At 40.3% G+C, this 72,089-nt stretch overlaps 4 protein-coding genes across 11 annotated transcripts in view; 2 read left to right on the forward strand and 2 right to left on the reverse strand.

Annotated features, from left to right (window-relative positions):
• Positions 1-3,693: 3,693 nt before the first annotated feature.
• On the reverse strand, positions 3,694-4,173 carry LOC145812872 (uncharacterized). Its single transcript, XM_082908097.1, has one exon. The coding sequence runs from the start codon at positions 4,171-4,173 to the stop codon at positions 3,694-3,696; it is 480 nt and encodes a 159-aa protein (XP_082764223.1).
• A 12,613-nt stretch (positions 4,174-16,786) lies between these two features.
• Positions 16,787-17,584, forward strand: LOC145812873 (uncharacterized). Its single transcript, XM_082908098.1, has one exon. The coding sequence runs from the start codon at positions 16,787-16,789 to the stop codon at positions 17,582-17,584; it is 798 nt and encodes a 265-aa protein (XP_082764224.1).
• A 31,511-nt stretch (positions 17,585-49,095) lies between these two features.
• On the forward strand, positions 49,096-66,477 carry LOC114291887 (protein ANTI-SILENCING 1). Of its 8 annotated transcripts, none has more exons than XM_082909560.1 (15): positions 49,096-49,546; positions 51,003-51,419; positions 55,781-55,949; positions 59,545-59,724; positions 59,816-59,901; positions 59,980-60,196; positions 60,295-60,530; positions 60,962-60,988; positions 62,540-62,632; positions 64,131-64,209; positions 64,317-64,407; positions 65,110-65,218; positions 65,744-65,860; positions 65,974-66,029; positions 66,145-66,477. In XM_082909560.1, the coding sequence occupies exons 2-15, from the start codon at positions 51,054-51,056 to the stop codon at positions 66,182-66,184; spliced, it is 1,866 nt and encodes a 621-aa protein (XP_082765686.1). In that variant the 5' UTR covers positions 49,096-49,546; positions 51,003-51,053; the 3' UTR covers positions 66,185-66,477. The 8 variants fall into 8 exon arrangements, 7 of the variants coding, with proteins under 7 accessions (XP_082765686.1, XP_082765687.1, XP_082765683.1 ...); XM_082909561.1 differs by lacking the exon at positions 49,096-49,546 and adding an exon at positions 50,012-50,121 and having other exon boundaries at positions 60,370-60,530; XM_082909557.1 differs by lacking the exon at positions 49,096-49,546 and adding an exon at positions 50,012-50,121 and having other exon boundaries at positions 59,980-60,190.
• A 1,479-nt stretch (positions 66,478-67,956) lies between these two features.
• LOC114291889 (putative histone H2A variant 3) overlaps positions 67,957-72,089 on the reverse strand; it is a 7,798-nt gene continuing 3,665 nt past the window's right edge. Inside the window, exon 2 of the mRNA XM_028235773.2 lies at positions 67,957-68,511. Within this exon, the coding sequence (XP_028091574.1) occupies positions 68,215-68,511 (297 nt within the window). The 3' untranslated portion in view covers positions 67,957-68,214. The remainder of the gene's footprint in view (positions 68,512-72,089) is intronic.

Below are 72,089 nucleotides of genomic sequence, written 5' to 3' on the forward strand. Positions count from 1 at the left end.
ATGCTCCGAATTTAATACTCTTCTTAAGAGACGGAAACATGAAAAATTAAAATGGGATAATTCTTTTAATGTCCGCAGCATCTCCACCCATTTGCAATCCTCTATATGGATTTTTTGGTTGAATGATGTTCTCTCCACATTTGCCCATATTTTGAAGAAGTGTGGGATTTATGCCGCAATCTATGTATCCCAATTTGCTTACGCTAAGAATGTCGCCTTGCTCAAAGGATTCTTAGAGTGGTGGTCACCCGACACTAACACTTTCCACACCATTTACGGTGAACTTGGGATCTCTTTATAGGACCTTCATCACATTAGCGGCCTCCCCATCTGTGGCGAGTTTTATGAAGAGTTCACCCCCTCCAACGACGTTTTATATTCGTCCCAAACATCCAAGGCGTGCCGTGGGCTTTTCAACATTTATGCCAACTCTTTTCAATCCAAGAAGTTTAACCACTGGACTTTCAAATTTATTGACGAATCCCCAACTTCGATTAGTGGTTTTCGACGAAAAGACAGAATCCCTGATGATGTGCATCTTTCTGGATTTTTGGCGAGTTGGCTTAGCGGATTTGTTTTCCCTCACTCTTTTGGGAAAATTCGACCGACTACCTTTCATGCAGCCACCAAATGGCCGATGAAACCTTATTTAGCCTGGCCATCCCCGTCTTTGCATACCTTTATCATTCTCTTCGTAAAATGGCATCATCACCTTCACCTGGGAAGGAAAATATTCAGGGTCCTTTGCATTACCTTTTTGGATGGATTTCACTATATTTTGTTAAGAATTACTCTCATGGGGATCCTCAGTTGATTTGTCCGATTCCTGATATTCATTTCATGCCATATCTTGGGTTTATTGGAAACCAATCGGTTGCCCAGTTTTTTACTGATAAATTTCCATTTGTGGACTCTCTCCTAACCTATCATACAGGGTGTTAGTTTAGGGCTCTTACCCATGAAGGTGAACCTTCAGGCATTCTAGTCGACTCTGAAAGGATATCACCTTTTCATCTTGGCTATCTTATATCTTTGAGGCAAGGGATTTTAACTTTTAAAATGGGATTTAATTTCATTTATGAACCGTACTCCCCTAACCGATACGGTTGTCAATTTGGGTTTGCCCAAGCATGCCCTACACCGCTTAATGTATCTTGTCAGCAACCCTCTAAGTGGTCTAAATTTTATTACAACTGGCACCATATGCTACGCTGTGGTACAAAAGTCTCATTGGAGTTACCAGGCTCCCGATCTACTTCTCACATAACCATGCCTTATGCCAATTGGTGGTTGGGAACTTCCTTTACTGGGCTCCAATATGTTACTCATACCTAGCCGAAATCTTCACGAAAGAGAAAACTTTATATGTCAATTAAAGACTAAAAGACGAAGAAGCCTTCTTACTCTAAAGCTAGGTCATCATCTTCACCTATTGCTCTGGAAGCATCATCACCTCAGAGAATGGATAATAGTCGGCCACTTATTGCTCATTCCCGATCTAGTTACTCGGTTTCAGATCTCCTTTATCTTTTTGAGAATATGTGTAATTCTCAATTTAAAATAGGATTTAGCTTTGAGCAAGTAGATTCTGGCCCTCAATTTTCTAGTCTAGCAAAGCTTTTTCCAGAGACTATGTCTATCAGTGATTGTACAAGAACTTCCCAACCAACAGTATCGACCAAAACCCCAATGGTCCAATTTTGCACATACCTGTACTCTTTTCTTGAAGATAAAGATGAGAATATGATTCAAGAATTCTTTGAGGGAGATGGGTATGAATTAACTGCATTGGGTTGTATTCGCATTAAGAGTGTTGAAATTCTTTCTCCCACCAAATCTTTTGATCGTTCTCTCAATGGGAGTAGCGAGAGTGAAGATGAGTTTTATTATTACACCCTACTTTTAGATGGCACACCGACTAAGATGAGTAAATTGCCCCCAGCAAATGTAGGTTTTTCTTCTCCTTCTTCAAACAAGCCATCCAAGCTGTTAGAGAAAGACATAATTTTATTTTATTTTTTTTTAAATACCTTTCATTTTCTTAGGCACTACGTCTCGAACTTCCCTAGCTGCCTCGTATATGCCATTGGCTACTTTTAAGGGTATTCTTATTCATTCCTTGTACCTCATTTTATTTCAACATGTATACATACTCAAGGAACTCTTTTCTCTTTAGATCATGCCACATTGCAGAATCCATAGTCCACTTGTGGGAATCACAACTTGTCTTCTCCCACACCTAAGTCTCTTCAAGCCATACACCAAGGTATACGTCATTCATCCATATATATATATATATATATATATTGTTTTCACCTTTCATGTTTTCATTGAGTGTCTCCTTCTATTTTCACAGAAATTACTTCTGACACATTGAAAGAGGCAGACGAAATTACTTCTGATACCTCGGAAGAGGCCCAAATTCTTGTAGACTTACTTGAAGCAAATGAGGTTAACAAATTATTTGACCAACTTGAAGCACCCCTTGCTCCATCTAGCCTTCTTTTGGGAACTTCTTCTAACGAAGCAACCGCCTATATTCAGAAAGGTCTTATTATTTCTCTCCAAACAATGATGGATGTTAATGGCATGATTGTTGTAGCAAACAACGTTTTCATGATTTTGGAGAGTTTGGGTGTAGACTTCACCTCCTTTTACGAGAAGGTGAAAATATTTCTTGGGTGCTTTGCTTTGAAAACCCGACTTGCAGATTCTTCAAACTTGTTTACCTCAAAATTTGAGGCCCAATACTATGAGAAAAAGTTTCATTTCGACAAAGTTTCTGGCGAATGTGAACAGTCGTCTACTTCAATTATCAAGTCGGATGAGCACATTGCGAGTCTTAATCAAAGGATTATTCAAACCAAAGAGTTACTCAAACAACTTGAAGAGGAATTTTCATCCACCCAAGCAGAACATGCATCCTTTATGTGTGATTTTACACAAGCTTCTGAGAGTGTTTCTAAATCAGAAGAAGATGTGCAAACTGCTCTGAATGTTTTGAGCCAACACAAGAAGAAGAATGGACAACACAGTATTGTGGAACATGTTTTTGAAAAGGCTAAGGCTTCTCTTAATCAATGAATGCACTTTTATTTTGTTATTCATCCGAACATAATGTATTTATGAAATTTCGCCCAGTGATAGATTTATTTGTTATATGAAATTTCTCAATACAATACATTGATTTGTCTTATTTTACCCGTTCATAGTTTATACTCTTGCGGGCCAGGAGTATCCAATGTTTTATCACCTTAGATATCGGTGAGGTATTTTAGCAATTTAACCACATACAATACCGTTGGTGGTCTTTGACTTTTGGCCGTACACAGTTTATACTCTTGCGGGCCAGAAGTATTCAATGTTTTACCACCTTAGATTTTAGTGAGGTATTTTAGCAGTTTAATCACATACAATACCGTTAGTGGTTTTTTTTTTTTTTTTTGTTGCCCTAACTTTTGCCTAGGCCGCCTTTTCAGTTTTTCAACCTAATAGGCTTTCTTAAGGGTAATATCTCTTCAAGAACCTTGCATTGGTTAGGGGAATTATTCTGTCACCATCCATCGTTATCAACAAATAGTCCCCATTAGAATAAACCTTCTCAATCACATAAGGTCCTTCCCATTTGGGCTCAAGCTTTCCTTTGGTTCTTCGTGAGACCACTATGGGTGTTCTAACCATTAGTACCATGTCTTATTTTTTGAAGGAGAGAAGCCTCACTCTTTTATTGAATGCATTTTCCATCCTTTGTTGGTAAATCTCCAAGTTCTGTTGAGCATACAACCTTCTTTCTTCTAGAGTCTCCAGTTCAACCAACCTCACTCTTGCACTTTCATCTTCTGTTAAGGACTCTTGTATTACCACTCGCAATGATGGTATTTGAACCTTAAGTGGTAACACTGCTTCTCTTCCAAAAACTAACGAATAAGGGGTTGCTTGAGTAGGAGTTTTGTGCGAAGTCCGATTAGCCCACAAAGCTTCTTGTAACTTTTCATGCCAAGCTCTTTTGTTCTTATCCACCATCTTCTTGAGAATTTTACACAATGTCTTGTTAAAAGCTTCTGCCAAACCATTGGCAGGTGCATGATATCTTGATGAATGATTGTTTTTGATTTTGTACTTGGCAAATAACTTGTTCAAAGCATCACTTCTGAACGGCTGTCCATTATCCATGATGACACTTTATGGAATTTCGAACCTGTAAATGATATAGGTTCGGATGAACTCGGAGACAACTGTGTTTTTTATATCCTTTAAAGCCACGGCCTCTACCCAGTTTGTGAAATAGTTAGTAGCAGCAAGGATGTATCGATATCCTTCTGAAGATGGAGGTATAAAAAGACCAATAATGTCCATACCCTATGCTACAAATGGCCAAGAACAAGTTGTTAAATGTAAAGGCTCTGGGGGTTGGTGGAGAAAGTTCCCATGGAATTGGCAGACTTGGCATCTTCAAGCATAAGCTATGCAATCTGCAATCATAGTCGGCCAATAGTAGCCCAACCGTTTTAGATGCATATGTAATTTAGGACCACTTTGGTGTGCCCCACATATACCTGCATGTATTTCTGCGATTACCTCTTAAATATGCTCCTTGGCTATACACCGCATGTACATTCCATCCAAAGACCTTTTGTATAACCCATCTTTCCACAAGACAAATTTGGTAGCCCTGCATCTCACTTCAATTCTTTTTACTTCATCTTTAGGTAGCCTACCATGTTGGAGGTAAGCTATGAATGGTTCCTGCCAATCCTCCTCGCTTTCTCCCTTCGTGGTGACGACCAAGATTGGAACCAAGTCAGAAACTTCTTTTAAAGGTTATAACACCCTTCTTTCACCTACCGTGATAGTAATAGTTCTTCTATCTGGTAGGGTCATTGATGCAACCAAACTTGCAAATGAATTAGCTCGAGCATTTGTTCTTCTCTTCACGTGGAAAATATGTGTTTTCCTGAATTGTGAAATCAATTGATCAACCTTTTCACGATAAGGGATGAGACTTGTTTTCTTAGCAATGTACTCTCCACGGAGCTGCTTTACCACCAGTTCTGAATCTCCATAAATTGAGAGTTCTTCAATAGGAATTTGTAATGCCAATTCTAATCCAGTAATTACAACTTCATATTCTGCCTCATTATTGGAGCATCCTTCACTTAAGGCGAAAGAATGGGTGACTATAGCATTGTCTGGAGTCACAAACACAATTCCAAGTTCTGCTTTATTGTTTTTAGGATTTTCTTGCTTCTTGCCATCTGGACTCCTTGAAGCTCTATCAAAATACATATTCCATCCTTTCTAGATTTCTACTTGCATAGCATTTTCATCTGGTAAATCAGTTACTAGAGGTGAGTTATCAGGTATAGGATGTGCTACCAAAAAATCTGCTGGAGCCTACCCCTTTACAGCTCTTTGGGGAGCATATTCAATTGCGAATTATTGGAGAATTACAGCCCACTTTATAAGTTTCCCTGAAAGTATGGGTCGTGAAAGTATATATTTCAAGGGGTCTACTCTTGATATCAACTTAACTTCGTGTTCCAGGACATAGTGCTTTAGTTTTTGCAAAGTGAACACTAAGGCAAGACATGTCTTTTCAATAAGAGAATAATTGACTTCTGCCCCAACCAGAGTACGACTCAAGTAATACAAGGCATTTTCTTTCCTATGCTCATTGTGTTGTGCCAACAGTGCCCCAACAAACCATCCAGGGCTGTTATGTACAACAAGAGTGGTTTCCCTTTTATTGGGCTCATGAGTACTGGAGGCTTCAAAAGATACTCCTTAATACTATTAAAAGCATTTTGGCACTGCTGATCCCATTCAAATGGAACACCCTTTTTCATTAATCTTGAGAATGGCAAGCATTGACCAGTCAAGTTAGAAATAAATCTTCTAATATAGGCCAATCTCCCTTGTAGCCCGTTCAATTCCCTTAAATTTCGCGACGGAGGCATTTCAGCAATGGCTTTAATCTTGGTAGGGTCAATTTCAATCCCTTTGCTTCGAACCACAAACCCTAGAAATTTTCCTGAGGAAACTCCAAATGCACATTAGTGGATTCATCTTGAGTTTGTACCTCCTCAAACGTTCGAAGATTCTTCTCAAATCTTCCACATGGTTTTTCTTTTCCTTTGTCTTGACGACAAGATCATCAACATAGCATTCGATGGTGTCATCGAGCATATCACCAAAAATTACAGTCATCGCCCTTTAATACGTGGCCCCAGCATTTTTCAGGTCAAAGGGCATTACCTTATAGCAAAAGACTCCTCTCAGAGTCCTGAATACAGTCATTTCCTCGTCTTCTAGTGCCATTCGGATTTGATTGTATCCTAAGTATCCATCCATAAAAGACAAGGTTTTATACCCAGTAATTACATCTACAAGAAGTTCAGTGATAGGTAAGGGAAAGTCATCTTTAGGACAAGCCTCATTGAGATCACAGAAATCAATGCAAACCCTGATTTGACCATTCTTTTTCTTGACCGGCACTATGTTTGCTAGCCAAGTTGGAGGTTGGATGTTTGACTTCCTTGATGAATCCTGCATTGATAAGCTTGTCAACTTCAGCTTCAATTTAGGCTGTAAGCTTTGGTCGAGTTCGCCTCTGAGGCTGTTTAACTGGGCGTTTCTTAGGGTGAATTGCAAGCTTATGGACTGCGATCTCTAGATTAAGACCAGGCATCTCACTGTAGTTCCATGTGAATATGTCACGATACTCCCTTAAGAAGGAAATATATTGCTGAACTTCTTCTTCCTTTAAATTTGCACTAATGAAGGTTGGTTTGTTTTCTCCTTCATCACCCAGATTTACCTCACAAAGGTCATCCACAGTGGCTTGGCCTCCTTCTTCAAATTGTGTTGGTGCAGGTTGAGCTTTATCTTGGTCAACATCTTCCAACATATCTTGAGTAATAGTCATGTTTGTCGGAAATTTTTCATCATCCCCTCGATAGCCTAACCCTTCTGTCCTGGCGGTGATAATATCGCCTTGCTGGATAGCCTGCCTCTGCGAAGGTGTTAATGCAAAGTCAAAGGGTGTCATTGTTCCTGGTATTTTTTCAAGATCTAAACCAACTTTTACCAATATCTGTGTAATTTCTGCACTGAAGGTAGGCTTTTCAAAACTCAAGATGTTTTCTTCTAGCACTTGTTCAACTTTCACTTTCTGTTCAACATCTCCAAGTGAGTGGAATATGATGGGTTTTGACCATTTTCCTTTAGAAGGGACCACAATCTTATTATATTTCTCCATATAGGTGCATTCTATCCTCCTTAATGGCAATGTGAACTCACCCTTGAGATCCAAAATTGAATTTATTGGGGCTAGAGCCTTTGCCCCTAATTTTCTTTCGGACTTTGGCACATATCGAAAAGTTCTTTTTGTTGAAACTAGAGTAGACTCTAGAGCATCTTTGACGTTCGGAGTATCTTCAGACTTTTTCACATCTTTTCCCTTTCTTTGTGAAGTCTTTGTATAGAAGCGAGCATCAGCATAATAGGCCTCTACTTCTCCAAATGGATCATTGTCAGCCACAATTATCCCCTCTTTTTTGGGTGAAGGCAACGGGTACTTGATACATTGGTGATAAGTTGATGGTACTGCATGATGATTATGCATCCATGGTCTCCCAAGAAAAGCATTGTAGGAGGTGTCTATATCAATGACCAAGAACTCAGTGCTTTCTTTAATATCTCCCAACTTGGTCCGCAATTCAATCTTCCCCATTGGGCGTTGTTCATTCTGATTAAATTCTTGAATGACTAGACGGCTTGGGCGTAGTTGTGAAATTCAAATCTCTAATAGGTTTAAGGCCCTTTGAGGTAGAAGGTTTATCGCAGATCCTCCATCAACCAAAATTCGAGAAATTTTCACATCATGGATAAGCCCAGTGATAAACAAAGGCTGATTATGGTCTGCCATTTCAGCACACATGTCAGTGTCATCAAAGGTTACTATAGCCATGCATGTAGTTGCCTTCTCTTGATTTCTACTCTCTATTTCTTTATGGAAATCCTCTGGCTTGGACAGGGCATATATTAAAGACTTTTAAAGCTCTAGAGACATTTTTAGTGCATCATATACGCTCAACAATGCTGGAATTTTCTTTAGATGAGCTAGTACATCATATTTCACTTGCTCTTCCTCCAGCAAAACCTGTGAAACTTCTGACGTTTGAGGGTCCTGAGGATTTCGTAATTTCTTTTGGTAGGTCAAGTAAGTTTGGCATACTTCAGTAACCGCCTTTTCGTTGACCTCAACTTCTTTTGTTCCCTCACCTATTTGGACCGTGTTAACTGGTCCGACTGTAGGGTGATCATCATCATTAGTCACTTCTCTGCCTTCCTAGAGCTGCATTCTTTTCTCATTTCTTAGATACCGGGGGTCACGCCTATAAAAGCATTGGGATTCTACAAAACCGTTCTTCATGGCCTCCCAACTAGGCACCACAACCCCTTCAAGGGAGCAATACAAGTCAAAGGCAATCCCCTCCAAAGAAAGGGGGAATTGTTTTAGGCAAAGTGCTTGATTCTGAGCCGTTTCCCTCATTGTTTCAAAAAACACCTAATATGTTTTTGAGGATCTCCACACCCTTCATATAGGACAAAATTCGGAAGTTCATATCCTTCGGGAAATGGTGTTTGCTCTACCCACAAAGGGAACAAATCCCTTGGGCGATAAGTGTCCATCTCTCGAAAATCAAGGGCAGTTTCAATCTTATCCTCAATTGTGCCTTCTATGAAATCATATGTTTGAGAAGATATACGCTCGTCCTCCAAGTGTTCTGACATCTCGATTTCTATTGGCCATGGTTTATAAAATGTCCTATAGAATCGATCAGCCATCGTGTCCCAATTTGGGATTGAATTAGGTGGCAGGCTGAAGTACCAATCTGCTGCCCACCCCTCCAAAGAAAGAACGAACTATCGTAGAAGTAACGACTGGCTTTTTACTGTGTTTCCACATTGTGCAAGGAAACGAACTAAATGGCGCCTTGGACAACTTGTCTCATTATATAAGGGAAAACGAGGTACTGTATATCCTCGTGGGAACTAAACCCATTCGACCCAATTAAGGAAAGGGTGTCCAGAAATTTGATTTCTTTCAATAATTAAATTTTGATGGGCTTCAAAACCCTCATCTTTTAAAGAGACTGTTACTTTTTCCTGATGTTCCGCTTCCCTTCTAGCTTCAATTTTTGCTTTCTCATTATCACCTGGATTGCGAATGATATGTATTTCTCGCTCTTCAAAATTTACATACACAGTGATGACATTACAAGGAAAGTCAAAGTGGTCACTTGATACACTTTCTCCATCGTATGTCCTGGCTGGAGATATGTATGGTGAACTATCAGGAGAAAAGTCAAGTTCCTAATCTTCATTAGGATCCTCAATTTGAGATGACTTTGCTTGTTTATTTGAATGCTTCCATACTTCATCATCTAACTTACACCTGCCATTCACCTCATCATCCTTGAAATGTAGTCGTTTTTTCTCCTTTTTCACAAGCTCAGAGTCGGACCTACACCCGGTGTCTCCTTGTTCTGTTCCCTTTACATATTCTGGAGTGCTTTGATAGTACATTGGTGGTACTAGCGAATACTCTAGAGAAAAGGCTTCTGGTATGTATTCTGGAGAAGCTGGTGTATACTTTGGAGAGTTAGGTATACAGATAGGAGATGTAATGCAATCTTCTTCCCTAACTTTTGAACCAACTTCACCCTCATCTTCCTCTTCATCACTCAAAACAATGATGGTTAGGCAAGGGACGAAAGAAAACTTTTCCTTCCTCCTTTTATCAAAGTATGTCTGCAACTCCACAGATTAAAATTTTGAAGGTAGAAATTCCTCCAATGTAACTGGGATAAAGGGACATTGCTCTAACTGCTCATCAGGGACCAATTTCTCCTATTTTTCCTTCTCCGGTTTCTTCTTTCCTTTTCTCTTACTTACTTCGGCTTTTTTCTATTTCCAGGAAACTTTTGGTTTTTACTTTTTGGAAACTTTTGACCCTTGTGTTGTTGAAGCAACCACATCTCTAGCTTTCACTGTAGCATTTTGTTTTTTCTTCATGCTTTTTGACTGATAAACAACCTATTCACCTTCATTATCATTGTCGATGGTGATTGGGCTAGCAGATGCTTTCTCTTGAGGAGGGAGCTCGATAATCTTAGAGTCCAAAAGTTCCTGAATTTTATCTTTCAGAACAAAGCACTCCTTTATCGGATGGCTAATCAAACGATGGTAGGGGCAATACTTTGGATCGTTGGTCTTTCCTACATAATGTGGTCTTTTCACCTTAGGTAGAGCAATCAACTTTTGCTCTAACAGATCTTCAAATAGGTCTTCAACTAGATCATCCGTGAAAGAATATTTCTTCTCCAACCTCTCTTTCATAGTCACCTTTTTAAATTCCTTGGGCTTTTTACTCCTTACTACAATGGGACCTTTCTTTTTTGTTTCATTTATAGCTGCAGTCGAGGACTCAACCCTTTCAACGGCCCTAGGCCTCCTTCGTTTAGTTAGATGCAGCTCCATATCATGAGCTTTAGTGCATAGATCGTTGAATCCTTCAAAAGTTTGAGCCATAAGAGCCGTAGAGAGCTCATGTCGGAAGTTGTTAAGGCACATCCAAATTAACTCTAATTGCGTAAACTTTTAAGGACAGGCAAATGTCAATCAGTTCTGGTACTCCAACTCGCCTTTATGTGTTGCAGAACTGTTTAAGGAACTCTTTCACCATGGAATCCCAATTTGGGATTGATCCCTTAGGAAGATTAGCATACCAAGTAAATGTAGAACTTTCAAGTGATTGGACAAATAGCTGCAAGCACAGGGCCTCATTCTGGGCTATTGGCCCACATCTTAAAAGAAAATGAGCCACATGTTGTCTTGGATCTCCTGTTCCATCAAACATTTTGAAATCTGGTTGGGAAAAACCAAAAGGGATGGAACAGCATCTACCTATGCTGGGTAAGGTTTTGTAATTATTCGAAAATCTCATCATCTTTTTCTTTGACTTTCTTTACTTGTCTCCTCACCATATTATCAATCATGGCCATAAGCATTGGATTCATACCACCACTAATTAGATCAGAGTAACAAGGACCATTACCCCATGGGGCTAGTGTGCTTTGTATGCCTATGGATGTCCCCACAACAGGTTGTGTCATTTGTTTCGGTGCACTTCTTATTGCTGTCATTTGGGCCTACAACTGTTGTATTTGCTCCAACATAGCAGTCATTTCCTGTTCTCTTCTCTCGAGTTATTCTTGTAGGGCCACCACTTTTTCCTTGAGACCTTGGTCTTATTGAACCTGCGAATTTTCACCTTCTTTCTCAACCTCAATCATCATAACTGCGACTTTGTTGACATCTCTCAATTCATTATTTCCAATATTCGTTGAAACAGACGAGATAGAATCATCTTGTTCGTACAGAGGATTATTAACCCCCACAACATTACTCATATTTGAAGCATTTGACTGCGATGCTTTGTTTTAAGTCTCACGGGCTATAGACCTTGTTACAGGCCCTTTTCTTATTCCCTCCATAGATAGTTCGATCAAGGCAGAAATATTTCCCAAGGGTTGCTTACCCTCCTCCACCTTTGACTTTCCAACAAAGACAGGACTTTTAATTTGTTTTTGGCGTTCATCTTTCGAGAGAGCCTTTTCAGTAGCTCCTATAACATTTGTCGCCACTGTTCTTAGTTCCAGTTTTTTTAAGGCTTTATTTCTTTTGCGCCTTTGTCTTTTCAAAACTAGACCATTTGATGATATATCAAATCGAGCCCCTAGGGGCATAGAAGGAACCATTTGCGTTTTTGCAAATTCCTCATGAATTTTCAAAACAACCCCTACATTTTTAGAGTAGACCAATTGATGTTGATTCAAATCCTGTCAGGCCAACAAGTGTTCCTTGTTCGGACCCTGTTGGGCTAACGGGCGTTCCTTATTCAAACCCTATCGAGCCAACGAGTAACAGTTTTTTTAAACTAGAAGGGAAGTGGAACATCAAGCAAAAGTAAATTTTGAAGAGCGAGAAATACATATCATTCGCAACCCAGGTGATGATGAGAAAGCAAAAATTGAAGCTAGAATGGAAGCGGAACATCAGGCAAAAGTAACAGTCTCTTTAAAAGATAAGGGTTTGAAGCTCGTCAAAATTTGATTATTGAAATAAATCAAATTTCTAGACACCCTTTCCCTAATTAGGTCGAATGGGTTCAGTTCCCATGAGGATATACAGTACCTCATTTTCCCTTATATAATGGGACAAGTTGTCCAAGGCACCATTTGGTTCATTTCCTTGCATAATGTGGAAACACAGTAAAAAGCCAGTCATTACTTCTACGGCAGTTCGTTCTTTCTTTGAAGGGGTGGGTAACAAATTGGTACTTCAGCCTGTCACCTAATTCAATCCCAGATTGGGACACGATAGTTGATCGATTCTATAGGACATTTTATAAACCATGGCCAATAGAAATCGAGATGTTAGAACATTTGGAGGACGAGGGTATATCTTCTCAAACATATGATTTCATAGAAGGCATAATTGATGAGACGATTAAAACTACCCTTGATCTTCGAGAGATGGGCACTTATCACCCAAGGGATTTATTCCCTTTGTGGGTAGAGCAAACATCATTTCCCGAAGGATACGAACTTCCAAATTTTGTCCTATATGAAGGGTATGGAGATCCTCAAAAACATATTAGGCATTTTTTGAAACAGTGTGGGGAAACGGCTCAGAATCAAACACTTTGCCTAAAACAATTCCCCCTTTCTTTGAAGGGGATTACCTTTGACTGGTATTGCTCCCTCGAAGGGGTCGTGGTGCCTAGTTGGGAGGCCATGAAGAACGATTTTGTAGAATCCCAATGCTTTTATAGGCGTGGCTCCCGGTACCTAAGAAATGGGAGAAGAATGCAGCTCCAGGAAGACGGGGAAGTGACTAATGATGATGATCACCTTGCAGCTGGACTAGTTAACATGGTCCAAATAGGTAAGGGAACAAAAGAAGTTGAGGTCAACGAAAAGGCGGTTACTGAAGTATGCCAGACTTACTTGACCTACCGGAGGAAATTACGAAATCCTCAGGACCCTCAAATGTCAGAAGTTCCACAGGTTTTACTGGAGGAAGAGCAAGTGAAATCTGATGTACTAGCTCATCTAAAGAAAATTCCAGCATTGTTGAGCATATATGATGCACTGAAAATGTCTCCAGAGCTTCGAAAGTCTTTAATATATGCCTTGTCCAAGCCAGAGGATTTCTACAAAGAAATAGAGGGTAGAAATCAAGAGAAGACAACTACATGCATGGTTATGGTAACCTTTGATGACAATGACATGTGTGCTGAAATGGAAAACCATAATCGGCCTTTGTTTATCATTGGGCTTATCCATGATATGAAAATTTCTCGAATTTTGGTTGATGGAGGATCTGCGGTAAACCTTCTACCTTGAAGGGCCTTAAACCTATTAGGGATTCGAATTTCACAACTACGCCCAAGTCGTCTAGTCATTTAAGGATTTAATCAGAATGAACAACGCCAAATGGGGAAGATTGAATTATGGACCAAGTTTGGGGATATTGAAGAAAACACTGAGTTCTTGGTCATTGATGTAGACACCTCCTACAATGCTTTGCTTGGGAGACCATGGATGCATAATCATCATGCAGTACCATCAACTTATCACTAATGTATCAAGTACCCGTCGCCCTCACCCAAAAAAAGGGGACATTTGTGGCTAACAATGATCCATTTAGAGAAGTAGAGGCCTATTATGCTGATGCTCGCTTTTATACAAAGACTTCACAAAGAAAAGGAAAAGATGTGAAAAAGTCTGAAGATACTCCGAATGTCAAAAACGCTCTAGAGTCTACTCCGGTTTCAACAAAAACAACTTTTCGATATGTGCCAAAGTCCGAAAGGAAACCGGGGGCAAAGGCTCTATCCCTAATAAATCCAATTTTGGATCTCAAGGGTGAGTTCATGTTGTCATTAAGGAGGACAAAATGGACCTATGGAGAGAAATATAATAAGATTATTGCCCATTCTAAAGGAAAAAGGTCGAAACGTATCATATTCCACTCACTTGGAGATGTTGAACAAAAAGTGAAAGTTGAACAAGTGCCAGAAGAAAACATCTTGAGTTTTGAGGAGCCTAATTACACAAATGTTGGTAAAATTTGGTTTAGATCCTGAAAAAATACCAGGAACAATGACACCCTTTGAGTTTGCATTAACACCTTCGCAGAGGTAGGCTATCCAGCAAGGCGATATTATCACCGCTAGGACAGAAGGCTTAGGCTATCGGGGGGATGAGGAAAAATTTCCAATAAATATGACTATCACTCAAGATATGTTAGAAGATGTTGACCAAGATGAAGCTCAACCTGCACCAACAGAATTTGAAGCAGGAGGCCAAGCCACCATGGATGACCTTCATGAGGTGAATCTGGGTGATGAAGGAGAAAACAAACCAACCTTCATTAGTGCAAATTTAAAGGAAGAAGAAACTTAGAAATATATTTCCTTCTTAAGGAAGTATTGCGACATATTCACATGGAACTATAGTGAGATGCCTGGTCTTAATCCAGAGATTGCAGTCCATAAGCTTGCAATTCACCCTGAGAAACGGCTAGTTAAGGCTCAGAGGCGAACTCGACCAGAGCTTGCAGCCCAAATTGAAACTAAAGTCGACAAGCTTATTAATGCAAGATTTATCAGGGAAGTCAAATATCCAACCTAGCTAGCAAACATAGTGTCGGTCAAGAAAAAGAATGGTTAAATCAGGGTTTGCATTGATTTTCGTGATCTCAATAAGGCTTGTCCTAAAGATGACTTTTCCTTGTCCAACACTGTCTTTTATGAATGGATACTCAGGATACAATCAAATCTGAATGGCACCTGAAGATGAAGAAATGACTGCATTCAGGACTCCGAGATGAGTCTTTTGCTATAAGGCAATGCCCTTTGGCCTGAAAAATGCTAGGGCCACGTATCAAAGGGTGATGACTGTAATTTTCGATGATATGCTCCATGACACTATCAAATACTATGTTGATGATCTTGTCGTCAAGACAAAGGAAAATAAAAACCATGTGGAAGATTTGAGAAGAATTTTTGAACGTTTGAGGAGATACAAACTCAAGATGAACCCACTAAAATGTGCATTTGGACTTTCCTTAGGAAAATTTCTTGGGTTTGTGGTTCGAAACAAAGGGATTGAAGTAGACCCTACCAAGATTAAAGCCATTGCTGAAATGCCTCCTCCACGAAATTTAAGGGAATTGAACGGGCTACAAGGGAGATTGGCCTATATTAGAAGATTTATTTCTAACTTGGCAGGTCGATGCTTGCCATTCTCAAGATTGATGAAAAAGGGTGTTCCATTTGAATGGGATTAGCAGTGCCAAAATGCTTTAATAGTATTAAGGAGTATCTTTTGAAGCCTCCAGTACTCATGAGCCCAATAAAAGGGAAACCACTCTTGTTGTACATAACAGCCCTGGATGGTTCGTTAGAGGCACTATTGGCATAACACAATGAGCATGGTAAAGAAAATGCCTTGTATTACTTGAATCATACTCTGGTTGGGGCAGAAGTCAATTATTCTCCTATCGAAAAGACATGTCTTGCCTTGGTATTCGCCTTGCAAAAACTAAAGCACTATGTCTTGGAACACGAAGCCAAGTTGATATCAAGAGCAGACCCCTTGAAATATATACTTTCATGGCCCATACTTTCAGGGAAAATTACAAAGTGGGCTTTAATTCTCCAACAATTCGCAATTGAATATGTTCCCTAAAGAGCTGTAAAGGGGCAGGCTTTAGCAAATTTTTTGGCAGCACATCCTGTACCTGATGACTCACCTCTAGTAACTGATTTACCAGATGAAGAGGTTATACAAGTAGAAATCTAGAAAGGATGTGAGATGTATTTCGATGGAGCTTCAAGAAGTCCAGATGACAAAAAGCAAGAAAATCCTAAAAACAATAAAGCTGGAATTGGAATTGTGTTTGTGACTCCAGACAACGCTATAATCACCCATTCTTTTGTCTTAAGTGAAGGATGCTCCAATAATGAGGCAGAATATGAAGCTGTAATTGTTGGATTAGAATTGGCATTACAAATTCCTATTGAAAAACTATCAATTTATAGAGATTCAGAACTGGTGGTAAAGCAACTCCGTAGAGAGTACATTGCTAAGAAAACAAGTCTCATCCCTTATCGTGAAAAGGCTGATCAATTAATTTCACAATTCAGGAAAACACATATTTTCCACGTGAAGAGAAGAACAAATAGTCGAGCGGATTCACTAGCAAGTTTGGCTGCATCACTCACCCTACTAGATAGCAAAACAATTACTATCACAGTAGGCGAAAAAATGGTGTTTCAACCTTTAAAAGAGGTTTTTGGCTTGGTTCCAATCTTGGTCATTACCACGAAAGGAGAAAGTAAGGAGGATTGGCGAGAACCATTCATAGCTCACCTTCAACATGGTAGGCTATCTGAAGATATAGTAAAAAGAATTGAAGTGAGACATAGGGCTACCAAATTCATCCTATAGAAAAATGGGTTATACGAAAGGTCTTTGAATGGAATGTACATGTGGTGTATAGCCAAGGAGCGTATTCAAGAGGTAATGGTAGAAATACACGTAGGTGTATGTGGGGCACACCAAAGTGGTCCTAAATTACATATGTACCTAAAACAGTTGGGATACTATTGGCTGACTATGATTGCAGATTGCATAAATTATGCTCGAAGATGCCAAGTCTGCCAATTCCATGGAAACTTTCTCCACCAACCCCCAGAGCCTTTACATTTAACAACTTGTTCTTGGCCATTTACAGCATGGGATATGGACATTATTGGTTCTTTTGTACCTCCATCTTCAGCAAGATATCGACACATTTAGCTGCTACTAACTATTTTTCAAAATGGGCAAAGGCCGTGGCTTTAAAGGATATAAAAAGCACAGTTGTCTCTGAGTTCACCCGAACCCATATCATTTATAGGTTCGGGATTCCAGAAAGTGTCATCATGGACAATGGACATCCGTTCAGGAGTGATGCTTTGAACAAGTTATTTGCCAAGTACAAAATCAAAAACAACCATTCATCAAGATATCATGCACCAGCCAATGGTTTGGCAGAAGCTTTTAATAAAACATTGTGCAAAATTCTCAAGAATATGGTGGATAAGAACAAAAGAGCTTGGCACGAAAAGTTACAAGAAGCTTTGTGGGCTTATCGAACTTCGCACAGAACTCCTACTCAAGAAACCCCTTATTCGTTGGTTTTTGGAGGAGAAACAGTGTTACCACTTGAGGTTCAAATACCATCATTGCGAGTGGCAATGCAAGAGTCCTTAACAGAAGATGAAAGTGTAAGAGTGAGGTTGGATGAGCTCGGGACCCTAGATGAAAGAAGATTGTATGCTCAACAGAGCTTGGAGTTCTACCAACAAAGGATGGCAAATGCATTCAATAAAAGAGTGAGGCTTCGCTCCTTTAAAAAAATAAACTTGGTACTAATGCTTAGAACACCCATAGTAGTCTCATGAAGAACTAAAGGAAAGCTTGAGCCCAAATGGGATGGACCTTATGTGATTGAGGCGGTTTATTCTAATAGGGCCTATTTGTTGATAATGATGGATGGTGACAGAATCATTCCCCCAACCAATGTAAGGTTCTTGAAGAGATATTACCCTTAAGAAAGCCTGCTAGGTTGAAAACCCGAAAGGGTGGCCTAGGCAAAAGTTAGGGAGACCCAAAAAAAAAAAAAATCACCAACGGTATTGTATGTGGTTAAACTGCTAAAATACCCCACCGAAATCTAAGGTGGTAAAACATTGGATACTCCTGGCCCGCAAGAGTATAAACTGTGTATAGCCAAACATAAGTCGAAGACCACCAATGGTGTTATATGTGGTTAAATTGCTAAAATACCCCACCAAAATCTAAGGTGGTAAAACATTGGACACTCCTGGCTCGCAAGAGTATAAATTGTGTACGGCCAAACGAAAAAAAAAAAAGAAAGAGGGTCAGTGAAGACAAAATGTCATAATATAAAGAAATTGATGAAAGCCCCTTGTTAAGGAATCAAGTCGTTGGAGGTGATAGACACATTCACCGCCAAGGAATCAAGCCGTTGGGGTGACGGACACATTCACCGCCAAGGAATCAAGCCGTTGGGGTGATAAACACATTCACCGCCAAGAAATTAAGCCATTGGGGTGACGAACACAATCACTGCCAAGGAATCAAGCCGTTGGGGTGACGGACATATTCACTGCCAAGGAATCAAACCATTGGGGTGATGGACACAATCACTGCTAAGGAATTAAGTCATTAGGGTGAAGAACACAATCACTGCCAAGGAATCAAGCCATTGGGGTGAAAGACACAATCACTGCCAAGGAATCAAGCCATTGGGGTGAACGACACAATCACTGCCAAGGAATCAAACCGTTGGGGTGACGGACACAATCACTGCCAAGGAAACAAGCCGTTGGAGTAACGGACACAATCACTGCCAAAGAATCAAGTCGTTAGGGTGAAGGACACAATCATTGCCAAGGAATCAAGCCATTGGGGTGACGGACACAATCACTGCCAAGGAATCAAACCGTTGGGGTGATGGACACAATCACTGCCAAGGAATCAAGCTGTTGGGGTGACGAACACAATCACTACCAAATAATCAAGTCGTTGGGGTGACGAACACAATCACTGCCAAGGAATCAAGCCATTGGAGTGAAAGGACACAATCAATGCCAAGGATTCAAGCTACTCATTGCCATTAGGTTGGAAAGGGCGATGATACCTGCAAACAAACTCTGACGCCTTGTGTGTTGCTTGCAAAAGAGATAAAAAGACATGAAACAATTAGTCATCATGATTCGTACAATTAAAATTCCCTTGACGAATCACGAGGGGGCAAGGTTGATTCGATTTTTTTTTTTTTTTTTTAAAAAAGTTTTGTTCAAATTGGGCCAATTATACAAGGGGCTGCTACTAATACAAAATAAAATAAAAGGCATCAGGCTTAAAAAATAAAAAATAAAAAGAGTTTGTTCATATTTTTTTAGCAAAATCTGCTAAATAAACAAATATGTATTGTTACATAAAAGGGTATAGCAGGTTTTTTCTTTTTAAAGAAGAAAGGTCTTGTTAGGCCAAGGGATGCCACCGCATGCAAAATTTATGAGCGTGACATCCATGAAGTTAGTATAGGTGTTAAAATGTTCTTTTGGCAGCAACAAAAAAAACTGGCAATAGCAAAAAAAAAGGGGCTACAGCCCTTTTTTTTTTTTATAAAAGAAGGCAGTAGGTTATGATTCATCCTTTCAAGAAGGGTCTCTGTTGGGACTACTTGGACTTAGGGACTAGTAAAAAAAAAAAATTGTATGGGAAGGGCTGTCACATGGCAATACACATGCTGAAAGAAAATATTTTATGAAGAAGAAAGCATACCCGATTTAAAGGAGTTTAAAGGGATTCTTTTGTGTCTTCTTTAAAGTGTAAGAACAGCTTTTGTTGGAAAGAGAAGAAAGATAATGGCTGGAAAGTTGCTGTTGGAAATATGCTAGAAGAATAAAGATTTTCTGGAAACAAAAAATATGCTGGGAGAAACAATGGTGCAGGAAAAAATATATACGGGTTGTATGCATGAATAGGTGTTATATAAAGTAAAAAGTCTTACTTAAGAAAAGAGTTAGTGGTCTTTTAAAACACTCTAAAGAAGGAAGAGTTTATGTAGGATTTGAAATACTCCAAAGAAGTAAGAGTTTGTGTAGGATTAGAAATCCTACCAATGTCAATCCATCCTATTCCATTTAGACAAACTCCTAAAAAATATATATATAGATATATCTGCTGTAAAAAATCTGATCCTAAAAATTTTTAAAATAAAAATAAAAAAAGTGGCAAGTTGGAGGCTCATAAAAGAAAATGCCCAATTAAAAATGGTGGCCTAGAAATGAAAGGTCCATGATGGCCTAGAAAAATCCATGATGGCCTAGAAAAACTCTGCTGTAAAAAATGGTGGCAAGTTAGAGGCCCACAAAAGAAAAGGCCCAATTAAAAAAAATGGTGGCCTAGAAAAGGAAAGGTCTATGATGGCCTAGAAAAAATCTGCTGTAAAAAAAATGGTAGCAAGTTGGAAGCCCACAAAAGAAAAGGCCCAATTAAAAATGGTGGCGATGGTCTAGAAAAACCCATGATGGCCTAGAAAAAAATCTGCTATAAAAAATTTTTTAAAAAAATGGTGGTAAGTTAGAGGCCTGCAAAAGGAAAGGTGCAATTAAATCTTTGGACCTTACCCATGACCCCCTTTATGGGAAAAAAAAAGAAAAAAGAAAAGGCCGAAGTCCATTAAAAAGGGGCCTATGCAACCAAAATAATAAAAGGCCCATGGACTATAAGGAGCAATCAACCCATTTTAAAAAAAAAAATACAAAACCTAAAAAGTAGCAGAAAGGGACTAAGGCCAAGAAATAATCCCATCCAAGACCTAAAGAGGATCTAGAAAAAAGTGCCAATTCATCGTGACTCGCACAGTTAAGAAAATTCACTTGTGCATGTCACGAGGGGGCATTTACTAGCACATAAATTTCAACCAAATTTATGTTTAAAATTCAAATTCAGCCAATGACACACATAGAGCCTATGATAGGAATGTTGTAGGTAATCACTTCCTAAAAAAGATCAATATGATCCGTTGAAGTACATAAATAAAGCAACGTCGTATCTCAACGATGTTATTCAAGATGCTCAAATGACACGTGGAGCCTACAAAAGACAACACCTGTAGAGCCTATAGCAAGGATACCACACAGGATGAAACCCCAAAGATCAATCCGGTTAATCAGATATAGCGCTATTATTCAAAATTCAAACGGCGCTATCGTTCAATTTGAAATTCAAATTGAGGATGAGGCATTCTTATCACTTGGATGACCCTCTATATATACGAGGACCATCACACAAAATCAGGGATCAGAAAATTAGAAATGAGAAGATCAGAGAGGGAGAGAAAGAAATTAAGAGCTAAAGAAGTCGTTACAAGAAAGAATAAGAGAAGCCTAGAGAACTCAACAGCCTACGCTACAAACGCAAAATGGTGATGAATAGGTAAAAAGTTCCAAACCCAAGAATTGTACTTTGTATTCAAGGGTTCAAACCCATAACAATTTCAATAAAATATTTATTTTTCTTAAATTTTCTTTTGTTGTTTATTTTGTTCTTCATTAATCGAAGGTTTCATTTATAAAATGTGTAATTAACGATCTGAAATACAGATTGGAAATAGAAACCTGCTGTTCAAATAATCAACACTGTTTAGTCAAAAAACTAAACAGTGGACATTTGTAATATAAAATTTTGAAATGTGTTGAAACAGTTCATGTTTTAAAATTTGTGTCTACAGTACGTCACCATTCATTTGTGCCATAAAATGTAGATATATTGAAAAACAAAACAAAAATAAACAAATAATTGTTTTACAACATTCACTCCATTTATATTTTGGTTTGTAAGATGAACAAATAAAATTTCATTTATTAAATGTAATTACAAATGATACAAATATAGTAATATTGTTCTTTACTAATAAAATAAATTCAAAACATTATTCCTATTTTGACAAAGTCAATATCATTATCATAATATTATAAACAAAAATTAAACAAATATAATATTTACATATCCAAAAAAAAAAAGGTAATCTTCATATCCTTGAAAAGCGTGTATCGCTATAGTACATCAATAATATCTATGGAAGTTAATACCCAAATTGAGTTTTTATAAGTTCCTTGTAATTGCTAGAATCGGCCTTATATATTGTCTATACAAATTATAATGGGGTTTCATAAATATGCTCTTCAAATGCTTTGATGATGACACACTGCAATACAAGTAAAAATCAGTAAGTAATATCACATATTGAATTCATAGTAATCATTAGTGGATAGTGTAGAAAATACTTCATAGTAACTCACTAACATTAGTATATAAGATACTTTCCAATTATGAAATTTATATATGGTAAAACAATGAAATGAAAGAAGCTAATAGCACCACCACAAAAAGAATAGTAAATAAGGAAAAAAGAAAAAAAGGAATTATACTACACTCTGCTTTTGGTTTTTTATTTCCTTCCCATGCTTCAATCAAAACTAGTTTCTTCTATTTTCTGTTATAATATGAAGCAAAAAATAAAATACCTAAATCTAATCATCATCTTAGTGATTACCCTAATACTTAAAAAGCAATCCCCTATGTTTTACCTCTGTTAGTTGCATTTGTTGATTTTTTTTTAGCACAGGATCTGAAACCCTATCACAAATTCAAAAAAAATTACATATTTATAAACAGTGATATAATATATATATATGGATGTTAAAGGCTTTGGAGTGAATCAAAGTTAGTTAATATAACATGATAGATTATCCCTTAACCTTAAGAAAACAATTGCCTAAATCAAGGATCAATAGAACATGAAGGAATTAGAGCTTGTTGATCAATCAATGGTTGGTTCTTAGGCTTAGCATACACAATTAATATTAACCCTAGGACTCCATTCTTGATGGGAGTCTTTTGTTAATTGGTTTCAGAGAATATTTTCTTGAAACAAACAAATCATTATCCATCTAGAGCAAGAATTGTGAGTTGAAAAACTATAAACCCTAACAAAGAGTGGCAAAGTCCAAGTACATAATGGACGAGATTGGAGAAAGACACAAAAATTGCAAAGATATGTTAGAGAGAGAGAGAGAGAGATTTGGTGTAACAATCCAGATTTTTAATTATTCTGTAAAATTTATATTAATATTATTTAATCACAGTTAGGAAAATATACGATTTATTTTGTATTAGTATGTGTAATTTTGTAAAATAATATAATTATTAAGAATTTAGGAGTCAAAGTATAAATAATAATATTGATAATAATAAATAATAATAATAATAATAATAATAGGTGTGGTAGTAAAATAAATAATTAATTTTTTATGAATATATGATAAAGTATAATTTAATTATGAATTAATTATGTTTATATAGTTATATTAAAATATTAGATCAAAGTGTAATTATTTTAAATATCTGTTAAAAATAAGTATAAATCTTTATAATTTATTATTGAATCTGTCGGAAAGATTTGCGTGGGCTACGTAATGCTCAACTCCCTATTTTAAAGAAAAGGAAAAGAAGGAAAGAAAGAAAAGAAATAAGAGAGAAATGAAGGAGAAAGAAAAGATAGAAGGAAGGAAAAAACAACGAAAGCTAAGAGGGTCTTAGTAGTGGAAAGAAAGAGTAAGGTATTACTCTTAAGATGAGTTATATTATACCTTGAGTCACCATAATATATTTTACATATGTTTTGACTTACCATATTTATTTTATACAAGTTATGTTTTATAAACTATTATAAATTATATAAATATTTCAGTTACATTGATTAATTTTTTAACCCTATTTGCTAAAATGAAACACATGGATATATTTGTTTATATTTTAAAGAATATTTGGCTATAATCTTATAAACAATTATATTTTGCAAGTACCACCACGGGAGTCTCACGTCTTGGGGGACTTAAATAACCATTGGCCTCTGTTTGACTACTTTGTGGTCCTCTATTTGTCATGGATCCATTGACCTCTGTTATGTACAGAATAAAGTGATGTACGGAGCTAAGTGCTACACTATTGTGGGAGCCACCTCTAGAGTTCGTACGAGCCACCTCGTGAATCCGTACCTCTGTTCTAACTGTCACTCTTGTAACCTGAGAGGGTAATTTTTAGGAAAAATTAGGCCGAGCTATGAGAAGGACTTTATGGCCCAAAGTATGAAGAACTGGGTAAAAAGGCCGAAAAGTTACTCCGGCCCAAGAATTGTAAAGTTACTCCGGCCCAAGAGAGATGAAGTTACTCCGGCCAAGAGAAATAAAGTTACTCTGGTCCAAGAATTGTAAAGTTACTCCGGTCCGGGCAACTTGGAGTTAGGCCGGTCTCAGAGTTAGTCCGGTCATGACGTATTCTGGGTAGATCGGTCGAAACCTTGCTATTCGGTAGCTCGGTCCAAACACACCATGGGTTGAACAGGAGAGAACCAAGATAAGGAGTAAGAGGAAGAACCGAACTAAAGATAGTTCGGCCTACTCTATGGCTCAGCATAGCTAGTATTATTTCGGTCATATGGTAGTTCGGCCATGGTAAAAACCATCTCACTTGGTTTAAGCAGTGAGGGGGGTGTTGAGGGATAAGCATTATCTTTCAGGAGTATGAATCCTAGGAAGACTCTGCATGGAGGAATAGAAGTCCTACTAGGATTGTGCCACTCAAAACCTATAAAAGCTCACAAACATCGCCTTGGAGGAGGTAACACACAACTTTACTTTCTGAATACAAAGAGCTTTGTCTATTTGTCAAGTTTGCTGACTTAGACATCGGAGAGGTTTCCGGCACACACCCGCCGGCTAGCTCACGTTTGTGTTTTCAGGTGACAAAGCGACGTCGTACGGAGGAGCACAGACTTAGTCAACAGGATTATACGAGAAGAATTATTTCTTTCCCGTACAATTGGCACCGTCTGTGGGAATAACAGACAGAACAAAACCTCTTGATTAAAGCTTCTCCCCTTTATGATCAACGGCACACATTGAAGAATTGCCGCAGTCCGCCGTCAATGGACTAACTCCAGATGGGGGCGCAAGGCGTGAAGGATTACCCTCTGTCCCTCCCATGGCGGACTTAGAGCCCCAACGACATAACACCAGGAGGGATACTAGGGGGAGGCGAACTAACAGCCCCCGTTACTCTCATTCTCAAGTCCTGACAGGCAAAGGCGGAGGATTGACCCTCAAGCTCTGGAAGATCGCATGAAAGAGCAAGATGAATTGATAAGAAAGATGGCGGCGGACATGGAGGCCTTGAAACGCCAGATGAAGAAAAAATAAGTGGCGACAGGAGAGGGGCGCAAAAACAAGACGCCCCCTTGCCACTCCGAAAATCGTAGTAGGAATACTACACCCTCGCAAGGAGAGAGCAGAAGCCTCAGGACAGGCGACACTCAATCCTGGTCTTCCAGAACTCGTCACTCCAGGTCTGAGAGAACGAGATCTGAAAGATCATACACTGAAGGAAGCACGTATTGGCCCTCGCATTCGCACCAAACCAGATCTAGCCAAACGGAATTACCCAGATCATCCGACTTACGAACCGTGCTCGAGGAGAAAGCACGATGCAAGGAGGATGCCAGGGCGCGGGATCCGCACAGAGTTTCTGCCTTACAGCGGTTGGCTCCTCGGACGCATGGAAGCGTCGAGGTTGGAATGCCAATACCGCGCCCTACCTACGAACCAATGGACAAGGCTACAGACTTCACCATTTGTTCCGGCGATTGAAAACGCGCCCCTACCATCAGGCTTTCTTCAGCCAAAATTCACTACATATGAAGGGAAGACGGATCCCTACTCACACTTGAGCCACTTTCGCTAAGTCATGGCTGTATACAGGCGAAACGAGGCCTTAATGTGCATACTCTTCCCATCAAGTCTTGGCGACCTAGGCTTAACGTGGTTCGAGAAACTACCAGAAGGCAGCATAGCCTCTTGGGCACAATTGGCAGAAGCCTTCGTGACAAGGTTCCGAACAAACACTAAAACCTCGGTGGATATCGACCAGCTATTCTCCATCGACATGGGCAATAAAGAGACCCTAAGATCCTACAACAGTCGCTACTGGGAGACATTTAATCAGATTGGGGACTGCCCCACCAATCTCGCCATCGTACAGTATAAAAGAGGCCTTCCAGTTGGGAACAGACTAAGGGACTCGATCACCATGACGCCACCCCTCACTATGGAAGCCCTGATGGAAAGAGTGCATCAGCACATCAGGGTAGAAGAGGATGGCGCACGTGCCAAAGCAAAATCTAGTGCGACCGCAATGCTAGAAAAGAAGACCTCAGCGAGGGTCAATGCGGTAGATCGTCAGAGCAGAAACGGACGTGGCAGACGAGATAACGGAGAAGACCCGGATAAAAGATGGTTGAGAATCCGCACTGCCATAACCACGGTGTTCAAGAAACCGATATATCGGATTCTGAGCGAAATAAGAGATAAGCCTTTCGTCAAGTGGCCAGCCAAGCTAGGAGAAGCTCAGAAGGACTATGACGAAAGATCGCGGTGCACCTTCCACAAAGAAAAGGGGCACCGAACTGAGAATTGCACACCATTAAGACAGCACCTGGAGGAGTTGGTGGCGGCAGGTCACTTGGACAAATACATTGAAGGAGGGAAGCAGCTAGCCCCCCAGGATCACAATAACCCCAACAGAATGCCAATCGATGCCCCACCTCAAGGCATTATCAATGTGATACATGGAGTCTTTGAACCTGAGCGTGTATGCGAGCTCAGGGGATCAATCAAAAAGGCTGAGCACTTTAGAGAGGTGCTAAGTGCCCAACCTGCCATCAAGAAGGGGAAAACAGAGGCAACAAACGTCATGTCTTTTTCGGATAAAGACTTGGATCGAATATACTGTCCTCACAATGATGCCCTAGTCGTCACTCTCCGAGTCAAGGATTTTGACGTCAAGCGGATTCTGATTGACCAGGGTAGTTCATGTGAAATCATGTACTATGAGACATTTAAACAATTAAAGCTGCAAGACAAAGACTTGGCGCCTGCCGTATCTCCCCTAATTGGATTCAACTCCATGCCAAAATGGCCCGTCGGTAAGATAATTCTCCCAGTTAGAGCAGGAAGCGTGACAAAACAAGTGGAGTTCTGGGTATTGAAGGTCCCCTCGACTTACAACATCATCTTGGGCAGAACATGGCTGCATGCCATGCGATCAGTGGCATCGTCTTACCACCAAGTAATGCGGTTTCCCAATGACACCGGTATAATTGAAGAAGTTTATGGAGATCAGATCATGTCAAAGCAATGTTTCGCCACGGTGAATGGCAGCCGTGCTGCCAAAGGATACGTTCATTCGGTGGAAGAACCTGAAAGCAATGAACTATTCGCGGATGTCGGCAAAGAGGCTGATCAGAAAGCAGTGGAGGACTTGGTGGAGGTAAAAATAGATGAAAAGAACCCGGATAAGTTCTTCTTGCTCGGTTCGTCATTGTCCAGCACTGAGAGATTAGAGGTCTTGGAATTCTTGACCTCTAACATCGAAGTGTTCGCCTGGACACCCTACGACATGCCAGGCATTGATCCAAACTTCATCAGTCACTAACTCAATGTCCACCCATCTGCCAGGCCGGTCATTCAACGCACTCGTCGATCAGCACTTCACCATGCTGAAATAGTGGCGGAAGAAGTAGGTAACCTGCTGGAGGCAGGAGCAATTAGAGAAGTTCACTACCCAAGATGGATCTCCAACACGGTCGTAGTGCCAAAGAAGAATGGCAAATGGCGTGTCTGCGTCGACTACAAAACAGTCAACAAGGCATGCCCAAAAGACAGCTTTCCTCTACCACGGATAGATCAACTGGTAGACCTAACAGCGGGACACAACCGACTTAGCTTTTTGGATGCATACAGAGGCTACCACCAGATCGCCATGCATGAACCAGACCAGGAGGTCACGTCCTTTACGACTCCAAGAGGACTATACTGTTACAAGGTCATGCCCTTTGGCCTGAAGAACGCAGGGGCGACATTCCAACGGATGGTCACCAAGATGTTTGAACCATTGTTAGGCAGAACAATGGAGGCTTACATCGACGACATGGTGGTCAAAAGCAAAGATGAGAATGACCATCTCAAGGACTTAGGAGAGATGTTTGAAATCTTGAAGAAACACAAGTTACGGCTCAACGCATCCAAGTGTGCATTCGGAGTAGGATTTGGCAAATTCTTGGGCTTCCTGGTGACAAACCGAGGTATAGAAGCAGACCCCTCTCAGATCAAAGCAATCCAAGATCTGGAGAGACCAAACTCAGTAAAAGAAGTACAGCATCTCACCGGCATGGCAGCTGCACTCAACCGATTCATAAGTTGGTCGTCAGATAGACTACGACCATTTTTTCATGCTTTGAAGACCAAGTTTGAGTGGGATGAAGAATGCGACCAAGCTCTGGAAAGCTTGAAGGAGTATATGTCTTCCCCACCACTGCTTGTTACCCCAGTACCTGGTGAAGAACTCTTCTTGTACCTGGCAGTCTCTCAACACGCAGTTAGCGCAGTGTTGTTTCGTGCAGAGGGAATCCAACACTTGCCCATCTATTATGTCAGCAAGACATTGCTGGGAGCCGAAACAAGGTATTTGCCACTGGAAAAACTGGCATTAGCCTTGATGATGGCCTCCAGGAAATTGGCACACTACTTTCACGCCCACACCATAGTCGTCCTCACAACTTTCCCACTAAAAGCTTTGTTTGAGAGGGCGAACTTTTCTGGGCAAATTTTGAAGTGGGCAGTAGAGTTGGGACAATTCGACATCAAGTTCCAACCCAAGACCGCAATAAAAGTCCAATCTTTGGCAGACTTCGTCGCAGAGTTTACTCCTGGAAGTCATCATATCTGCCTAGTCGACCTAACTGACACCACCGAATTAGGGATGGAAGTTGACGCCGGAATAGCGCAACCCCTAGTAGAAGGTACTCAGTTAGACTCCAAGGTAGACCAGACTAAAGACAACAAGGAAGAAACAAACCAAGGATCACCAACAGTACAATCAGATGGCGAGGGGCAGACAGTAAGCATGGACCTTGAAGAAAACACCATTCTTGACCCCACGACATCATCTGACCCCTCCACGTGCTGGAAATTGTTCGTTGGAGAGATGTGGAAGCTCTTTGTGGATGGAGCATCCAACCGGCATGGTGCAGAGCTTGGCATAGTCCTCATCTCCCCAGATGGCCTGGTTGTTGAGCAAGCAATCAACCTTGGCTTCCCAGCATCAAACAACGAAGCGGAGTATGAAGCGCTTCTCATAGGACTCAAATCAGCATACTACATGAAGGCCACCGAACTAATGGTCTACAGCGACTCATAGCTGGTGGTAAATCAAATTTCTGGCGACTATGAAGCAAAGGATGATAGGATGGCCAAGTACCAAGAGTTGGTCAGAACAGAAATCAAGAAATTTGAAGTAGTAAGGATAGAGCAAATCGGCAGGGAGGAAAACAGCAGAGCAGACGAACTAGCAGGCTTCGCCTCAATGGCAGATTCCTCCATACCTCATCCACTACTAATCGACTACCTACCTAGACCAAGCATAGAAGACCCCGAAGCAGAAGAGGTATGTTGCACAGAACTAGGCCCCTCTTGGATGGATCCCATCATCTTGTTCTTAAAAGACGGCATCCTACCAGAAGAGAAAAAAGAAGCCAACAGAATACGAGCGAAATCGCAGCGATTTTGGCTCTCCCCATCCTTGGCATTATACAAGAAATCATTTTCAGGACCTTACCTAAAGTGTGTTCACCCCAGCAAAGTGGAAGCATTCTTGTACGAGATACACGAAGGGGTGTGCGGAAGCCATCAAGGAGGAAGATCGCTAGCTTACAGAGCCATTTCGCAAGGATACTGGTGGCCATACATGCAGGCAGACTCAGAAAAATATGTGAAGAAGTGTGAGAAATGCCAAAAATTCGCACACCAAATACATCAACCAGCAAGAGAACTCCTACCATTAACTAGCCCATTGCCTTTCGCAATGTGGGGCTTGGTCATAGTAGGACCACTTCCAACAGCACCCGGCAACAAGAAGTTCTTCCTCGCAGCAACAGACTACTTCACAAAGTGGGTGGAAGCAGAAGCATTGGCATCAATCAAAGAAAAAGATGTGAAGAAGTTCGTTTGGCAGAATATCATCACTCGGTTTAGCATACCAAAAGCCCTAATCTCAGACAATGGTACTCAGTTCAACGGCAGAATCTTCAGAGGCTTTTGTGAAGAGTACAAGATAGAGTTCTACAATTCTACACCGGCGTATCCTCAAGCAAATGGCCAAGCAAAAGCATCAAATAAAGTCGTCTTGGATGGATTGAAGAAAAGGTTAGAGAAGGCAAAAGGCAAGTGGGCGGACGAGCTTCCTCACGTTTTATGGGCTTACCGCACCACACCTCGGCGATCGACAGGAGAGACACCATTCTCCTTAGCCTACGGAATGGAAGCAGTAATCCCACTGGAAATTGGCCTCCCCACAATTCGAAGCAAAAATTTTGATCCAGACTTGAATGGAGAAGCCATAGCACTAGAACTTGACCTTGCGGAAGAAAGAAGGGAAAGAGCACTGGTTCACATTGCCTCCTACCAACGAGAATTAATCAGAAAATACAACAAAACGGTGCATCCAAGACAATTCAAGATCGGAGATTGGGTACTGCGCAAAGTGATGGGAAACACCTTGATACCAGGAGATGGCAAGTTAGGGCCAAACTGGGAAGGTCCTTACAAAGTGGTTGGGTTAGCAGGCAAAGGGGCATACCACCTAGAAGACAAGGACGGCAAAGCAATCCCTAAGCCATGGAACACGGCCAATCTCAAGTTATTTTATTTTTAGCTTTTTTCCTTTCAAACATATGTAATTTCTTTTTCGTCAATAAAACAATCAATTCTTTTCAGCATGCGTTGTTCTCTGTAAAATTTAGCTTTAGTGAAGTTAGGAATATTGCAAACATTATTATTCTAAATTGGCTGAAAAAACTAACTTAGAGGTTGGCTGGAATAAACCAACTTTTTACTCTTCAGCCAAAGTAAGTGTAAGGCTAAAGAGTGGTTGGCTGGAATAAACCAACACCCCTCCTAAGCCCAGGATAAGGATCCAGGCTACAGGACGTTTAGTCGGAATAACCAAACACTTTATTCTAAGTTGGCTGGAAAAACTAACTTAGAAGTTGGCTGGAATAAACCACCTTTTACTCTTCAGCCAAAGTAAGTGTAAAGCTGAAGAGTGGTTGGCTGGAATAAACCAACTCCTGTTACTCTTCAGTCAAAGTAAGTGTAAGGCTAAAGAGTGGTTGGCTGGAATAAACCAACACCCCTCCTAAGCCCAGGATAAGGATCCAGGCTGCAGGACGTTTGGTCAGAATAACCAAACACTTTATTCTAAGTTGGCTGGAAAAACTAACTTAGAGGTTGGCTGGAATAAACCAACTTTTTACTCTTCAGCCAAAGTAAGTGTAAGGCTGAAGAGTGGTTGGCTGGAATAAACCAACTCCTGTTACTCTTCAGCAAGTAAGTGTAAAGCTGAAGAGTGGTTGGCTGGAATAAACCAACTCCTATTACTCTTCAGCCGAAGTAAGGGTATGGCTGAAAAGTAGTTGGCTGGATTAAACCAACTCTTTGTACTCTTCAGCCGAAGTATGGGCATGACTGAAGAGTGGTTGGTTAGATTAAACCAACTCTTGGTACTCTTCAGCCAAAGTAAGGGTATGGCCGAAGAGTGGTTGACTGGATTAAACCAACTCTGAGTACTCCTCAGCCGAAGTAATTATGTCGGCTAAGGAGTGGTTGGCTGGTAAGCATAGTTAGTTTAACCATCTAAAACCGGAATAGCAGTTGGAATAATAGAAGACATTACAAGTGCAAGCATACACATCAACCGAAGTAGGAGTTAATGAAAATTTTCATTCATCCGGAAGCAATTACAGAGGGGCATAGCCCGGTTACAAAAAAAAAAAAAAAAAAGTAAAGTACAAAATCAAGAGAAAAGGTCTTCAATTTCGGCATCAAAGGCAGCATCGGCATCAACATGAAGACCGGCATCAGGCGGGAGCTCATTCTCGGTCGCGAGGGTGGTTTCGGTCGGAACCACGGTTTCACCTGGTCGTTCAAGAGTCAGGTCTTCCACCGTGGGTTCCAGTCGAACTGATTGGTCTACATTGACAACCGGAGTGTCCTCAGAGGCAGAGTCTTCATCAGAGTTTGAGCCTTCAAGAAACTGCTGTTGCATGGCATTAGCATACTCCACAAGGGAGTTCGGTATGAAGTAGGCTGGAGGGTTGAAAACCTCGGTCTGTGGATCATGACCGAGCTTCTCAACAGCTGCCCTCCAGCCGCACTTGAAGAATAGTTCCTCGGCAGCTTCTCACTGCTTGATATAAGCATCCTCTGCCTTCTTGAAGCCTTGCTTTTCGGCACCTTTTGCGCTCTCCTTCAGTTGGGATATTTCGGTATCCTTCTTCTTTTCAAGCTTCACCAACTCGCGCAGGTACTTGTCCTTTAGAGCAATGGCAGCCTTCTGCTTTTCTGCTTCGGCCGAACTAACCAGTCCGGCCAGTCTGCCGTTCTCAACTTGTAGCTCGGCCATTTGCTTTCTAGCCTCTTCTAGCTCAGCCGACTTCACTTCGGCTTCTGCCACGACTTGCCTTGTTGTTTTCCTGAGCTCCTAGCACTTTCCTATGAGTAATGTGGTTTTTCTGAATGGCCTGACAAAACAAAGATTTCCCTTTAGTCGAAGTAAAAGTTGAAAAAAGTAGACAGGAAAACGGCCGAAGTTACTTACCAGAATCATCGACTTTGTTGAAGACCAGATGGCCTTCAGTTCGGTGTTTAGTTGCTTTTGGTGGTGCTCCATGTCTTTGGGGAGGCACACACTCTTGGCCAGGTTGAAGGCCAACTGGTGATCCTTCTCAGCAACAACCGAGTCAGAGTCTTGGATGTCTCGGTTGTTGAAGGTGAGTTTTGGTACCCAGCAAGTGGTAGTTCGGTCAGAAGGCTTCGGTTGGGGGCTCGGTGGCAGGCCTGGTGGAAGAGCAGTTTCTTCTTCATCAACCAAACTTTGTTCAGTTTCGGCGGTCCGGGCGCGCTTGGTTCGGCGGGATGAGGACGGCTGTTGAATAGGAAGGGCCACCACCGTTTCTTGGGTTTGACTTGCTGGTGGTATTTCGGCCCTGTTGGTTTTGGTCAGGAGAGCCCTTACTCTGTTCTTTTTGGTCATCTCCTCTTCAGCAGTGAGTGGAATTAGTCTGATTTGGGGTAAGGTTGGGTCCGGTTCTGGGGCATCTTCAAGAAGAAAATCAGTCACTCTGGCTTTTCGGCGACCACTGTATCAGTAGGTCGGCTCGAACTTCAGCAATTTGGCCCAACTACGTTCAGGATACCGTAGTGCGACGCGCAAAGTGGCTATGTTTGGGTAGCTGTATAAAGAGTGAAGGTGGGCAGAATCTGCGAAAGAAGACAACTGTTAGTCCGACTGAAAGATTAAAAAACAGAAATGTAAGAAAGTAAGCAAGAAAGCCGAAGTAAATTTACCGGGCTCTCCTTTTTTCCAATTTATAGGTCGGCCAGGAATCTGGGCTTGATGATCCTCAAAGTTCCCAGACACCCAGAAAAAATCGTCGTCGTTTAAGTCTTTGTCCGGTGTATGTTTTATTATCTTCTCTCGGTGACGACGTATTCTCAAATAGTAGACCCACCCATCTTCTTTTGAACCAATGGAGTATTGGTGGAAGATTTCGGCCAGGCCAAGGTTTAGTCCGGCTTGACGGTTCAGTTCGACTATTCCCATAATGATACGGTATGAATTGGTGGATAGTTGGGTAGGGCATAATCTAGTTTGCCTAAGAAACTCGCAGATTAAAGGTTGGACTGGAAATCGTAGTCCGGTTTCAATAATTGATAAGAGGGTAAAGGGGACAAAGCCTTCATTATCCCAAGGAATGACATCTTTTTCGGCTAAAGACAGGTGGACGTCATCAGGTATATTATAGTCCTTTCGGAATTCGGCTAGGCCGCCTGGAGTGTCTACTAGATATCTATACCTACCCATTTGTTGTATAATTTACGAATAAGTTATATCGGTGCAAAAATTGTGCTCAGTAGCTCGGTTGAGCGCACGAAGGAGTACCTGGGCAACCTAAGTCTGCAAAGTAGAAAACAAAGGGGTTAAGCACAGATCATTGGACCGTGCTACAAATTAAAAGCAAGGTAAAAGAGCCATACTTCGGCTTTGTGGACAGGTTCTATCTCGGTTCGACAAAATGCTTGGTAGCTCGGTTTGAGCAGGGTTTTTATTAAGCCAGATCTTGGCAAGCATCTTGGCATACTGGCTTTGGAAACAATTTTGTTAGACCGGTTCATCATCTAGGGGCAGCTTTCTGAGTTCGGTCTAAAAAACTCAGAAAGCTGGTTTAGCCCCAAAGGCCTAAATCGGTTGAACAATGAGTTCTGTTACTTCGGTTGAGCCTCTAGGGGCAGCTTTCTGAGTTTGGTTTAGAAACTAAGAAAGCTGGCTTAGCCCCAAGGCCTAGCTCGGTTGAATGCCAAGGTTCCTAGTTTACTGAGTACAGAACTTCGTTCGGTAAGCGTATCTCGGCTAAAGTGTATCTAGTTCAGTTATTGTCTGAAGCGATCTACCTATATAGGTCAAAACAGTTTCCTAGTTCGGTTGGGACATGATTCTGGATCAAAATCGAGTTTTCTATAAGATATATAACATCTACTCATAGGTTCTACTGATTTTTTTATGAAAGTACAGAAGCAAAAACAAAAATGTACAAGCATGTTTCGCAAAAACACAGAAAACAGAACACAGAAAGTAGAATACGAAAACAAAGTGAGATGTACAATGCTAACCTGGAAAAGAGGCGAGAGTTGGAGGAAGACTAGCAGCGAGGAAGAACACGAGCTCAAGAAGAGTGGAGAAGCAGAGGCACGAAGAGAGAAGAAGGTAAAAAGTGTGGGTGAATGATTCAAAGACAGAAAGCTTGTTTTGTGGAAAGAGAGAGAAAGGGCGGGAACTGTTCAAAAATTGCGAAATACGAAGACGGCGTTGACAGCTGCCTTCCGCGAATCGGAACGTGCCACGTGTCGTTGGAAAGTGAAGCGTTACAGTCACTGTGTTTGAAGAGACGTTTTGACCGAACGAGTAGAGCCCGGAGTGAAATAAGCTCGGCTGGAGCGCTAAAGAGTTTTTTTAGCTCGGCTGGAGAGGCTAAACGGTTTTTTTAGCTCGGTTGGAAAGGCTTAAAAACTTCAACTCGGCTGGTAGACAGGTAATCCCAATCATGCTGTGCAAATGGAATTAAGGGGCAATTGAGAGGGTAATTTTTGGGAAAAATTGGGCCGAGCTATGAGAAGGACTTTATGGCCCAAAGTATGAAGGACGGGTAAAAAGGCCGAAAAGTTACTCCGGCCCAAGAATTGTAAAGTTACTCCGGCCCAAGAGAGATGAAGTTACTTCGGCCAAGAGAAATAAAGTTACTCCAGCCCAAGAATTGTAAAGTTACTCCGGTTCCGGGCAACTTTGAGTTAGGCTGGTCTCAGAGTTAGTCCGGTCATGACGTATTCTGGGTAGATCGGTCGAAACCTTGCTATTCGGTAGCTCGGTCCAAACACACCATGGGTTGAACAGGAGAGAACCAAGATAAGGAGTAAGAGGAAGAACCGAACTGAAGATAGTTCGGCCTACTCTGTGGCTCAGCATAGCCAGTATTATTTCGGTCATATGGTAGTTCGGCCATGGTAAAAACCATCTCACTTGGTTTAAGCAGTGAGGGGGGTGTTGAGGGATAAGCATTATCTTTCAGGAGTATGAATCCTATGAGGACTCTGCATGGAGGAATAGAAGTCCTACTAGGATTGTGCCACTCAAAACCTATAAAAGCTCACAAATATCACCTTGGAGGAGGTAACACACAACTTTACTTTCTGAATACAAAGAGCTTTGTCTATTTGTCAAGTTTGCTGACTTAGGCATCGGAGAGGTTTCCGGCACATACCCGCCGGCTAGCTCACGTTTGTGTTTTCAGGTGACAAAGCGACGTAGTATGGAGGAGCACAGACTTAGTCAACAGGATTATACGAGAAAAATTATTTCTTTCCCGTACATAACCTATGTTCTGTTCTGTTTTGTTCGGTACCGTGGTTATGGTTATATATTTACATAATTTCTGTATTTCAGTTTCTGTCACTTAAATGATTTGTTTACCAATGATTTATTTATCAAACTGAGTTATCTTAAATGTTTTGGCTTAACTAACTATCCATGGTTATTTCGTGTCCTTTTATACTCTTGGTATAATATTTCTCACTCTGCCACGTGCTTATAGCTGTTTACCAATTTTCAAGAAACAATGCAATTCAGAAATAACTTTTGAAAAGTCTTAGACGCGGGGCTGCGGAATAAACACACACAAAACTTTTATGATATTTTTATATGCAATATCGGCATTTTTAGTTAATAGATTTTGTATTAAAAAATAGAAGCTCCAATGATTATTTTGGTATTCTCATTTAAATATTACTTCCACTTGCGTTTATTGATTTGTTTAAGAATTGGCCGGAGGTAACCTCAGTTATTGGCCATCACGATGCTTAACCCTTGGGTATGGCGAGCAGGTCGTGACAAACGGTATCAGAGCAATGGTTTATAAAAAAATAAATAAATTATCATTGGAGTTTAGGACATACGCACATTTAAGAAATAGGATAGCGGGTAATTAGTACCTAAATATTATATTTTGTTAGTCGATTTAATTATATTATAATTTTATATGATTATGTATATATATATATTTTGTGCATAATTTGTGAAGGATATTAAATATAATTTATATTTATTATAGTAAAAGAAGGAAAAGAAACAAAGGATTTCGGGCTCAAGCACCTACCAAAATTATAATATAATTAAATACATATAATTTTCAGTTTAGTATTCAAAAAAAAATTATTTTCACTTTTAAAAGTGGGTTCAAATTATAAAGATACTAATTTTGAAACTATTTTCCATTAATGAAAAGTTTTTAAAGTCACTGATTGTTTCTCATTATGGCCCAAAACAATTTTTGACCAATAGATAGTAAGTGGTTTTTGGTAAAGTTCTTTTTTTTTAGGTAATATTTTCTATCAAACTAATCATCTAATATATATTTATCAGAGTGCGCAGCGGATAACTTACACCTATGACAAATTTCGAGGATGAAATTTTAAAAAGGAGAAAGATTGTAATAACCCAGATTTTTAATTATTCTGTAAAATTTATAGTAATATTATTTAATCACAGTTAGGAAAATATACGATTTATTTTGTATTAATATGTGTAATTTTGTAAAATAATATAATTATTAAGAATTTAAGGGTCAAAGTATAAATAATAATAATAATAATAATAATAATAATAATAATAATAATAATAATAAGTGTGATAATAAAATAAATAAATAATTTTCTGTTGGTATATGACAAAGTATAATTTAATTATTGATTAATTATGTTTATATAATTATATTAAAATATTATATCAAAATGTAATTATTTTAAATATCTATTAAAGATAAGTATAAATTTTTATAATTTATTATTGAATCTGTTGGAAAGATTCGCGTGGGAGACGTAATGCTTACCTCCCAGTAGAGAGGAGTGATCAACTCAGACGAAAGAAAGAAAAGGAAAAGAAGGAAAGAAAGAAAAGAAAGAAGAGGGAAAGGAAGAAGAAAGAAAAGAGAGAATGAAGAAAAAAATAAGGAAAGTTAAGAGGGTTTTGGTAGTGGAAAGAAAAAATAAAGTATTATTTTTAAGGAGTGTTATACTATATGTTGAATTATTATAATATATTTTATATATATTTTGACTTACTATATTTATTATATATAAGTTATGTTTTATAAATTATTATAAATTATATAAATATTTCAGTTACGTTAATTAATTTCTAAACCCTATTTGCTAAAATAAAATTCATGGATATGTCTGTTTATATTTTAAAGAATATTTGGCTATGACATTATAAACAATTATGTTTTGTAAGTACCACCACAGGAGTCCTACGCCTTGGGAGACTTAAATAACTATTTGCCTCTGTTTGACCTCTGTTTGTCATGGATCCATTGACTTTTGTTCTGTACGAAGCAAAGTGTTGTATGGAGCTAAGTGCTACATTGTTGTAGGAGCCACCTTTACAGTTCGTACGAGCCACCTCTTGAATCCGTTCCTCTGTTCTGACTGTCACTCTTGTGACCTCTGTTCTGTTCTGTTCGATACCGCGGTTATAGTTATATATTTACATAATTTTTGTATTTCAGTTTCTGTCGCTTAAATGATTTATTTACCAATGATTTATTTATCAAACTGAGTTATTTTAAATGTTTTGGTTTAACTAACTATCCATGGTTATTTCGTATCCCTTATACTCTTGATATAATATTTCTCATTCTGCCATGTGCTTATAGCTGTTTACTAATTTTCAGGAAACAATGCAATTCAGAAATAGTTTTTGGAAAATCTTAGACGAGGGGCTGAGGAATAGATACACACAACACTTTTATGATATTTTTATATGTAAATATTGGCATTTTTGGTTAATAAATTTTGTAATAAAAAATAGAAGTTTCAATGATTATTTTAATACCCTCATTTAAATATTACTTCCGCTCGCGTTTATTGATTTATTTAAGAATTGACTGGAGATAACCTAAATTACTGACCATCACAATACTTAACCTTTGAGTACGGGAAGCGAGTCGTGACATTTGGATAAAATTTTATGCCATTAAATGACACTTTTATGACGCTGTCAAAAAGTACAACCAGGTTGACGCCACCACATATTTTCCTTTTGTAGTTAAATGACATTTTTTAGTAAATGACATTATAACTTATATTTAGGCCTCATTTGGGAAGTGACTATTTTAATTAAAAAGTCAAAAAGTTATTAAAAATTGTCACATCACTTCTCTATTTTTCTGTATATCTTTTCGTAAAAAGTTAAAAAATTATTAAAATAACATATTCCCAAACGAGACCTTAGTGCATTTTTTTAAAATATAACATAAAAGAATTTTGGTTTATTTGTGGTTGAGTGACATTTTATTATGAAATGTCATTAGAATGAATTTTTATATCATTTTTATTAAAAATGACACTAACATAGTGCCATTAAATAAAGTTTTTGTTAGAATGTGACATGGACAGGCCCACGGGGCATACAGCCCACGGCAAACCGCCCCGAACCCATCACCTCGGACCCGTAGCATAACTTAATTGGCAAAGCCCAGGACAGCTGGAGTCCACCTGGACTGTATCACCCAAGGGCATTCGGACACATAACAGATGAGACACAGGCCACATCAGCAGACAAAGATCTGCAGAGTTATTGCCACAACACATCACCATTAATGCATCCCATCACAGCATTTATTACGACAACACCTCCCCGTCGGAACAGAGCTCCCTCACCCTGAACAAGGTAAGTTACGGCACAGGCTTTCGGCGAAAAGGGGGGCACGTCACAAAGGACAGTGAAATGATTACCAAAGGATATAAGCAACAAGAGAAGCACAAGAATAAGGTTAAGTTTTTTATTTCTCCATCTTCTTCGCTACATTTTTCCTGTCTTCCTTCTACTAATTCTCTCGCCGGAGGGTTCACTGGGGGACTGCCCCGTTCCCCTTTGGACTTACTTGCAGGTCATTTGACAGAATCACCACCCGAAACCAGAACCTGAAGAACCTGGGCCAGCCTGACCCATCCACCCGGGACGGCCTGTATCATTAGTTGGCGCCGTCTGTGGGAACCTTAGTGGTTTATCCGTGCGCTAGTTGTGTTCACTACCGCCGGAGCCCTCCCTTCTCACCATCACCTTTCCCTCTTGCCCGTCCAGGTGTATGGTCACGACTAGGTCCATGGCTTCTCACCACAACGCCGCCGATCACCAAACAGATCCTCCCCACCCAACTAACCCACCACAATATATCATCGAGCTCACCAATAGCATTAACCGCATGGCCGAGCAAAACCAGGCCCTGATCAATGCGTTACTCCAGAGAAACCCCCCCGTTCCACCTCCAAATATCCCACCCAACCAAGGAATAACCCCAGGCCATACTGCTCCACAACCCCCTCCGCCTAACCCAGAAGGCTCGCAGCCCCTTCCTCCCCAACATGAAAACCTACCACCCCCACCTCCACGCCCACCAGTCGCAGCACTGGCTCCTGAGGGGGAAGCTAGCAGTGTCCAACCTCCATTAACCGACCATGGCGACAACATTCCCCTCTGGGACGCTGAAATCCGAGCTATGAAACTCCAACTACAAGGGGTCATGCAGAACATTCAGCACAAGCCCTCAGTCACCACCAACTCGCCTTTTGTTGCCTCCATCCGCGACAAACCATTGCCTGCCAAGTTCAAGATGCCTACCGTTGACTCCTTCGATGGCACGACGGACCCAGTCGACCATCTGGAATCCTATCGCACCCTCATGATCCTCCATGCTTTCCCTGACGAGATCATGTGTCGAGCTTTTCCAGTGACACTGAAGGGATCAGCTCGGCTGTGGTTTAGCCAACTCCCGGCGGACTCCATCTCCACCTTTCAACACCTCAGTGACTCCTTCCTGAGCCACTTTATTGGAGCCCAGCGTCAGAGACGCCCAGCCACCCAGCTCCTTAACATTCGTCAGACCGAGGGGGAGTCGCTCCGCAGCTTTGTCACCCGGTTCAACACCGAAGCCCTTCAAGTAGCGGAGAATGACGATAAGGTCATCCTCACCGCTTTCATGGCCGGCCTGCGGTTGTCTGATTTCCTTTTCTCCCTCTCCAAAAACCCTCCAACCACCACGGCAGCTCTACTATCCAAAGCCCAGAAATGCATGAATGCTGAAGATTCCCTGGCCGCTCGGCAAGAGCCGACCCCTAAAAATCCGACCCCCAGAGACAAGAGGAAAGACCCCGAGCCCAGAACCGCCCAGTATAATAGCCAAACACCCCACTATAATGACCGACCCCCCCGAACCGACTGGCCGACTCCGACCAGACCACCCGGTCGGTTTGAGCGGTACACACCTCTTAACTCCCCTATGGAGCACGTCCTCAATCAAATCCAGCGGGACTACCCCCTCAAGTGGCCCCTACCGTCCAGACACCCTTCCATCTGGAAGGATCAGTCCAAATACTGCCGCTTCCACCAAGACCATGGCCATACTACCGACGAGTGCATCAACCTCAAAGACCAGGTCGAGACCTTCATCCGCCAGGGCCGCCTCAGCCGATTCACAGACCCCCGCCCCGCACAGAGGCAAAAAACTGACCTTCCCAGGAACAATCGGCGACGCACACCACCCCGCAATCAAGCCCCACCAAACGAAGGCCACGATCGCCCGCCACCACAGCCTCGGCCTCCGGGCAATCTCCCTCCACCAGTCGGAGAAATCAGAGTCATTTCGGGGGGCCTTGCTTGCGGGGGGCCATCCCGTTCAGCTCAAAAGGCAGAACTCAGAAAAATCAGACAAGGCTCAGACAAAGCAGTGGCGACGGTGGATCGACCTCCCAAACAGTCAAAACAATGGATCGAACCCATCACCTTCACCGACACCGACTGTGCAGGAGTCCGTTACCCATATGATGACCCCCTTGTCATTTCCGCCATCCTCTCCAACTACAAAGTCAGACGAGTCCTCATAGACAACGGCAGCTTTTCAGACATTATCTTCCTCAATTGCTTTCGCCAGCTCAAGATTGGGGAAGAGAGTTTGTCTCCTCTCCAAACCCCTCTGGTCGGCTTCACCGGCGACCGCATTACCTCCATCGGTTCCATCGATCTACCTATCACCATTGGCGAGCACCCCCGGTAGACCACTAAGTTGCTCACCTTTCTTGTGGTCGACTGCCCCTCTGCTTACAACATCATCCTCGGCCGCACAGCCCTCAACGCCTTCCAAGCCATCACATCTACATATCATCTTGCCATCAAATTTCCTACCGATCTCGATGTCGGCACTATCAAAGGAGAGCAGACCGTGGCCAGGGAGTGTTATGTCGCCTCGCTCAAGGAAGTCAAGTTAAAAGAGGCCATGATCATCGAAGGGCTTGACGTCCGAGATGAGGACGAGCTGGTCAGAGGTGAACCTGTAGAGGAACTTATTGAAGTTAACATTGATCCCACCAACCCAATCAGAACCGCCAAGATTGGTAGCCAATTACCTTCCCAAGTCAAGGCCGACCTCACTGCTCTACTGACCGAGCACAGAGATGTATTCGCCTGGACCCATTCTGACATGCCAGGCATCGACCCCTCCTTCATAACCCATCGCCTCAGCATCGAGCCCCACTTTCGACCCCACCGCCAGAAGCAACGCATTTTCCACCCGGAGCGTAACACCCTCATAGCCGCCGAAGTTGACAAACTCCTCGAGGCCCAATTCATCAAAAATGTGGACTATCCTAGGTGGTTGTCCAACGTGGTCCTCATCCGCAAACACAATGGCAAATGGCGGCTGTGTCGACTACTCTGACCTGAACCGAGCTTGTCCCAAAGACAGCTACCCCCTTCCCCGCATAGATTTGCTGGTCGACGCCACGGCCGGTCATCAAATGCTCAGCTTCATGGATGCCTTCTCTGGGTACAACCAAATTTTGATGCACACATTCGACCAGGAGCACACATCATTTATCACCGACCGAGGTACCTACCACTACTGTGTAATGCCGTTCGGATTGAAGAATGCTGGGGCCACTTATCAGCGGCTGGTTAACGCCGTTTTCCACTACCAAATAGGTCGGAATATGGAAGTCTACGTCGACAACATGCTAGTCAAAAGCAAATACTCCTCCGATCACCTTGCTGACATACGTGAGACCTTCGCCACTTTGCGCAAGTACCAGATGAAACTCAACCCAGAGAAGTGCGCCTTTGGCGTAGGGTCCGGCAAATTTTTGGGCTTTATGGTCAGTCAGCGCGGCATCGAAGCTAACCCTGAGAAGATCAAGGCCTTGGTTGAGATGTAGTCGCCTAGAACGGTCAAAGAAGTTCAGAGACTCACGGGCCGAGTGGCGGCCCTCAACCGGTTCATCTCCCGTGCGACAGATAAGTGCTTGCCCTTCTTCAAAGTTCTTCGGAAGACTTTTGAATGGACAGCTGAATCTGAAGAGGCTTTCCAACAGTTAAAGCAGTGCATGGCCAACCCCCCTTCTCTCCCAAGCAATCATGGGCGAACCCCTTTTCCTCTACCTAGCGGTATTGGACACCGCAGTCAGTGCAGCTCTCCTCAGAAAAGATGGCTTCATCCAACGGCCAGTCTATTACATCAGTCGGGCTCTCAGGGGCGCGGAGCAGAACTACCCTTTGCTGGAAAAACTGTCCCTGGCCTTGGTCATTGCCTCCAGACGACTCCGCCCATACTTCCGAGCTCATTCCATTGTGGTCCTCACCGACCAACCCCTGAAGAAGGTCATGCAGTAACCAGAACTCTCAGGTAGACTGATGCAGTGGTCCGTAGAACTCAGCCAGTTCGACATCTCTTACCGCCCTCGGACAGCAATTAAGGGGCAGGCCGTAGCTGACTTCATCATGGAGTTCACCATGCCGACCCCGACCACAACACCTCCGCCCCTACCAACTCCAACAGAGCCAGAAGATCCTCATTCTTGGACTCTTAATGTCGACGGATCGTCCCGAAGAGAAGGAAGCGGTGCCGGCCTCATCCTCACCTCTCCTGAGGGCGGCTTCTTCAAATGTGCCCTCCGTCTCTTGTTTGAAGCAAGCAACAATGAAGCCGAGTATGAGGCATTAATAGCAGGACTCCGCCTCGCCAAGGACATAGGGGTTAACCATCTCCGAGTTTTCAGTGACTCCCAACTCGTCGTCGGTCAGATGACGGGGGACTTTGATGCCAAGGACGACACGATGCGAGCTTACAGAGACCTGGCACTCCCCCTTGCTCGCCTCTTCAATACCTTCCACATCAGGCACATTCCTCGGGCAGAAAACTCCAAAGCAGATGATATGGCTCAGTTGGCCTCTGCTGATCATCCTACTCTCAGCCAGGATGTCCGCATTGAATATCTACACCACCCGGCCGTTTCACCCGATCTACAAGCTATACAATACATTCAAAATGAACCTATCCCTTGGGCATCCGATATCCTCCTATTCTTGACCACAGGAGTACTCCCAGATGACCAGCAGCAGGCTTCCAAAGTCCGATCCCGAGCGTCCAATTACGTCATTGTCGACGATATATTGTACAAACGCGGCTTCTCCTGGCCAAGCCTTCGCCAGACTGAGCACTTAAAAGCCTCGGCCAGACCGAGCACTTCAAAAGCCTCGACCAGACCGAGCACTTCAAAGCCTCCGCCAGACGGAGCACTTAAAAGCCTCCGCCAGACCGAGCACTTCAAAAGCCTCGGCCAGACCGAGCACTTCAAAGCCTCGGCCAGACCGAGCACTTCAAAAGCCTCGGCCAGACCGAGCACTTCAAAAGCCTCGGCAGACCGAGCACTTCAAAAGCCTCAGCCAGACTGAGCACTCCAAAGCCTCGGCAGACCGAGCACTTCAAAGGCCTCAGCCAGACCGAGCATTTCAACAGCCTCAGCCTGACTGAGCACTTCAACACCAAGCAGCACCACATTTTCAACACTTAGTCACATTCTGAAGCTTCTTCACAGTTCCAGGACCACGTCTTTACCTACTTAAATCCTCCACATACTCTCACGTATTACATTTACTGATCAGATTATTCGCCAACTATTTTGTTACAATTTACGACCTGCCTCTTACTCCAATTTTTCCATTATCTTTTCAACTTTCATACAACTCCAATCGCATTATTTTTATTGACAATATTTTATGACCAGTTTTAACTCTCACGTTGGCTAATTTATGACCAATATCTTAATCGCATTATTTTTATTGACAATATGTTATGACCAATTTTTATTGACAATATTTTCATACAACTCCAGTTTTAACTCTCAATTTTTTAACTTGTATAACTCTCACGTTGCACAATATTTTTATTGGCCCAATCTTTATGACCAGTTTTAATTACAACATTTCATTCATGCTAGCAACATAAGCACAATACACAAAATTCAACTGGCTATACATTCATCCATTACAATTAAATAATCTTTGTACACAACTTCATTACAGTTAAATTCTCCATACCTTCATTCATTCACTCCTTTACAATGTGTTTACAAGTTAAAAAAAAAAAAAAAAAAACACAGCGCACGCCCAGTCTTTCTTCTCCTTGGCTACTCCTCCTCGCTAGATGCCAGATCCTCTTCTTCAACGCCTTCGTCCAGGGGGGTCTGGGCCACATCATCTTCCCCTATTGTCACACTACTAAGGTCTAAGTGTGGGAACAGCTCTTCAGCTCTGCGCTTGAACATTTTCCAACCGCTGTCCCAGAACTCAGCCATTTCGTGCTTATAGAAGTCTGACTGCTGGAACCTTTCAATCACCTCTGCCTCTGTCCTACCTCCAGCAGTCTTCCTTGATGGGCCCACCCCCCCAGACTCCTGACCTGCCAGACTCCTGGCGACAGCAGCATCCACCACTATCTGAAATTCGGGGGACCCTTTATATTGCTCTACTGCTGCGACGCATAAATCAGGGTAGGCCGCCTTTTCAGACGCCGCCTTCGCCCTCTCCTCGTCCAGCTCCCTTTGCAGGGCCCCCCTTTCAGCAGCCGCCGTCGCCCTCTCCTCTTCCAGCCCCTTCCTCAGACTCTCCAGCTCCGCCGCCGCCTTCGCCTTCTCTATCTCCCACTCCCTCAGAAGCCTCCCCTTCTCCTCCTCTGCTTTGGCACGCTCCTCCCCAAATTCCTTCAACAGATCTCCAATTCTGAAGTCCGCTTCATCCTTTTGCCTGACCAGCACTTCATTGCTGGTCATGGCCTCTTCATGCCGCTCGATTGCCACGGCGCAGGCCCTCTCAGACTCTTCCAACTTTTTCTGTTCACCAGCCAGTTGGAACTCCAGCGACACAACCTTACGGCGTGTGTCCTCCAGTTCCAACTTGACTGCTGGCAGATCGACATGGGCAGTCTTCCAGTCGGCACTATCCTTCTTTAATTTGGCCAACTGAGCCCTGGCCTCCTCAGCCTTCAACTTGGCAGCCCCAGCCTTCCTAAGAAGGGCCCCCACCAAGGTAGTTACCTCCATTTGGGCGGAGCATAACCCCCTCAGCAGGTCGGCCTCATTATACCTAGATGCCGCGCGCAGAACTCCCTCCTCCACAATCTTCACCAGGCGGTCTGCCCCCGCCCTGGCTGGGCCTTCTTCTCCCTCCAACCTTCCAGCCACCGCGCGCGCGTGATAAATCGCCGTGGCCAGACGAACCCCTCCTTCCTAGGAGTCAAGCCTCTTCTGGACCTGTTCCCCTCCGCTCGGCACCGCCTTACTCACCCCAGCCTCCACTTGCACTGGTGGAGCAATCTCCACAACCTCCACCATCGGGATGACCTCCACCACATCTGGGGCGTCTTTTGCCACAGGGACCTCCACCTCCGTTGGGGCCACCTTCGCCCTCTTGGCCCCAGACTCCTCTGCAGCTTCCTCTGGGGCACTCCTCTTCTTCTTCTTCTTTTTTAGAGGCTCCACCCCCTTTCTGACCTTTTCTTTTACACGGTCTACAGGCGGCGGCCGCGGCTCAAAGCTGCTTAAGTCTTTTTCCCCCAACGCTCTGGGGCACGGTCGGATCCTCTCCCGCGCGATCGGTTGAGGCGGTCGGTCCCTCTGCGCCTCCATCAACTTCTTGGCCTTGGCCATAACGGCTCGGTCCTCTACCTCCTGTGCTCTCCTCCTCTCCTCCAACTCCGCCCGGCCGAGGTCTCCACCTTTCGGCTGCGGTCCAGCCCCGCCTCAAACAGTGCAGACGGCTGGACAAGATCGTCCCATTTGACCTTCTCTCTCTCTCTCCACTTCTTCACTCTCTGCACCCTCTCTTCCGCCACCACCCCCAGTCTCGACTCCATCGACCGGGTTGGCACCTCTCAGATGGTGCATACACCCATCCCCCCATTAACTGCCACGAAGAACCACCGTGGCCGCCACCCCTTGATCGACGTAGGCAGCCCTACCACCAACCCCCTCCCCATCACCGCCTGTAGGGTGACCCAAGTTTCTTGCTGCCCCGACGCCTTGTAACATGAGAAGAACTCGTCTATCGTCATGGCCTCCCCCCCATTCGCCTTAGGCCACGCACTCGCACAGGCCAGCAGAATCTTCCATGCGTTGGGCATCAATTGCCCCGGCGCTACCTCCAGGCGATTTAGCACGTCAACCACCACTTGAGGCAGTGGTAGCCTCAGCCCCCCTTTTAGCGCCTCCTCGTACAGGGAAAATTCCCCTGGCCTCATAGTAGACGGCCTTTCCCCTGATGTTGGCAGCCGTAACTCTACCTCCGCCGGAATCTGGTACCGTCCCCTAATCACCTCCAAATCCGCCGCCGTGAGTGTGGATCTATCCGCCTTAGTGTGCCACTGATCTGGCTCTACCTGGCTTAGTGGCTGTGGCGCCAATACCAGGACCGACGCCTGCGATTCTCCCAATGTTTCCCCCACCATTCGCACCTCCGTCCTGTATTGCGCTGCTAACTCCTCCCCATCATCATCCCCCAAAGGGTCCACCCTCACATTAACTCATTCTTCTTGTGCCATTTCTAGGGTTTACTTGCAACTCACTTCTGACGCAGGAACGAGGAAGTTCTGAAAATGCTAACACAGGTATGTCGTATGCAGTGTAGGAATTAACACTTGGATATTTTGGGTTTTTGTACACAGGTAGTTGAAACGCATTATACCAACACCCCACGGTTTACCCGTATTCCGTGGATCCGCATTAATTTTCGCCCGTTTCAAAACCTTTCAAATCAACCGCCAAAGCCGCCTTTTCAAAACCCCACTCGTGACCTATCGTTTCATTTCTACTCCAACGCTTCACTTCCCCCACGATATTACCACGTGTATGGCCACCATGCACTGTCCTCTCCCCTTCCCCACTGTCCCCCCCTTTTCCCTGTCTTTTCCATTTCAAATCATCACATAGCCCCAACCCACCCCCTCTCCTTTCGAACCCCGCGTCGTCCTGGTCGGCACGCCTCTCGGTCGACCCTTCTCACTCGGCCACCCTCGCGGTCAGCACACCTCTCGGTCGACCCTTCTCACTCGGCCACCATCGCGGTTGGCACACCTCTCGGTCGACCCTTTTCACTCGGCCACCCTCGCGATCGGCACACCTCTCGGTCGACCCTTCTCACTCGGCCACCCTCGCGGTCGGCACGCCTCTCGGTCGACCCGTCTCAATCGGCCACCCTCGCGGTTGGCACGCCTCTCGGCCGACGCCTCCTACTTGGCCACCCTTACGGTCAGCTATTCGGTTCGAATTTCTCTTCCTTATTACTATTCCCTTCGTTGGACTAAAGCTGCACTCGGAAATGGGGGACTACTGACATGGACAGGCCCACGGGGCATACAGCCCACGACAAACCGCCCCGAACCCATCACCTCGGACCCGTAGCATAACTTAATTGGCAAAGCCCAGGACAGCTGGAGTCCACCTGGACTGTATCACCCAAGGGCATTCGGACACATGACAAATGAGACACAGGCCACATCAGCGGACAAAGATCTGCAGAGTTATTGCCACAACACATCACCATTAATGCAGCCCATCACAACATTTATTACGACAACACCTCCCCGTCGGAACAGAGCCCCCTCACCCTGAACAAAGTAAGCTATGGCACAGGCTTTCGGCGAAAAGGGGGGCACGTCACAAAGGACAGTGAAATGATTACCAAATGATATAAGCAACAAGAGAAGCACAAGAATAAGGTTAAGTTTTTTATTTCTCCATCTTCTTCGCTACATTTTTCCTGTCTTCCTTCTACTAATTCTCTCGCCGGAGGGTTCACTGGGGGACTGCCCCGTTCCCCTTTGGACTTACTTGCAGGACATTTGACGGAATCACCACCCGAAACCAGAACCTGAAGAACCTGGGCCAGCCTGACCCATCCACCCGGGACGGCCTGTATCATCAGAATGGAATGTGAAATTTGAAGAAAATGGATGGGTTGTGATGGAAGTATGTACTCTCATAAATTTTAACTCATGATAGAATAAATGTATGAACTTCATTATGAAATAAAATATTTAAAATTATTGATATATTTTTTAATAATTTCATAGCACTCTTTTTTTTTTTTTTTTTCTCACCCCACTCAAATTTTCACTTAAAATTTAGAAAAAAGTTTAGGACTCTTAATTTGGAGACCTTACGGCCCATAAATGTGTGTAATTGATCAACGTCTATTTTTAATTTTTTTTTATTTATTATTTTCCCTCTCTACCATGTGGGGTTATAAGGTGAAGTGTTTGTTTTTGGAGGATTTCAGTCATTCCTTTTAAACCCTTTTACATCGTACAAACCACAATCATTGCGGGTGTCAAACACGCGCCATAAGCGCAATTACCGAACCACTCTCTCCGTACGCGCGCCAGTTCTCGGACTGCATCGCCTGGGGCGTAGCCGGCGCGGGGTCTAATCAGCGCCTCATCGCGTACGGTAGCCTCAGGCCAGTTTCAAGCGCACCCGGCGCACTATAGCCAACTCCACACTTATTTTATTTCCATTCTTCGAACAAATGTGCATAATATATACACATGAGCTGTGTACCTTAACCGCCTGTTTCTGGTACATTCTCTGCAACAAGCAACACCCCCCTAAACCCCTTAACATTCTTTATTTCTACTCTCCCTCCTCTTTTTCAGAACCCTCACTCTTTCTCTCTCTAAAATCCCCTCTCCGACGACGGTTCCGGCCTAATGAGGTTCCGTGAAGGTATTTTCTCTTGCCTCTTTCCATATTATTTTCTTGTATTATTTTTATGTTTTTTGAGTTCAAATTTTTTTTCAATGATTTTCAGTGTCTGTATGTTCTTGATTTGGTTTAGATATATTACTGTGTCATTTTTTTAATTAAGTGACGAAATCTAGGGAAATTCTAACATGCACACCGCACTCCTATGGTTAGTTTTGTTTTATGTTTTGTTTAATTATGATTTTTATTTTTATTATGATTCAGAAAATGTAAAGATATGTTTTTATTTTTATTTATTTTTATTTTATATAAATATATATATAAAAGGTGCATATAGGACAAAGCAAATCATCTGCTAGCGAAAAACCAAACAAGAAGAAGTTGGCAAGAGGCCTACCAGAGGCAACACCCAAAAAATATAGGACAAAGCACCCCTAAAAAAGAAAAAAAAGAAAAGAAACGCAAGCTAAATGAAGAATGCAGTGGCAGGTGGTGGCAGCGAAGAAATGGGGGTGGTGGCTGGTGGATGTGGGTTGAGGGAGAGGTAGTGGGCTAGGGTTCAGATTTGAGTTGAGGTTTGACAATAGAAGATGAATGTAAGGGTAAACGTAAATATGTCTTTATATATAGGACTTTTGACTTGGATTACAAAATTTTCCCCCCACTCTCTAAACAAGCATGTATAGTACACTCTTTGTCCATTTTAACAAAAAAATGTAACAGTAGCATTTTAGTCCAAAATCATATGGGGGCGTGTGGCTATTTTCAAAAGACAGGAGATGAAGCGCTACTGAGTCATACCACGGGGGATAAAAGTGGATTTTGCCCTAGTTTTTATTTATTATTTATTATTTTTTTCAACAATAATGTAATGTTTCTTATGCATGTTAAATTCATATTACCACCATTAATAGGAGAGGTTCATGGCTAGTTTTGAAATAGGTGTTTGGCTTAATGGAATCATCCCAAACTTTAAGTGAATAGTTTGTTGATTTATAGAGATGAAACAAGACATGTAAACATGGATGATGAATGGTTTTACAATGATTTCTAGTTTGCTTAGAGATGTAACTGGAGATGTGCTAAAGATGTAGATGTCACGTGTTGCATATTTGTGTCTCCTTTTGTAAAATAGATCCCTTTCTTTATTTTATTTTTACCAAGTTATTGAATATTCTGGTTTTTGATTAGTGTTAATGTTGGAATTTCTAGTTGTAATCAACCTTGTTTATATGTATTGTATTATTCAATTTTTTTGATATTTGTATTTCTAGTGATTATTGATGCATTAAGCATTAACTTCATGATTTGCTCGGAGTATTTTGCCTTGATCCTTTAGGGCTTTTATAAACTATAGCATATGTTTGCAATTTGGCATTGGCAATAGTTCTATTTAGATTATGTAAATAGATTTTATGATTGAGACGTGTTATTGTTTTTCCCACTACATTACTTTATTATTTTCTTTCAATTTTAGGTTGCCAAAGACATAACAAATAAAGTCTTAACTAGTCAGAGGTTTCATGCTATGTCGTGCCCTGGAGAAGCAACTGTAGAAGAGAATGTAGAAGAGAATATTGAATTTAGTTGGGGCCACAAGAAGGGAATTGGTGGGCCAAACAAAGATGTCCAATTTTATGAGTCATTTAAATATGACGGTGTGGAGTATTTTCTTTATGATTGTGTGTATATATGGGGTGAAAATATGCCCAATCCATCTATTGGTAAAGTTATAAGGATGTGCGAGACGGGTAGGCACAAAAAATTCGTGAAGATTGTATGGTTCTTTCAACCTATTGAGATTCAATATTGGTTGCAAGATGTTGTGCCACTCAAGAATGAAATATTCTTAGCTTCCGGTGAAGGCAAAGGCCTTTTCAATCTCAATCCTCCGGTAATTTGAATTCATTCTCTTATGTTTTCTATATATTCTTTTAAGTTTATTGAAGCTTCAAAAATAGAAAAAGTATTAGAGATGCATTTTGTTTTGCTTTTTATCAAATAAAAAAGCTATTGTATTTGTATTTTGTAACAAATGAAGCACTTTCTTTTGATATTTGTATCTATGTCTAAGATGAATGTCAATGTTGATCCTTGTACAATGACTAGATGGTGTACATTGGTCGGCTTTTACTAAACAAGTGGAGAACAATATTTTGTGTTATAACATGTTATAAAGTATGTGTTTCTTCACAAATGTCTTCAAATATTGAGCCATGCCCATTTGCATTGAGAGCTCTATTGTCAGAATCTTACAATTCACAATTCATGCATGCATCAATGTGAATTTATGGGTGAGTTTTTGGTGGTGATTCACACTGTTCACAATTTGATTTATGTTTTGTGATCCTTGAGATGATTGAGCCTAACAAAATCGGACCCTTTTTACCTTTTTTCGAGTGAAAATGTCAAATATAACTTCTAAGAGTGTTTATTTTTCTGTGCCAAATTTTATGATTCTCTATTCGATGTTGATTCATTACTAAAATTGGGATTTTGATTCTTCATACAATTCGTGATTTGACAACGTAAACTCTTCTTGCAAGATTAATTTGCTTTCTTTCATCCCATGTGAAATACTAGTTAGAGATCCATTAAACCTAACCAGGATTAGTAAAATACTAAACACAGAAACTAACAAATGCATTAGAAAAATAAACCACACGCATAATGCTCATGATGCGTCGGTAGCGAGTCTAATTGTGTCCCATTTTTTTTTATGGTGATGATGTTCTTCCCTTTTGTGGGGCGGATGTCGATCAGATTGGGTAATTGAGATGTGTTTTGTTGTGTTTCGAGGCAGTGTCGGGGTTGAGAGTGAACTTGGCAAAGTCGGGGATGATTCTAGTGGGCGAGGTGGGGCATCTCCTGGTCTTGGCAGCTATTTTGGGTTTACCGTTGGAAGCAACTTTTAAGGCGACAAGGGTGTGGGATGGGGTGGTGGATTGAGCGCAACAGCGGTTGGTGGGTTGGAAGAGTCAATATTTATCGAAAGGAGGCAGGGTTACTTTAATGAAGAGTGTGCTCTCAAGTATTTCGACATATTTTATGTCTATGCATGCGATCCCTGTGGTAGTTGCTAAGAGGTTAGAGAAATTACAGCGTGAGTTCTTATGGGATTTTTTTTTTTGGGGGGGGGGGAGGGGGGGCTTCTCATTATCATTTAGTGGTTTGGGATCGGATTTGTATTCCTAAAAAGAGGGGTGGGTTGGGGGTTCGAAGTTTGGTTCCATTTAATTTGGCTCTTTTGGGAAAATGGTTGTGGTGGTTTGTGGAGGAGAGGGAGAGGTTTTGGAGAAGGGTGGTGGCGACTAAGTATGTTTTGGGAAAGGGTAATTGGTGTACTAGAAGGGTGTGGCAGTCACATGGGCGGAGTTTGTGGAAGGGGATTTGGTTAGGGCAAGGGGAGCTCTAGAAGCGGGTTCACCTTAGGTTGTAGTGGGGGATTGGGTTTTGTTTTGGCGAGATAGATGGTGTGGTGAGGATTCTTTGGAGGTGATGTTTCCTTTGATTTTTTGCATTGCTATTGATCCAGAAACGATGGTGGCATCATATGGGATTCAATAAGGGCAATCGATTGTTTGGAATATTCAGTTGTGTTGTGTTGTGAGGGATAGGATTGGGAGGTAATTAATTGATTGTTCTTTTGGGTTTTCTGAATAAGGTACGGTTTGGAGGAGTAGGAGAGGATACTGTGGTGTGGGTTTGTTCGAATGCCAAAGGGGTTTTCTTAGTGTCTTCGTATAATCAAGATCTTGTGGGCGGGCAGCGTTATCGTTTCCTTGGAAGAGTGTTTGGGTGGCAGGATCTCTGTCCAAAGTTGTTTTCTTCGTGTGAACGGCGGCTTTGGGTCGTATTTTGACTATTAACAATTTGATTCATCGTCGGGATATTTTGGTGTATTGGTATTGTATGTGTTGTAGAGATGCAGAGTCAGTGGATCATTTGTTTATCCATTATTCAGTTGCATCTTAGTTATGGATGCTTATTGTTGGATTGTTTGGGATGGTTTGGGTTCAGTAAGGCTCGGTTGTGCAGGTGTTGAGGAGTTAGTATAGGGCGAAGGTTAGGAAACAACATAGGAAGGCGTGGTTGCTTGATGCCCAGTGTTTAATGTGGTTGATTTGGTTGGAGCAGAATAGACGAACTTTCTAGCTAGTGTTTCATTCGGTTCCATGGTTGGAGAGTAGGTTACTTGTGGTGTTTATATAGTAGGTTACAATTTTGGTGGACCCGGATGTGTTGGCCTTTATAGATTTTGTGGATGAGTTGATTAGTTAGTTTTTGGTCTTTTTGTGGGTTCTCATTTTGTATTCTTTCCATCGCCTTGATGTTTTCTAATAATTTCTAATCATTTATTTATCAAATAAAAAATAAAGTAAAAGAAAATTGATTAAAATATTTAAAAAACTCACTAGAGACCAAAAAATATGGATCGAAAACTCGAATTTTTTTTTTGAAAATTTCTAAATCAAGCATGGTCTATGTTTTTTTGGGTGACTCTTATCTTTTGAGAAGGCGAGAAACAACTTGTCATTGCTCATTCTCTGTTGAAGCCGAACATCGTGCTATGGTTTATGCTACTGCTGAGATTGTTTGACTCTGTTGGTTTCTCTTTCATTTGGGCGTTCAAATCTTCTCTTCTACTCTAAATTGTGATAATAAGAGTGTTATTCAAATTGCACATAATTTTGTCTTTCATGAGTGTACCAAGTATATTAAGATTGATTATCATTCGTTTAGCAACATTTTTTGTTTAGCAGCATTTGGTTGTTTTATATTTGATTTTGGGGTATTTTTGTACCGAGTTACTTTTTTGTTTAGGGCTTTTGACTTATTTTAGTTTAATGTTAATCGAATAGGTTTATGATGTACAATTTTCTTCTCTTTCAAACTTACATCTCACTCTTCTTGTGAGTGATTGTAGCTTCAACCTTCAACTCAAATTTTTAAGAGATTGCTCATTGGAGTCTTTCATACACTCTGACCATCACACACATCACTAGTCACTTAGATACATGGTTGGGCTCAAGGGTTAGCACCCTTTTCCTAGTTTTCTAGATCTAGGAAGCACAAACACCTCTCCTGGAACTACATATTAGTGTCTGACACATTTGGGACACAAACACTTGAGACACATGTCAAACACCTGAAAAGACTTCAAAATTATTTTTTGAATTATGGACAAGTGGGGTCATGCTAGGATCACATTTTGGACATGCTTGAGAGGCACTTTGAGGACAAACCGATGACTCTTCTGGCACACATCTTTTTTTAAAAATGAAAAAAAAAAACTAAATAAATACTTAAAAAAGAAAATGAGGTAAGGTGAATAAGTTATACCGCTTGACAAACATTAGATCTAAAAAACCTAAAATATTAAGAATCGGGAAGGAGAAAGAGAGAAACCTATAAAAAAAAATTCTCCCATGTCCTTGGCATCTGATTACCATTGTCGTCTTTCAACAATCTCCAATAATTATCAGCTAGATTATTTTTATGCTAAACTATGAAGCACAAACACTTGATTTGGTCTCACGTATTGGTGTCAAATGCATTTGGGAAAATGTTAAAGTTCCATGGATGTTTAGTCTTGAATTTTTATTTAGTGCTTTTGATATCTTGATAAAACTATTGTTGTGCTTTTTTTAAATCCCTAATTTGATTAAAATGATGTTACTTTTTTTATATGGATTTATGATCTGTACATTTTTGTATTTTATATATTATACGAGTTCCTATGTGTCTGTCTTAATTTTTGGAGAAGTGTTGTGTCCATGTCCGTGTCCTGTGTTCTTATCCCGTGCCAATTTTTGTACTTCTTAGTATTCGATTATTATACCCATTTGTGTTATTGTATATGGAAGAGGCTGAGGATGGATCCTAGTGAAAACCCTTGAAGTTGTATTGTAAAGTTTTTCAGTTACCTAGTGAAAACCCCTTTGTGATTAGTGGATTAAAGTCAGTATGGAGATTGAGATTGGATGCACAAGGGTCTAAAAGCATTATTGATATTGTATGAGATTACACTTTGATATTGGTAAAGATGAGATTTTATATATGCATGTTGCTCTTGTATCAATGACGTGTCAGCCAAATGTCTATGCAGGTAGTGTTGATTTAGATTTTTTATTTTATTTTTTGACTCTGGAGTCTGGTGGTGGTTTTGTATTAAGTATTAAGAACAACAAAGACGTTCATAGCTGAAGTATTAGATTATTAGCCATTTGACCTTGTTTGTTTCATTTGTTTTAGGAAGCAATTGTTGGAAAATGTAATGTTGTCTGTACATCAAAGGACAACAGAAATCCTCAAGCATCTGAAGAAGAATTGTTAATGGCTGATTACATTTTCTATCGTACTTTTGATGTTGGAAGCTGCACAATATCTCACAGCTTTGTGGATGTAATAGCTGGAATTAATGGTTAGTGGTTCATGCTCCTGAGTTATAATGTTTATTTACTATTTTCGGGCACTTTGCCTGCTTCTGATTATCGGAAATTTGTATGAATATGTTTCTTTTGGTTGGGTGCATATGGCATTTCAAGTAGTATTGAAGTATGTCATCTGCAAATTTTGGTATTTTTGTAAAACCCTTTTTGAATTAGTCCTTTTCCATGAAGAGGGGAAACAAATGGCATAAGTTTAAAAAATTACTGCAAAAAAAGTTTTGAAGTATTGAATTCTTTTGATTACAACGCTGGGATGTGAATAATTTCTTCAAATCTATTTTCTACTTTGTGAGATAGTCACCAACATTATGGGTCTTGAATGCTGATTTTGCAATATTTTTATTTATATTGTTAAAATGAAGGCAAATAAATTGAATATTCTTGATGAAGAACTAGAGGGTAATGTTCATGTTCTATCATATTGTAAAAAATATATTGATATAGAGAAAGGAGAGAATAAATTGTATGTATTATTGATTGATATATATTGATGTATATTCTGTCTATTACAAATGGTTCCTTATATAGGTGTAGTGGATGGTGTGTAGTGGATGGTGATAGTGGTGTAGTGGGTTAGGTTTAGTGGAGTAGGTGAGGTGGTAGTGGTGTAGTGGGTTAGGTTTAGTGGAGTAGGTGAGGTGGTAGTGGTGGTAGGTGATGGTAAATTCTAACAGCCCCCCGCAAACTCAAGGAGGATAGAAACTAACCAACTTGAGTTTGAAGAGAGGAACAAAACAAGAAAATACATAAAAAAAAGGATAGGAGACACTGTATGGTCGTGTCAGACCGTTGGTGAAGACACTGTATGGTGGTGTCATAACGTTGTAGAGGACACTGTATGGGGGTGTCATAACGTTGTAGAGGACACTGTATGGTGGTGTCATAACGGTGTAGAGAACACTGGATGGCAGTGTCAGACCGATGTAGAAGACAGTTTATGGGGTCATGTCGGACCGTTGTAGCAGACGATGTTGTGACAGCTGTTGTGACAGTTTACGGAGTCTTGCTGGACCCTTGTAGAAACTAACCGGAATCAATGTCGGGACAGTTTACAGAGTCTTGTCGGACCCTTGTAGAAACTAACCGGAATCTATGTCGGGACAGTTTACAGAGTCTTGTCGGACCCTTAAAAAGTCGCACCCTCAAAAGGTGTGCCCAATTCATAAAAAGGCGTGCCATCAAAAGGCGTGCCCAATCCATAAAAAGGCGTGCCAGACATGATGGCGAGGCACGTGGGCGCCTTGGCTTGCGCGCCCGTTGGTCGGCTGGCGTCAAGAGGCGCGCGATGCGCGTGGCTGCCTTGGCTATTTAACCAAGGTTGATGCTGAGGCTAAGGCAGAGACAAAACTTGCTACAAAACCTCTGAAAAAACTCTGCGGTTGCTGAGAGAGAAACTCTGTAATACGCTGTAATACTCTGTTGCCCAGAAAATGGCTTCGTCTTCCCGTGGACTGCTCACCCTCTTTCCCGACCTCAACGAGTCAACAGGAGAGAGAACTGGTGCGGTGGCACTGGAACCTCAACCAAGCGCCCCGGAGTTTGCTCCGTTGAACTTTCCGATGCGGTCGGTGGAGCAAAGAATGGCAGTGCAGTCAGATGTGGAGGCCAATCAGTATACCTTGAAGTCATGTGTGGAAACCATGACGGCGGTCACAAATTTGTCGAACCGGCTGCAGAGTAGGACAAATGAAGTGCAGCAGTTAAACGCCCAACTGGCTCTGCTCCAACGCATGTATAAGGATGCGCGAGCAGAGATAAGTGTGCTGAAAGCAGAAAATAAGGAGCTGAAGCGGAAGGCCACCGTGATGTTCCGATTTGGAGGGCCGCCATATGCTGCAGTGGAGGAGCAGGGAATAGTGATCGTGCCCAGTGGAGTGGGAAACACGGAGGCAACACCGTCAAGGGCCGCCCAGGACGGAGGCAAGAAGAAAAGACCGGCGGAATAGGCGAAGAAGTGAGGTCGGTGGGTGGCGGTCTTGGAGTTGTGTTTTGGTTTGTTGTTGGTTTTTTTGTTTGTTTGTTTGTTTGTTTGTTTTTTTTTTTTTTTTTTTTTTTTTTGGTGTAAAATTGTGATCGGGGTTGATCCCTAATATAAATAAAACAAAGTTGTTGTGCAAATCTGTATTGTTGGTTTTTTTTGTTTTTTTTTTTGTTTTTTGTTTTTTTTTTGTTAATATATATATATATAGGAAAAAACGAAAATGATAAATACGGGGATAAGAAGAAAAAGAAAAATAACTTGTCAAAAGGTTGAGGGACATGCCATGTGGGTGGATGTTTTTTTTTTTTTTTTTTTTTTTTTTTTTGATTACGAAAAAAGGAAGATAAAATAAAATAAATAAAAGGAAAGTGGGGTGCAAAAGGTGATTAAAAGAAATAAATAAAGAAAGAAAAGAAGAAAAGAAAATGGGTTTGGACTATGTGCTGCTGTGTGTGTCCCCTCCATGTGCTGTCTCCTCCTGTCATCATACGAAATGGTGGGAAAGTTGACAAATTGGTGGGTGTCATTTATAATAATGGAAATAAAGGTGAGGTAGTGGATGTGTTTGGGAACTGCGTGGAAAGAGAGTGCAGAAATTTAGTGGTCGCCTATTCAGATATTAGAATACGAACCACTAGTTCTCACAACATCAAAAGACCAACAGTGGCCTCTCATTCATTTGCAGCTGCATCCTCTGATGGAGTGTTCTCTCCTTCACCATCTGACGGACCACAAGGCGATTTCCGGTATCGGGTTTGCTGTTGTGTTGGCTGCAGTTTAGGTTGAAGTGCCTTGAGTGGTCCTTTGGGCTTCTCTCCACCTTGCTTCCCCAGAGCCCAATCAGCAGAGTCAAAGTAAGCACGTTCATGGTCCTTACAAATAAGTGGTGGTTTCTTGGGCCCATACTTGCTCTTAACAGCTTCCTCCTCCTGTTGGGGTGATGGCATGGCCTTTTCAGAGTCCTCTGGGACATCTTCATCCACACCTTCATGCTCTTTGACATCTTCCTCCTTGCCTGACATAGTGTTCTTGCATCAATCCAATGTACAGCAGCGGTAAAAACAAGCTCTCGAGAGAAAGGAGAGAGAGCTTAGAGATCTCTTCTTGCAGAGTTACGGCTGTGGAGAGTGGAAGGTATGTGTAGAAAATAAGCGGAATAGATTGAGGTCCGGCGGACGGCTAAGGTGAGGTTGCCGCCCGCCGGTGAAGCGAAAAATATTAGGTTCTAAACCTGCTCTGATACCATGTAAAAAATATATTGATATAGAGAAAGGAGAGAATAAATTGTATGTATTATTGATTGATATATATTGATGTATATTCTGTCTATTACAAATGGTTCCTTATATAGGTGTAGTGGATGGTGTGTAGTGGATGGTGATAGTGGTGTAGTGGGTTAGGTTTAGTGGAGTAGGTGAGGTGGTAGTGGTGTAGTGGGTTAGGTTTAGTGGAGTAGGTGAGGTGGTAGTGGTGGTAGGTGATGGTAAATTCTAACACATATGTTACTGAATCGCTATTTTTTTTCTCTCCTAATCAGCTGAATGCTTGACATGGCAATCATACTCTTCCATATATCTATGTTGCAGTGAAGCATTTTTTTAATAAGGAAAAAGGTCAAAAGCTCATTACTATGGAACATGATGCAAATTTGAATGAGAAGAGTAGATGCTCAAGTTCGTTTTTGAAGGTTGAAGGGGTCACTGCTGTGAGGAATCCAGTGAAAGATGGAAAGACTGATATCAGTGCTAAACCAGCAGCAGCCAAAGGTGATTTAGAAGAAGCCAGGAATATTTCTTTATGGATTTTTTATATTATTTAATTAAATTGTTCTACTAAATGAATTTATGTTGTTTCCAGTGTCTGCAGAATTAAAGATCCCAGCTGCAATGAGGAATCCAGTGAAAGATGAAAGGACTGACATCAGTGCTAAACCAGCAGCCAAAGGTGATTTAGCAGAAGCCAGAAATATATCTTGATGGTTTATTATTATTTATAAATTCAACTAAATTATCTTGTTTCTGGCATCTGCAGAATTAAAGATCCCAGCTGCTAGTTTGAGTAAACAATCAAGATTTAGAGATGAGAATATTGTGGCTAGACCTAAAACTTTTATTGGTAAGGTTGGGGCTGGGGATGCTCAAGTGGCAGATAAGGCTGAAATGAAACATTCCGACAATCTGTCAACCACAAATTTATCAGATATTAGACCACTGAAAAAGAGGAAGGTTCAATGTATTGGTAAATCTTTGTATGAGGTGTTGATATTATATATTTGTTTATTATTTTCCTTCGAAGCTTTGTGTGGGAATAATAGTGAAATTACTACACTTTTACAGTTGGTCTTAAAGACGATCCTGCAAAATTGTCTGATACTCTCCCAAGATTACCTGATATTCGAGTGAAATCTGTAGATGCTGTAGATCCTGTCATCAAGAACTCGGAACTATCTAAGGGGGTAAATTTTCATGAGAAGGCAAGGAAGATTTCTGATACATCAGTTGCTCAACATGAACAAGATAAGGGCATCAAAACTGACAGCCAGATTTTGGAGGTTACAAGGAAGCCGGGTGAGGTAAAGTCTTGAATTTTTAAGTGGAAGACTTTTAAATTATCAATTTCATAAAATAATTCACTTCTGCTTTCTAGGAATTAGTTAATGTGTAGGTCTCAAAGACAGATAATGTCCTCGAAAATTGGATGCATATTGGTTACTTGATTATTCTTACTAATTTGAACAATTATTCTGGTTTTACCCTTTATTAGTGAATGGACTATTACTCCTTGAAGTTGAGAACTTCTCTAGGTATTAAATATGCTTTTGGCTATTTCCTTGTGAATAGCTAAGCCTCCAAGACATGACAATTACAATTTAAATGTTGAACACTTAGGAGCAAATTAAGAGTACTTGTAACACAAGCACACTAGTATATTTGCAAATTCACTTGCTAGTTTGATTTGGGCAGTTCCCTAACTTTTCTAAATTTTTTCTCTTCTTGCTTGCAGGATACAAGTAAATGGTTCAAGCAACAAGTGAGTTAATTCTTGGATATTATTATATTATCCTGTTCTTTCTATGATAATGATGAATTATCTATGTTTGGTGAGCTTTTTTGTTATCTTAGAAAATGGTGTATAGTATTTCATTGCTTATGAGTTATGAACAAAAAGGAATTAAAAAGGTACAACAGCAACAGTTTAAGGAACTAGGAAGAAAATTCAGAAATGTTCTTATTTTGGTGTTTAATATTATCATGTTCCTTACTAATAGCCAGTGAGGTGACATTTTGACATGAAATGTCATACAAGCATCTTTAACTAGGGGTTGACAGGTGGGTAGCATACTAACTTTTTGGGGTTTAAAAGGGCTGATTTAGAGGGTTGATAGATGGGTAGCATACTAATGTTTGGGAACTGATATTGTGGAGAGTTGCAATTCTTTCAATTCTTTTGCCACCACTTAGGGATAGGCCCTTAATACGGTAGAGGTTCAAGGATCGATAAATAGATACTGAATGTGGCCACTCCACAAGGAGAAATTTGCAGCAGATCACCCTCGAATGAAAGTGAAGGTGAAATATGTGGACAAGTCCTTTAAGGTATTGTTTGAACTGCGCAAATAGAGGATTTTTAATTTAATTTATTTTTACTTTTTAATTTCTTGATGAAAAGCAAGATAACAAATGGTTTATGATAGCTCGTAATGAGTAGTCATGAAACAATTTTTATTTAAAATGACTGTAGTTGAAATGATGTGTTAGGTTAGACAATTGTCAAGAAACATAATTTTTCTTGAAATCAGTGTAGTAGAATTGCTCAGTTAGGATTGGACAATTGACAAGATAAGGAACCAAAGAACTTTCTGGAAGAATACACAGAGACGGGCAAATTAGAAGTTAGGGGTAGGACCAGTAGTAGGATGGCTCATGTTGTGCAAGGTCAACCAATTCTTGCACTAAGATTGATATGTTTTGAGTTGAATTTGGTGCGAAAACAAGTTTTGGATTGATTTTTGCGTAAGAATCTCAATTACTTTGGTTAGACTATTCCCATGGGTAATTCAGTGAAAGAGTAGACAATCACTTTGAATTCGTTACTTGTACAGGCCTTGCTCATTTTAGAGGCTCCGCCACCTTGTTCATGGTTACTCTCACCACAGTAAAAATTTCTGTCCAAATTCAACACATTCCATTTTTCAATTTGATAATGCTTCATTGTTCTGTAGCAATGTGCTTGATTTGTAAAATCTTTTTATTTATTTATTTTTTTTGTTTCAAAATCAAGAGCCTCAACTCCATATGATTAGCCAAGTCCCACACATTTGCTTCTTTTACATTACAATTGGACGTGATATTTAGTTTGCCTAGACTAGAATTTTGTCTTCTGTTTAGATTTCATAATTGTGGAACACATTCAATTTGTTGCTTGTAGTCATAGTTTAGATGTCTTTGGATAGATATTTTTATGATTATATTATCAAAACTTGATTGAATGGTTGATATTTTTAATTTCAGTACATACTAATACACTGCTAATTTTGTAAATCCCCCCCTCCCCCTCCTTTTGAATTTATTTTGTCTCCAGCCTTGGGAGGAAAGGATGCAGAGGGCTTATGAAAAAGGAACTCTCGTCTTTCTAGAAAACCTGGATCCATCGTATACATCATCAGAAGTAGAGGTATGTATGATTGGAACATGTGATTCTCATTCAATTGGAGACACCACTTAAGTTGAGAGAGACAGAGTAGCCTAAGATGATTTGGTCATGTACAACGATATCTATAGATATAATGGTAATGAAGAGTGGTATATAATCTCCATAAATGGAATTGTTAAGGGGAGAAGATGACATAAACTAACTTTGGAATGTAGCAAAAAAAAATACATGGATTCATTTAATTTAACTGAGCTTATAGCACTTGGTAGAGCAGAATATCGAAAAAGGATTTATGTAGTTTGATGATACAGTTCGTTCCAGGTGGAACGGGTCGGACTGATCCACGCTCCTCAAACCTATGTCCGAATGACTAAGCCCACAATGGAACCTACAAAAGAGTTCAACGGGGAACGGGGAGTCCTCCAGCGAACCCTTCGACAAGCAAGTTAGAAAGAGAGATGGAATGTGGAGAGATTAGAGATAGAAAGCTTAACCTCCTTCTTGTCTTCGACGTCTGCTTATATCCTTTGGTAATCATTTTGTTGTCCCGTCCGACCTGCCATCTTGGCCAAAAGTCTATGTTCTATTTTGCCTTGTTCATGGTGAGGCCGTTCTGTCTCGACGGGGAGGGGTTATTGCAATAAATGCTGCAAGGGGCCTCATTAATGGCTGATGTGCAGTGCAATAACTTTGCAGGATCTTTGTTTGTTTATGTGGCCTGTCCTTCACCTGCCACGTGTCTACCTGTCATTGGTTCTTGATGCCATGTTGAGCTCCAGCAATGTTGGGCTTCATTAGTTGAATTATGTATTGGGCCCTAAGTGGTGGGTTTGGATTGTTTATAGTGGGTTATAGCCTTTATGGGCTTACCCACGTCATAGTTGACCCCAATTGTGTGCGACACAAGGCTTAAATATGCATTTGGCGGCAACATTTTTGAACTGTCAAACAGCTACCATTAATATTTGCATGGTGAAGCCTATTGTTAATCAACATAGGTTTGTAACAATACAAGTGTATATATATTCGAACTTAACAATTGTATTTAAAGTAGAAGACAGCCTAAGAAAACAAATACACACACACACATATATATATATGTATTTAAAATTAACAAATGTAGAGTTAATGCACGACCAACGTGGATAAGGTTCTCCAAGCTCGAAGACATTGTCTGTATTTGTAGGTTTCAACTTGTAAATGCTATTAACATTAGCATATTATGGGCAGTGTCTTACATAAATAAGAATAGCATAGGGAATAAATTTTTTCTGTTAACTTATATCAATACTCATGAAAGTCACTTTGGAAGCATTTTAGGAAGCCACGCCAAGCAACTTCATCAAAACAGACTTCCTAGCGGATCACTTTTGGTGGAATTCCTTCTTTTCAACCTCACCTAAAATACAAAAATAAATAAATAAATAAAAAATTAAAAGGACTTCTATGGTCAGAAAGTACTTTGAGAAATCCCACGAAACACCATGATAGCAGTTTAATCTTTGCCCTTGTTTCTCAGGATTTAGTTTGGCATGCCTTCAAGGCAAATGTTAATGCGAAGATGGTACAGTGCAGCTCTTTTTCCAGCCCACACTATGGTATGGCTTTTTTGTTGGCCTTCTCCTTTCAAACTTTTATCATAATGAGTTATGCTTTTTGCACCAATAACTTGTGAACATTCAATTATTCTTTTATTTGCCAACAGGACAAGCTATTGTTATATTCAAATCGAAGGATGCAGCAGAACTTGCTCTTACCGAATTAAACAGGAAATGCCTAATGCTCACAAACGGAAGGTAGTTGATAATCACTTGTATGTTCAGCTTATTTACTAAACACTGCTCTATTGCTTAAATCTATAATCTCACAGTTACACCAAACAAGTTACTAGCTTATACTCACAGCTATAAGGTATAATCTATCAAGTTATAATCTATTATCACTTTTTCACAGTTCTACCAACGGGGCCGTTATAATTCTCTTGTTCAATTTTTATACTTTCCACTTGATAAATACTCTTGATGCATACTGTTTTTTCTCTTGTTTTTTATTTATTATTTATTTTTTTATCTCACTTTTGTGGGAGTTCACATGGGTTCCAACATCCATGGATGCTTGTTGGTTGCTTAGATCAGAAAGATGGGATATATGTATATAGGTTTTTTATAAGGTATAGATAGATGATTTTTTACAGATTACATCCATAGGGTGGTGGGTCAAAAAAAAAATGAAATGAAGTTGATTCAATGTCAAATCATCTATAGATGTAATCAGTTCTCTGTATTGCAATTAAAGAGTTTTGAAACCATATCACTTTGTAAAGTAATTTATATGTTTATTGAAATTCTGAAACTCTGCATTTTAGGTAAGAAAAGGCTAATTCAAGCATTTCAATCTAATAATTTTATTCATCTATTGGAGAATCTCAAGTTTTTTAGTTTTCCTTGGATTTCAGATTTCTTATAAGATATTATTTGTGGTTTCCTTTGATTCTGCAGAGCAGTTGTTGGTCGCAAAGGATCGCCAAAGAAGCCTAGTGACCAAACTAGATTTGTTGGTCACCTCATCATTGGCAAATTCAAATTCTACAAGCAACGCGAAGAGATGGTAATGTGTCCTCTATCTATCGTCTATCTCATGCACTTAACTTTTTTTCTTGGAGGATTTGCTCATCTAAGAAACACTGACACGACATGACACTCGTCGGATACTTCCCAGCACTTGTCGGACACATCCAAACATGTTTTATTATTTTTAAAAAATTTCTATACTTGGACACGATTCAAAGACTTGAGGATCACATGTCTATCACGTACACACATGAAACACATTAAAGTTTGAATAAAATAACTTATAATCCAATGATAAAAGAAAAACATCGTAAATTTATTCCTATTCTTCTCCCTTAGGCTTCAAAAATTATGATCTTTGTATTAAATATTCATATATATGACATATTCTCCTCCTTATATATGATGTATAATGATTATATAAAACTATATATTGTGTAGCTCTCATGTGTTGTCCCCTACAGTCTTCGAAAACTTTCGTGTTGGTGTGCTTGTGTTATTTCATGTTTCACGTGTCTGTGGTTCTTATCTGCTCATATATCCTTTTTTTTCTTTTTAAAAGAAAAATGCAGTATCAACATCACACTATTCTCAACCCAACACTATTGAATATGATATGGCCTTGAAATGGCGCGTATTGCAAGCAAAATCAAATCTATGGTGGGATGCTCTGAATGAGGTAAGTGAAAAGCTCCTGAATTTATCCTTCATTTGCAAAGGATCACTTTCTAGCTTTTGTTGTTGTGTTGATAGACTTGAGAGTTTATACCAGTACTATCTTGTCTAATACAGCAACAGGCAAAGGAGATAGAAGACCTTAGAAGCCAGCTAAACATGAGTCATGATGAGTAAGTTGTTTTAGGAAGCACCCTCTCTAATCTTGTAATTACACGTGGTGGCTCGTTCTAATCACACATGAAGCTTGAGGAACTGATCCGGATTTGTAAATTTTTGTGCTTACAGTTTGTTTTGTGCAGATGACATACAGGGGTATAGATTTTAGTTTAGAAAAACTTGAAAGAGAGCACACAACTTACGAGGGTTGTACCCATTTTTGGGTGTCATACTTGGGGGGGTCCTGCCCATTTTGAGAAATGTATAGATAGTCTAAACTACAAACCTCAGAGTAGTAAATGCAGCTTTTGGTGTAAAAATCTATTTCTTGATGACATTTTGTCCGCAACTATCAATTTTTATATTTCCTATCTGCAACAGCAAAAGTGTTTTTGAGCAAATCTTGTTACGAGTTGAGTGAAATTGTGTTATGAATAGAAACTAATGTCTTCCATCTGTTAAGTGTGCGCTTCAGATTACCTACCTAGCACTATGTTTGTTTTTCTGTTGTTCTATATATATATATATATATTATGGGTATGATTATGATCAACAAAATGGCTTCCATTTGTTGGGGTTTTCTCTCATATTCTGATAGTTTATTTGTACTAATTATGTGTCGTGTTTGATATCTTTGTACTATTTATGTGGTGTGATTGATGTGTTTGATATTATATGATTGCAATTCTTTGAGTTTCATTGTAATATATATATATATATATATATATATATAAATAATATTTAAAAAGAAAATGTGAAACTAATGTTTGCACTGCGGCTGCGGGCAGGCAGTCGAAGCTTGTAGAACCAATGTGAACTTGCTGACGACTGTGTACTTAAATCTAGTTGTTTGCAATGGCTTGTTTTATTTGTCAGGATCATTTTCTTTTGCATTTTAGTTGTGTATAGGTTTTGAATTTGTGACGAGAAATGATATGTAAATAGGAAAGGTAGTAAAAGAAAATGTAGCAGATTTATTTTTTTTTTAAAAAGAACTTATTTTGGTTTGGTTAGACAATGAAAGAAAATGAATGTCAAAAAAATTGGTCAGAATTCAAACATAGACAAAAGCTTAAGTGAATTCTCAATATTTTTTCTTATATTTTTTGAAACAGTAATGTTACGTACACAACTTTTGAGCATGGAAGTTCTCACATAAAAGTGGGGCTAATGCATGTGGGATCCTTGGGAGATTTATTTTCATGTGAGAGCTTCTGTGCATTTTGTGCATAGAAATTTGGTGTATAAAGTATCATTTTTTGGAATAAAGTATTTTTCCCTCTTTAACCCTTGTAATTAAGGTAGAATTTTCAAAATTATCCTTGTAGACTTTTGCATCCAATTATCAAAATTATCCAGCGTGCTACCATTAAATTATGTAAAATTTTCAAAGCATAAAAATGTTTCAGACATAATTTAACAACTGTAAATATTTCAAGATAATATTGTTTGGTTTAGAATTTTAAATTTTTTTTTTTAAGTTTCAATTTGTATTTTTATATTTTTCATAATTTTTAAAAATATTTTAATTTAAAAAATATAAAACTTGTAAAAAAAAAAAAAAAAAAAAAAACTTTAAAAAGTTAATTAAATATAATAAATTAATATTTTTGATTTTTTTTTTTGTAAAAATATTATAATTTTTAAGTGTATTTAAAATTAAAAATTTATGTAAAATATTAAAAAGCAATAAATAAATAAACAAGAAAAATAAAAAAGTCAATTCATAAAAAGTGTATTAAACCAAACAAAAAAAGACAGGGCATCACTCCCACAAAGCAACGTTTAGATTTAACACCTGAGTATCCAGACTTGGCTTTGCCACAAACTCATCTAATTATCAATAACTGATAGAGGCCACTCCATTCAAGCACAAAGCCACATTACTGCCTAAACAAACCACCCTAAAACAGATATTCATATTAATTTCTCAGACAAGCATTTTTATGTAACTGGAATTTTGATTATATATTCAATGAAATAAGACCTTTCTCCCCACTTATATGCAGAAAATGACATTTCACTGCTAAAAAAAAAATATCTTCAAAGGAATATGAGAATTCACCAAAGCAGACGAGAGAATACGGAACAAGCACGGAGTATCTTCCTAATTCAGGTTTTCTTGATATTTGTCATACATTGTTTTCAAAGTTTTAAAGCACACACAGATTTAACTAAAATGTAAAATGTCAAAAAGAACTAGTCCTTCGAAGATTTGTTGATGAGTGACTTATGGATATGTGGGATAACTCCACCACCAGCAATGGTTCCTTTGATTAGGGTGTCAAGTTCTTCATCTCCGCGAATTGCAAGCTGCAAATGTCTCGGTGTTATGCGCTTTACCTTCAGATCTTTGCTTGCATTTCCTGCTAACTCCAGCACTTCTGCAGTCAGATACTCCAATATTGCTGCTGTATATACAGCAGCAGTTGCTCCAACCCTTCCGTTCGCTGAAACCCTTGTCTTCAGAAGTCGGTGAACCCGACCCACAGGGAACTGCAATCAATATGCAAGAAAATAGTGTCATTCTGATATAAGAATTGTATCGAATGCAGTTCACTGGAAACAAATAACACAAGTACTTAAATAAATCACAAAAGAGAGTTCAACATTGTTTGGATAGCCACCATACGATCACAAAGGCACTAGGTATAAAAAAGAATGAAGTGCAGGACTCAAGATTTAGCTGCATAGAGACATTCATTATACTTCTCCATGCCTCAGTAATGGCAAGTGTGAGGAATTTTCTATAAAATGTGGTAAGGATTTTGAAGTATATTACACCAGGTATCAATGCAACAATTTGCTAGAAAGGGTATACCACTAGAAACAATAAACCATTAGAAGTTGTCTAGTGGAGGGCACAGAACTAAGCAAATAACATTCATCAATGTCGATGGCAACTATTGACTTCCTTTCGAACCTTCTATGCTCAGGATCCTTCAAAAAGTTGAATTTCGGGTCATGTTCATTCCATAGAAACCAATTCTTCACTCGTCTAGTGAAGGAGGGCACAGAACTGAGCAAATAAAGTTCATCAATGTCGATGGCAACTATTGACTTCCTTTCGAACCTTCTATGCTCAGTATCCTTCAAAAAAGTTCTATTTCGGGTCATTTACATTCCATAGAAACCCATTCTTCACTCATGAAATAGCCATTTGCCAGCACTGGCTGATCAAACTATGATCTCATTAGATACCACTGCCCTAGGTAGTGGTTGAAACACACTCATTCACCTTGCACACGTCTTGGGTTGAAATTGTTCAACTAGGGAGGGCCATGGGTCTTAGGGCAGTCTTAGAGCTGCCTTCATTAATAATATTCATGCATACTTTCTTCCACTTTCGACTTGTAACAATTTCTACTTATCATAGATTTGGTTTTGATTGGCTTGCAATTACTAAGAAGGTTGCAGAGCCAATGATGAGAACAAGATGGTAAAACCACTGGGAAAGAACATGCAAGGTTGGAATTTCTTTTAATTATCCACAGCCTCCCGTGGGAAAGCCCATTGCACATATACATTTTAAAATTACATAAAAGAAATGCACAACCGCCCTAACACCTATTTTTTCAACAACTAAGGGAAATACTGAAGCCCCGCAATATGGCTTTACCATCGTGAGATGGTTTGCTGACAAGAATGAGCCCCTGTTTCATCAAATTTTACAACCCATCTCCAAACGGCAATCCAAAACATTAACACTGTACTAGAAAAGACCTTTCACTTTCCCCACCTTCTAGTAGGAATATAAAAACTGAAAACAATTATTTTTCCAGTGTCTTGAATTAAATTTCACATGGCAATTATCTACCAGAATAGTATGCCAACAAACTAATGTGATTTGCAATTTCCCCTTTAAAAGTGCTCATCCATAAGGCATTATTGCGATATGCCACAAGAAATCAAAGCAAACATCTCCTAGATGCTGATATATTGACGCCTACAAAATGCAACACATTAATGTTTTCACCGAATTATTGGGCTTTTTTTTCCCACTACATACCTTAGTTGCACGAAGCGGGGGCGGGAGCGGGAGCGGGAGCCGATAAAAGTTTCTTAGGTTGGGAGTGTCTCAGGGAACGGTAATATCTATATATATATATATATATATTTTAATGCACATTAGAAGTTTTTTTATAAATATTTTTATTTTAATATACATTAATTATTTTATTTATTTATTATATTTTTTAAATAATGTATTATTGTTAATTTATTTTTTTATTTTTAATTGATATATATTATAAATAAAAAATTATAATAAATAAGGAATAATAAATTTTGTTAAAATAAATAAAAAGAAAAATTAGATATTTTATTTTATAATTTTTTTTTATATGGTTTAATTAGATTTCTTTTAAATAATTGGATGATTTATTTTATTTATTATAGGTTAAAAAGTTAAGAAATAATAATTTACAAAAATTATTATTATATATGATATTTTAAGAAATAATAATTAAATATTTTTTTATTACATATATAATATATGATAAATTATATATATTATAATATATATATGATAAATTATATATATATTATAATCAGAATAGGCCCTTTTATCATATATATATATATATATATATTTTATCATATATATATATATTATCTATTATATATGATATGATCCAGACGAAGAGAGAGAGTAAGGAGAAGAACGAACAGAGATGAAGAGGAAGAGAAGCGGAGACGAAGAGAGAGAGAGAGAGAGAGAGAGAGAGAGAGAAGCACAGAGAGAGTGATGAAGACGAAGACGATCGAGAGAGTGACGAAGACGATCGCGAGAGTGACGAAGATGATCGAAGCCCTTTCTCCTCTCATGTCGACGTCGAAGGTTAGGGTTTCTCTCTCTCTCTCTCTCTTTGCCCTTTACGATCCCATCTTGGATTGAATCGCATTTCTCTCTCCACAAAAACGCAATTCTTACACGTTTCTTTTTAGGAATCGCGGAATCGCGATTCTTACTGAGAATACCTAGTTGCACGATTCCTGCAACTAAGCTACATACATACTCGATGCTTTAGCTAAGACTTCTAGGAAACAAAGTCAAGTATCTATTATTATTATTATTATTATTATTATTTTCTTTTTTACAAGGGAAGGAAGTATAGACTGTAATAGTAATCATCTACTATGAAAAATTAATGCCTATAGCCCCAATGTTTGAAATTATTTTTCTTAGATCTTACTAGAATCTCAATTTATCTCCAATATTGGCTATCCGACACAAGAAGTACATCTTATTTTTTAAGGGTTTAATTTCCAAAGAGGGAGCAAAACATACAAGAATGACAAGCGTTCCATCCATACCAAAGTTAGCACTAGGAAAACAAATACTACACATAGGAAAGCAACTAGAACCCAAAACATGAAGTAGAAATGGCCACTGAAATGGCCACTGAAGTTCTGCTAAGCCTATGATGAGGTGATCCAAAGACAAGCAACGCCCCTTCAAGCTCTAAATGTAAACCTCAGTGTTTCTGCAAGGGACTTGGATATCTCAACCAAATCTTTTAAAAAAATAAAAAATAAAAAATAAAAAATAAAAAAAAGAAAAAGAAGAAAAACAAATCAAAGAAGCATAGTAACAAAGCCATAAGTGCTGGCCTCCTCATAACCTGTCAACGAGGCCATAACTTCAGCTTTGAGACTCCAAACAAAATGTAAATGTAACGACAAAATACCTCCTCAAACACAAACACAATGAATTGCAAGAAAGCAGGCTTCAAAAATAATATAGATCCTTGTTCATTCTATTCTTTTTCCAGTCTTTCTAATCCGCAATATGAATGGACCTCAATGTTTTTGGTGCTTTAGAGCCATATGGACCATGAAAAAAAGTGGAATGTCACCCGTTGGAACACCTTAATCTAAACCCCCTTGAAACTGGGAAAGGTGGACTGCACCATGGCAGAGATCTCACAATCCAACTAATGTTGGCAAAGGACAATGAAAACTGCCATACAGAGAAGGCTAAAGGGAAAAGCATGAATGCACCTACTTATGTTCCAAAACATATTGCAAACATAAATAGAGAAGGGATTTTCAAATCTTCTTTCTTTCTTTTT

This window comes from Camellia sinensis, chromosome 15, assembly GCF_055761805.1.
Source record: "Camellia sinensis isolate YWXY chromosome 15, ASM5576180v1, whole genome shotgun sequence".
In the NCBI taxonomy this organism is placed as follows: Eukaryota; Viridiplantae; Streptophyta; class Magnoliopsida; order Ericales; family Theaceae; genus Camellia; species Camellia sinensis.

Coding starts and splice junctions, on each gene's coding strand:
- LOC145812872 (XM_082908097.1), bottom strand. CDS start 4,173: ATGGATAATGGACAGCCGTTCAGAAGTGATGCTTTGAACAAGTTATTT.
- LOC145812873 (XM_082908098.1), top strand. CDS start 16,787: ATGCCAAGTCTGCCAATTCCATGGAAACTTTCTCCACCAACCCCCAGA.
- LOC114291887 (XM_082909556.1), top strand. Junction 55,950..59,544: donor TGTAATAGCTGGAATTAATG/GTTAGTGGTTCA, acceptor TCTATGTTGCAG/TGAAGCATTTTTTTAATAAG. Junction 65,219..65,743: donor ACAAGCAACGCGAAGAGATG/GTAATGTGTCCT, acceptor TCTTTTTAAAAG/AAAAATGCAGTATCAACATC.